This window comes from Sus scrofa, chromosome 1 (genome assembly GCF_000003025.6).
Source record: "Sus scrofa isolate TJ Tabasco breed Duroc chromosome 1, Sscrofa11.1, whole genome shotgun sequence".
Lineage (NCBI taxonomy): Eukaryota > Metazoa > Chordata > Mammalia > Artiodactyla > Suidae > Sus > Sus scrofa.
In genome coordinates, this window is record NC_010443.5 from 147,415,694 (window position 1) to 147,487,782 (window position 72,089).

General features: G+C 43.8%; 1 protein-coding gene across 2 annotated transcripts; it reads right to left on the bottom strand.

The window, feature by feature from the left end:
* Positions 27,284–51,038, bottom strand: GALR1 (galanin receptor 1). Of its 2 annotated transcripts, none has more exons than XM_005659812.3 (3): positions 46,101–51,038; positions 41,455–41,520; positions 27,284–34,501 (listed from the first exon to the last, which is right to left on the bottom strand). In XM_005659812.3, exons 1-3 carry the CDS (start codon positions 46,701–46,703, stop codon positions 34,184–34,186), a joined length of 987 nt encoding a protein of 328 aa, XP_005659869.1. In that variant the 5' UTR covers positions 46,704–51,038; the 3' UTR covers positions 27,284–34,183. The 2 variants fall into 2 exon arrangements, with proteins under 2 accessions (XP_005659869.1, XP_003480474.1); XM_003480426.4 differs by having other exon boundaries at positions 46,038–48,852.

Below are 72,089 nucleotides of genomic sequence, written 5' to 3' on the forward strand. Positions count from 1 at the left end.
TGTGACTTTTTTGCTCACAGAATTTATATAGTCTTATGGTTTTAAAAAAGTACAGAAATTTTAGAGTAATAGTCGAAATCTCCATTTACCTTCTTTTCATGTCGGTGACTCTACCCTGGAACTAATTTACCTTCTGTATGTATTTCCAACTCGAATGTGTTTCCATTATGCATTTTCAAATATGCCATTTTGTTCATATGTGTGTAAATTTTTATCCAGAAATTTTGATGTTCAAGCTCTTTCCAGGGCTTTGCTGTCATGAGGTTTCAGTAAAGGTCAGTGTGATCCCCTCTCTGCGCTGTGGCCACTTCTGCAGGAAAGCTTCCTAAAAGCACAGTCGATGGGTCACAGGATGGAGAGGTGCCAGGTCAACAGACTTAAATTCATCTTCCGCCATCAGTCTGCACGTGTGTGTTTTCACATCTGCTTCCCAATCTGATGGAAGAAAAATGGTATCCCACTGCTTTTAAAATACACTGAGTGGAGTTCCCGTCATGGCACAGTGGAAGTGAATCCGACTAGGAACCATGAGGTTTCAGATTCCATGCCTGGCCTCGCTCAGTGGATTAAGGATCTGGCATTGCTGTGAGCTGTGGCGTGGGTTGCAGAAGCAGCTCAGATCCTGTGATGCTGTGGCTGTGGCGTAGGCCAGTGGCTACAGCTCCGATTAGACTCCTAGCCTGGGAACTTCCATAAGCTGTTGGTGTGGCCCTAAAAAGGAAAAAAAAAAACAAAAAAACAAAAACTAATTACTGGAGAGGTGGCACAACTTTCATAAGTCTAATGTCCAGATTTCATTTGGTCCAAGAGAGAAGGAAGCAAGGGAAGGCTGGAGAACACAAGGCAGTAAGTGCTGGAGGCCGGGCCCCGTGACACCTGCTTTCCATACAGGCGGCCGGTGCCGAATTCGTTCTTTAAGATACCAGCTCTCAGTTTGAGCTGCATCAGCATCACCTGGAGGGCAGGTTCCAGCACAGGCCACTGGGCGCCCCCATCCACCCAGAGATGCTGGCCCAGGAGACAGCCGGGAGGTGGGGAGTGCTCTGGCAAAGCCCCAAGGAGGCCGCCTTTGCTATTTCTGGTGCCATCTGTTGAGAACCACTGATCTACACCCTCCAACATAAACAACAGCAACATCTTCTCAGATCCACCTCTTAGAGTAATGACAATAAAAACAAAAATAAGCAAATGGGACTTAATTAAACTTAAAAGTTTCTGCACAGCAAAGGAAACCCTATCAAAATGAAAAGACAACCCACAGAATGGGAGAAAATCTTTGCAAATGAATCAGTTGACAAGGGATTAATCTCCAAAATTTATAAACACCTTCTGCAGCTCCATACCAAAAAAAAACAAACAACCCCAACAAAAAATGAGCAGAAGATCTAAACAGACAATTCTACAAAGAAGACATATGGATGGCCAAAAAACACATGAAAAGATGTTCAACATCACTCGTTAGTAGAGAAATGCAAATCAAAACCACGATGAGGTACCACCTTATACCAGCCAGAATGGCCATCATCAAAAAGCCTACAAACAGTAAGTGCTGGAGAGGGTGTGGAGAAAAGGAACCCTAGTACACTGTTGGTGGGATTGTAAATTGGTGTAACCACTGTGGAAAGCAGTATGGAGATTCCTCAGAAAACTCAAAATAGAACTACCATTTGATGCAGCAATCCCTCCCCTGGGCATCTATCCAGAGAAAACCATGACTCAAAAAGACATATGTACTCCAATGTTCATTGCAACACTATTTGCAATAGCCAAGACATGGAAACAACCTAAATGTCCATCGACAGAGGAGTGGATCAACAAGATGTGGTACATATACACAAAGGAATATTACTCAGCCATTAAAAGGAACGAAATAGCAGCATTGGCAGCAACATAGATGGACCTAGAAATTATCATGCTAGGTGAAGTCAGCCCTACAATGAGATACCAACATCAAATGCTTCCACTGACATGTGGAATCTGAAAAAAGGACACAATGAACTTCTTTACAGAAGAGATATTGACTCACAGACTTTGAAAAACTTATGGTTTCCAAAGGAGACATGTTGAGGGGTGGGGGAAGTGCTGGGGGTTTGGGATGGAAATGCTATAAAATTGGGTTGTGGTGATTGTTGTACAACCATAAATGTAATAAATTCATTGAGTAATAAAAATAAAATAAAATAAAACAGATGGAAAGCTCAAAATAATTCCCACATCCAGCATGCATTTTTTCTTTATAAGAACTGGTTCCTTTTTGACCATAAAATCCAATAAGTACCTACATCCACAAGAAAATGCATCTGGAGGGCGAGAAGAAGCCTATGGGTGTAAAAGGAAAAAAGGCTTATTTATCACCTTTACTGGAGCTATTTTGCACACACCACAAGTACTCAAGAACCAGGAAGAAAAGTCCTTTCTATTTGTGTATAAATTATGGGAGAAATGCAACATCGAGTCAGCCCTGAAAGGAGGTTAAAGAACTTTCTAGGCCTTTCTAGATCCTTCGGGGAGAGGCCACATTTGCTTCTCAGTTTTCCAGTTTAGTCATAGATACACTTCACATCTATGGTGTTTTTCCTTCTTTACCCCGCTAAAGAAACAGAGGGTTTGATAACAGAGTTCTGCCTCCCTGCTGTATATGTGCGTCTTCTGTCTTTCTGTCTGAATTCACCACATGGTCATATAAAACGTGATTAGAAATGCTATTTGATAGTTCTTGAAAAATCCATTCCTACTTTCAAAATCATATGAATGTTTTCAGTTTCTCATTACAATCCTTAAGACTTAATAATAAAACTCCTTTATTGAGATTATAAAACATGATGACCTAAAAGTTTTTGAAGGGGGCAGTCTTTTCCCAAAATTGTGTAATTTATAAAATTGGGACTTTTTCATTATTTTACCAAGCAGTAGCCAATATGTCCTGAGATTTTACTGTAGAATGAACAATGGACTGAGTGCTTTGAAGAGACACAACAAAAATATGAATACTGGAGTTCTTGTTGTGCCTCAGTAGGTTAAGAACCCAACACAGTGTCTTTGGGGATGTGGATTGGATCCCTGGCCTCGCTCAGTGGATTAAGGATCCGGTGTTGCTGTAAGCTGCAGTACAGGTCCCAGATGCAGCTTGGATCCAAGGTTGCTGTGGCTGTGGTGTAGGCTGCAGCTATAGCTCTCATTCGACCCCTAGCCCAGGAACTTCAATGTGCCACAAGTGCAGCCATAAAAAAAATTAAATTATATTTTATATACTTGTACCAAATATTGGGACATTTGGATCACACCAGGGTCTTAGGATGAAGCTCTCTTGGGTCAGCTCCGAGTGATGGGAAAAACAGAGGAACATTAAGTGAATCCAAACAGTCTGGGAGCAGCAGACACCAGGCTTCCTGACACCTCGAAGGACATCTGGGGCCTCAGGCAGCATCGCCCACATCCCGACCCCAGTCTGTCCACATCACGCCTACAGTGGTGGGGCGAACACCTGCACACCTTTGCAGCCACTGGGCCTCAAGAAAGTAAATTATGATGATGTGAAGAGCTTTACATGATGAGATGAAAAATTTCGCATCTACAAAAGAAATCAGCTTTGGCATTCTATCTGTCAGATTAATCTGTTAAAACAAATACGGTGACATAACATTTTTAATAAGAGCTGACAGCAGGAAGTCAATATTTCAGTCGCTCACATTCAGATTCACTATCAGAAATCTCAAGAAAATAATGGAATTTTGTTCCCTCCTATGGGACATTAAATACATGATAGAGTTGAAAGAATTTATCCTTTAATTGGGGATCAAGGAAGGACCACAGTGGTCAACTCACTGCATCATGTAACTCTCTTTCACAATCGTAAACACAGTATCTTTTAAACTTTTCAAGACTGAATCCAAAATTAAGACTGGACATTAGAGTCTTTTATGAGGCATGTTTTGTTCATTCATTATGTCAAATGTAGCTTTTTGTCAAAGCAGTGCTTGAAAGTCAAATTGGTCAGAGGTCTTCACAACAGTGACACACCGACATGTTTGCTAAAGGCAATTTAATTTGGTTATTGGTGCCAAATCATCGTTTGTTCCCGGGTAGGATCAGCACCCTGCCGAATCCCACCTTCCTGCCCTGGCAGGTGTCACTCGTGTGGTCAGAGCTGGGTCACTCTGCCACTGCAGAGCCGAGTGGTGGAATCTGATCATTCACGAACGGCCTTGTGCATAAATCGTCCACCAAGCCCTCATCTACATTTCAGTCTGATTTAATAGATGTACAGAGAGCATTGGACCTGCCTTCCTAGAAACCATCTCTCAGGCCACACAGGAAATCTCAACAAACTCCAAAAAAGAGAAATGACATAGGCTGTGATTTCTAGCCATGTGCAACAAGAATAAAAATTTTTAACACGGAGTTCCCGTCATGGCGCAGTGGTTAACAAATCCGACTAGGAACCATGAGGTTGCGGGTTCCGTCCCTGCCCTTGCTCAGTGGGTTAATGATCTGGCGTTGCTGTGAGCTGTGGTGTAGGTTGCAGACGCGGCTCGGATCCCGCGTTGCTGTGGCTCTGGCGTAGGCCAGTGGTTACAGCTCCGATTCGACCCCTAGCCTGGGAACCTCCACATGCCGCGGGAGTGGCCCAAAGAAATAGCAAAAAGACAAAAAAAAAAAAAAAATTTAACAAAACACCAAGGGGAAAAAAAATGTCTCTATAATTGGAAGTTCTAAAAACATCAGTCCAAAACATAGTTAGACTGTTGTTCTGACATGACCATCGTTAATATCAACTGATAAAGATGTAAATGTTAGAATAAAGAGAACAAGAAAAATGATCGTTAAATTTTTAATATGCATAAATACAGTGGCCATTATTTCCATATTTATCCTAAAGTGAAAAAAAAAAGATCAAAGATTTCATTTTAGTGCACTTCATTAATTTTATTCACAAAAGAAATCTAGTTATGAAATAACTGATTGCATTAATTATGGCAAAACCATACAGAGGAAAAATGTAGGATGTATCCATTAATGACACACAAAAATAATCAAAAATTTCTATTAACTAGAAAAGCAGACTATAAAACACTGATAATGTAATTATGGGTAGTTTTTAGTTTTCTGGTTTAATCATTCCTGCCTATAATTGTCTTACTTCTATAATTACATGAAAGCCATCAGTAATTTTGTCAAGTCACCAGAAATAATGATAGGAGAAAATAATATAAAATTCTCAGCACATAGAATAGAATGAACTCTATTTGAATGGCATGTTTTCTTCTTAATCCAACTATTAAAGTCTTTGAAAGTGAAAGTTATTTACATTGAATGCTGTTTTGATGTGATGTGATTTACATTTCCAAATCCAGTCTCAATGCTAAAAATACTCCTAGCAATAAAGCAATATGGCATCTAATATGAATGTGATGTTTCTAGACATGGAAGAAGCATTTATTCTCAGGAATAAGCTGAGGTCAGTCCAAAGCACCCTTTACCAATGACCTTGCTAATGGCTACTTCCCCAAAATGATAAGACCTGTCTGTGCTGGGGTGGGGAGAGGGGAGTTCTGTGGTCAAATTGCTGGAGGACACTGATTCCAGCTCACTTTCTTTACTACAATGTCTGAGAAGCTTAACAGACTAATAACAGAGCCTATGGAGTTCCCGTCGTGGCTCAGTGGTTAACGAATCCAACTAAGAACGATGAGGTTGCAGGTTTGATCCCTGGGCTAGCTCAGTGGGTTAAGGATCCGGCATTGCCGTGAGCTGTGGTATAGGTTGCAGACGTGGCTCGGATCCCACGTTGCTGGGGTTCTGGCATAGGCTTGGCAGCTACAGCTCCAATTAGACCCTTAGCCTGGGAACCTCCATATGCCGCACGAGTTCAGCCTTAGAAAAGGAGAAAAAAAAAAAGATAAAAAAATAAAAATAAATAACAGAGCCTCTGTTTCCAGGAGGGGCCACTGATTTCAGGTGCATACAAAGCTTTTAGGTTTTCCTTGATTTTTTGTTTTGGCTTTTTTGTTTAGTTCTGGGCCCAAATTTTAGGAAGTAACTCTCACAGTTAGTCTCCTGGCAAACATGCCTTGGCAAACCCAGCCCTAAACAGATAATTAAGGCATCTAAAAATGCAAGAGGGTTTCTGGCAAGTTAACAGCAATAAATGGCTTTCTGGGTTTTATAAGCCCCATGTCGCCAGCCTCCAGTCATCACATGCATGGGCCTGATGAGAGATGTAAATGCACCCAAGACAAGTCACCACTGTGACAAGCTCCCTCGCAGGACCAGAGCCTGCGACCTTTGTGCAGAAACCCTGTCCTTGCAGAGTCAATGCACTGTTGGTGGGCAATGGGGGACATCCCCACTCACTCACGTCTGCCCCGAGACCCTTCCTCAGTGCGGACCCAGCACCCAAGCTCTGTGTGGAGAACCACGTGCACCAGAGGCATCAAATGTTTCCTGCAAAGAGCCGAAGAGTAAATATTTCAGGCTTGGCAGGCCCTGCACTCTGGATCACATTACTCAACTCCACCTTATGGCCCAAAGCACCAGCAAAGAGCTCGTGGCTGGTTTCCAGTAACATCCACTTTGGAAAGGACACAGAGTTTTGAATTTCATAACATTTTCCTGTGCCACAAAATAGTCTTATTTTGGCTGAGTGTTTGGGGCAGGAGATGAGGAAAAAAAAAAAAAAAAAGACTGTTCTCCTAAGGGCTGTGGATACAGCAAAATTCTTTCCAAGGTCATAGCAGTGGCCCATCCGTTGGCCTTAACTCTGAGTGGGATAGGAGACCAGGGCCTTCGTTATGTAATGAAGGGGATGCCAAAGACAGAGTCATTTTTCTGACTACCTCAGCCTTTTGTAAGTCATCTTTGCTAGTGAGGATGGGCACTCTTGCCTAATAAACCTCTCCTGTGTCTGCGTACCTGAGACATTTCAAGCTGCATCCAAGCAGACACACCTCCTCTAGGCTCTGTTTTGTGTTTCTCCTTACTTCACAAACACCTGTTCAGCAATAGGCCCAGCCCATGTGTTCACCTGTGTGTGCTATGGCCACCCCCACTGTCAGGACATGTCTCAATGAAATATATGCCATCTGGCAAAACTCTCATTCAAAAAGGTGCATGCACCCCCGTGTTCACTGCAGCACTATTCACAATAGTCAAGACACAGAAACCACCTAAATGTCCATCAACAGATGAATGGTTTAAGAAGATGGAGTGTGCATATATAATGGAATACTACTCAGCCATAAAAAGGAAAAAAATAATGCCATTTGCAGCAACATGGATGCGAATAGAGATTCTCATACCAAGTGAAGTAAGTCAGAAAAAGAAAAACAAATACCATATGATATCACTTATATCTGGAATCTAAAATATGGCACAGATGAACCTATCTACAGAACAGAAACAAACTCATGGACATAGAGAACAGACTTATGGTGGCCAAGGGGGAGGGGGAGGGAGTGGGATGGACAGGGAGTTTGGGGTTAGTAGATGCAAACTATTACATTTAGAATGGATAAGCAATGAGGTCCTGCTCTATAGCACAGGGAACTATACCCAAGCACTCATGCTAGAACATGATGATATACATATATGACTGGGTCACTTAACTGTACAGCAGAAGTTGAGAGAACATTGTAAATCAACTATAATAAAACATTTAAAAAAAAAAGAAAGAAAGAAGCCTTCTGGTGTGGGTTCCAAGACTTTGGTCTTAACTATGTTACCACAAATATATTTGTTCACTTTCAGAGATTTCCCATCATGTCACAGCAGAAACAAATCCAACTAGGAACCATGAGGTTGCAGGTTCGATTGCTGGCCTTGCTCAGTGGGTTGAGGATCTGGCATTGCCATGAGCTGTGGTGTAGGTCACAGATGCGGCTTGGATCCCACGTTGCTGTGGCTCTGGTGTAGGCTGGCAGCTACAGCTCTGGTTAGACCCCTAGCCTGGGAACCTCTATATGCCCTGGATGTGGCCCTAAAAAGGACAAAAGAAAAAAAAAAAAAAAAAAAAAAAATTTGTTTACCTTCAGAAGGTATTTTTCCTTGAGCTTATTCCCTGAAGTTGAATTTAAAATGAAAAAGCATTAGCAGTACTTTCAGATAGTTGGAAAGGGTGTTTCTTATAAATTGCCACATATTTTTAAAAAGTGGATTCTAGAGGTCCACGAATATGCATGAGAAGAAAACGTGCTCCTGCATCTACTGCTAAGAAGAGGTTCAGTAAGGACACAGATGGAAAAAAAAGAACAGAAAATTAAAATACTCTAAAATTTTGCCAGGGACAATTGGAGACTTTTGCTCATAAATACTTTTGTGATTGAGTTCCACCTGTGTTATTGTATTACCATCCACAAATAGAGCAGATATGTGACAATGTATAAAACCCTGAGGAGAATCGGACAGAGGCAAGTGACACTCACCCGGAGCAATTGTGAGAACTCCAAAGGCAAGACGGAATCACTAAAATATATTAGAATTTCACAATTATGCAAATTAACATGTCCAAAGGGGCTTGGTCACAGTTTCTTTGCATTTTTACTTAGTTTTTATTCATAAAGTAATTGGGTGGGTGTGTGCCTTGTGGATACACAGGGTAATTTCTTTAATGAACAAGGGCGTGATAAAAAAATACAGATACTCAACAGGGCTATCAAATTAACAAAAAAAATCTAATAATCTGGATGCCACCAGGAGGCAATTTAGAAGCCAGTTACAGTTCATTGTCTTGGTAGAAACCAGGTCCTTCGCTATGTCTTAGACCATCAAATAATGATGACGTTATTAAGGCAAAATTAAATGTTAACGTACATTTGTCCACAACTGAATAACACAACAAAGTTATATTCAGGGCACCCCTATTCTGCGAATTATATTGCTATTACCATAAAACCCCCCAACATTAAAACTAGAGAGAATCTTAGAGAAGCCCACAGTTGCCACATAACTGGCCTGTGTCACTGTGTCACTGGGGAGCTGGTGGCAGGAGGGATGGACTGCACTGCCCTCCAGCCTCCCAAAAGTGCTCTTCTTCCATCCAGATGTCCAGGGAGGACCCACGAGGGTACAGGGGAGATGGGTACAGGTCCTCCCCAACCAGAGCAGCATCTCTGGTCCCCCCGGAACAACAGGGCACTTTAGCTGCTGCCCATCTTGATCCTCAACACAGGCGGCCCTTACAGAACTGTCAGCCCATTGAGATTTTCTAAACAATACTGGGGTTCATTCTCTGGCAGAGTATGGGTTTTTGAACAGGAAAAGGATTTAAATTGCTCAAAATGGGTCTTGCTGCTGCTGCTGCTGGGGTGTGGCAGACAAGAAGGACGAAGGATATACTCACCCCTCTCCCTCTCAGCCCCCTCCCCACGTCTGCATCTGTTTGCAATCGTCCCCTTGCTCTGCCCAGGTTCTTCTGGGGTCTTGTAGCTCTTATTCCTATAAGTGTCTGCGTGATACTTGGGGTGAGACCATGGGTGGAGATCAAGGGCAGAGGGGCCGTCTGGGTGCACGGGGTCGGCCAAAGGCACAGACATCTCATTCAATTAGCTGCCATAAGTGATACAATATAATATGAGCAGACTTCTGGAGCATTTAAGACTATCTGGGGGAAATTCCTGGAACTTGCTGGCAAAGGAAATCTAGTTAAAATCTAGTTAAAAAAACAGAAAAGGAGGGAGGGAAGGAAGAAAGGAGGGAGGAGGGAGAGAGAATAGGCTGACCCAGGCATCCTATGGTCCAGCAGGAAGGAGCTCAATCTATTATTATTTGCAATCTATTATCTATTATGTAATAGATATCTATTATTATTACTATTTAAAAGGACATATGCTATCTTTATGTGGAAGAAGCATGGGGAAGGTGAGTTAAATGTCAATGTGTACTCCTTTTCCATTTTTAAAAATTTCTATGGAAGCAAAGTATTTGCAGATACACAAATGGAAATATAAACTAATGCCATACAGCAACATAAACTCAGCTCCCAAATTAGCTTTCCGTTTTTAAAAAGCAACAGATAAGATGCTTTTCTAATGAGAAAATTATGTTTTCTTAACTTGATTTGGAAAATGCATTAAAGCACAGAGAGGAACATGAAAATGATCCATAATTCCTTGTCAACTGGTGTTTTAAATTTATGATATGTCTTTATAGTGTATATTTTTAAATTTATGATATGTCTTTATAGTGCATATTCACATCCACACACACAAAAGAGGTGTGCACTTTTAACTTTCTATTTTTTACAAACTTTCTGTGCAACCCTTCAAGGTAGGTCCATGAGTGCCGTGCTGCCTGCCTTTTTCATGGGCCTGTCCACACCAGCTCGGGAAAACTGGAAATAAATACCACTGCTGGTGTCAGCAACCTTCTGTTACTAAAGGTTCTTTTGCAACAGAATTTTTGAAAGGTATATCATCTCAGAGTTATATCAGAGTTAGTGTTCTTGTTCTCTCGGATTGACCATTTAGATGGTTTCCAAGTTTTGCTCTAAATAGATACACAAGAGCAGGAAAGCTTGCCTGTACCCATGACTCTATCCTTAGGGTAAAGGAAGAGTCAAAAAGTGAGCCTCTGATGCATCACATTGTTTTCTAGAAGGTGACTTTCTGTTAACACAGATCTCCTTACAGCAATGCACGTTTCACTGAACAAATTAAGCATCATTATCTATAGTAGTTTTAATTTGATAGATGACAATCTTACTTTAATTTTATTCTAAATCCTTAGACTATAAGTGAGATTAAATGTTTTTGTATTTATGATAAAAAAAATTCTATTTTTTGCTCCGGAGTCTACCTGCCACTATTCCTTGGCTGATGGACATGAGCTCAGCACATGGCAGGATGCGGAAACACGGTAAGAGGTGTGTTGCATTTGATTTTCAAGGTCGCCTCTGACTTTTTATTTGCATTTTTGTGGTACCAGATATCTTTAATTTTCATGCGAACAAATCTATCATTCTTTTTTACTTATGTATTCTGCTGTCCATACTTTTTTTTTTTTTTTGTCTTTTTTTTTGCTATTTCTTGGGCCGCTCCTGCGGCATATGGAGGTTCCCAGGCTAGGGGTCAATCGGAGCTGTAGCCACCGCCTACCCAGAGCCACAGCAACGCGGGATCCGAGCCGCGTCTGCAACCTACACCACAGCACACGGCAACGCCGGATCCTTAACCCACTGAGCAAGGGCAGGGACCGAACCCGCAACCTCATGGTTCCTAGTCGGATTCGTTAACCACTGCGCCACGACGGGAACTCCCATACTTTTTTTTTTAAGAAAAGAGGCTTCTTAATCTTAAAATCAAATACGTATCTATATTCTAGTTCAATATTCCACTTCATTTAAATCCCTCATCCGGAGTTCCCGTCGTGGCGCAGTGGTTAACGAATCCGACTAGGAACCATGAGGTTGCGGGTTCGGTCCCTGCCCTTGCTCAGTGGGTTGACGATCCGGCGTTGCCGTGAGCTGTGGTGTAGGTTGCAGACGCGGCTCGGATCCCGCGTTGCTGTGGCTCTGGCATAGGCTGGTGGCTACAGCTCCGATTCAACCCCTAGCCTGAGAACCTCCATATGCCGCGGAAGCGGCCCAAGAGATAGCAACAACAACAACAAAAAGACAAAAAAACAAAAATAAATTAATAAATAAATAAATCCCTCATCCATCCAGAATTAATTTCATTTTATGATGTGAATTATGTCTCCTGGTGGCTCAAGTGTTAGGCTGCTTTTAGCAATAACAATGACTAAGAAAACAATCATTTTTTAACCACTCTGAAATTTCCTTTATCTAACACTAAATTTTTAGCAAAATCACCAGCTTTGTAGCATTTGCATTTCATTATTTTCTTAATCAGCTGTTATTTTTACAGAGTGCTGAGTTTGTTTACAATCAAGTTTTATATAGATTTTTGCAATTTTTTTTAATCATATGTCTTAGATTTAAAAATGAACAACACAATTTATTTATTTATTGTCTTTTTAGGGCCACACCCTCGGCATATGAAGTTTCCCAGGCTAGGGATTGAATCAGAGCTGTAGCTGCCAGCCTACACCACAACCACAGCAACACTAGGTCTAAGGTGTGTCTGCAACCTACACCACAGCTCACAGCAATGCCAGATCCTTAGCCCACTGAGCAAGGCCAGGGATTGAACCTGTGTCCTCATGGATGCTAATGGATTTGTTTCTACTGAGCCATGACAGGAACTCCAGCACAATTTAAAGATGGGCAAATGACTTAAGCAGACCTTCCTCTAAAGAAGATAATCTTCCTCCAAAGAAATGATGAGTAAGCACATGAAAGATGCCGAACATCATTAGTCATCAGAGAAATTCAAATCAAAACCGCAATGAGATACACTTCCAACCCATCAAATGGCTAAGAGAGACAGAGACAGAAAGAAATAGGTAGGAAATACCAAGGATTAGTAAGGATGTGGAGAATGTAAGATGGTTCAGCCACTAAGGAGAACAGTTTGGTGGGTCAACGCTAACCAAATGTTCAAAGGAGATCTATTCACAGTAACCAACAGATGGAAAAAACCCAAACATCCTTCACCTGATGGACAGACATACAGTGGAATACTGTTCAGTCACTGAAAAAGGGATGCAGTGCTAAAACGTGTTATAACATGGATCAACCTTTAAAAAATAAGCCAGTCACAAAAGTCACACATCATATTATTCCATTTATAACCAGAAAAGGTAAATCCACAGAGACAGAAAGCAGATGGTGTGTCTTGGGGGACAGGGAGAAATAGGAGTGACCACTTAAGGGTTAATGGACACAAGATTTCCTTTCCGAGAGATGGAAATAGCTTGGAACTAAATATAGGTGATAACTGTATAACACTGTTGATTGGCTACGTGCCGTGAATGGCTATCAGAGTGAGTCTCAACCCAGCAATTCTACTTTCTAAGCTGTTCAATTTACCTGATTTAGTGCAATCTATTACACTATGGGTAATTTAAAATATTTAAATAATTCATCTAAAAACCAAGAATACCCAGTCGAAGAAGAGTTTAATTAATGGCTTCAGATTCATGAGAAAAGTCAATGTCGTAACAATGAGCAATTAATCAGAGGTAAATACGGTATTAGTAAGGAGAGCGATTTTTTCCTTCCATTTGTAGACTGTGGTCAGCTGACTTTCACCTAAAATTCTATGGAAAGACAGAGCAAAATAGAGCAATTCTCACTCTGTGAATGGCTATAAGCCCATGTGGACCTAGACAATTTTCTCAACTCCTGAGTCCTATTTCCTTCATCTTAAAACATGAAAGCCTTTAACCAGATGATCCCTGAAGTCTGCATGGGTTAACCTTCCATGATTTTGCCCCACATTTTTCTCATTATTTGGTTTCTTCAAGTGAATCAAATACCTCTAATGAGCATTATCTGATGTGAAAATAGGAACAGTCTCACTTCTGTTCTGTAGTCATTCAAAGCTGCTCTAAAAAACATTCTTATTTCTCAGCTTTTGATTGAAAGGTTTTGATGGCAGCTTTCAGCTTCATCAAATCAATGCTGTTTGGATACCACTGGAGCAATTTCAAGGGAAATTGGTTCCTGTGATAGCCATTCCCCCATGAGTCCTCAGGTTGGGGCCCTTGAGGATTCAGGCTCAGGGTCCTAGAGCACTCGTGCCTTGGCTGTTCATATCACCAATCCATCACCTGGGAGATCTGATAGCGGCATGGTAGCAATTTTTGCTTAGTCTTTGGAAATATTACTAATACTCAGCCTTCTTCACATTGCATAAGTAGTGGGATTATATAATTATTGTACATGGCATTGAAAAGATCCAAGAACTTTTTTCCAGTTAACTCTGGGAGAGAGAAAATCACACATAAGAAATAGTAAAAAATGGTCAAAGTAATAAAAAAAAATCCTTCCAGATACTCCACTTGGAATTATAAAATTTAGTTCAGGAGTTCCTGTAGTGGTGCAACGGAAACAAATCCTACTAGAAGTGGTGGGTTCAATCACTGGCCTTGCTCAGTGGGTTAAGGATCCAGCATTGCCATGAGCTGTGGTGTAGGTTGCAGACGTGGCTCGAATTCCACGTTGCTGTGGCTCTGGTGTAGGCTGGCAGCTACAGCTCTGATTAGACCCCTAGCTTGGGAACTTCCATATGCTGTGGGTGGGGCCCTAAAAAGACAAAAAAAAAAATTAAAAATTAAAAAATAAAATTTAGTTCAAATTTCATTTAAAAAAACCCACCCCTGAGAACCAAAATAGAGCAGACAAGAAGTAAATGATCCAGTTTCAGTCGATTCTCAGGGCTGTGCAGGGGCCATGGCGGCGCTGTCATACACCTGTCAGGCCCCGCAATGCCAATTACCTGTTTCCTGATGGCACTGTGTCTGCTCGTTCACAGGTTGGTCTCTGTCACAAAGGCATAAACCTTGGGGTTTCATGTACCCTCTGTCTCCTGTGCCCATCACTGCTCTGGCACAGTAAGTGTCCAAAATCATTCAACAGATACATAGACACAAAGTGCTAGAAAACACTCTGTAGGAAATGACTTGGAAGTTGCGCCAAGACTATTTTTCTTGTTGCAAAGGAAGAGAATTGCAGCTGTGATATTTTCTTGAGGTCACAATTACACCAGAGGTGTCTGATGGGCATGACAACTAAAAAGACACTCACCACTTGAAAGGTGCAGCATGGACTAGAATGTTCCAAGCACGTCCAAGTTAGGGCACATTGTCAAAGTTCAAGGGATTGTCATCATGTTCCTATTCATTTCTTTCTGTTCTCAAGGATTCCTTCTACAAAACCTCTCAACCACAGGAAGGCTGATGAGAGGGGATAAATTAACAGATATACATCACTGCATATGAAATAGACAGCCAACAAGAACCTTCTGTAGAGCCCAGGGAATTCTACTCAATATCTTGTAATAACAAATGATAAGAATATATATATATATATACATATATATATATATATTTCTTTTTCATATTCTTTGCCTTTGTGTATATCTGACTCACTTTCTGACACCAGAAACTAATACAAACGTTATACATCAACTATACTTCAATTTTTTAAAAAAGATAAAAAGGGATCTCTTTTTAAGTGAGGACCTTAAGTTGTAAAGAAACAGGAAATTTTAAGAAGTGAATGTTTCATTGGATAGCACTAGCAGTAGATTGCTTAATAAATGATTTAGGACCATAATTTTAAAAATATTGTTATGTTACCTCACCTCATTGTTAAATAAAATGAATTTGAGCATGCTAAAATTGTGTCGATCGGGTAGGCATATAAAAGTATGGAGCAGAACGCAGGTGAATTTTGACTAGGTTTTGGGAGAGAACAGGCCTAGCAAAGCATCACACCAAAGATAGGAGAAGTGAACAGAAAACATTAAGAACTTTCTGTGGTTCTCCACTAAATATCGGTTACCTGCATCCTTGGAGTTGTGGGGCGACAATCCTATGTTCCAAAGGCCCCCTTTATCCAACTTGTCTAATGTGTCCACTTAGGCATCAAAACTTTGACTCAGGTGTCCCTGGCTGTACTTCTTTTATGTGCAGGCAGGGTGGAAAGAACCACGTAAAAGTCGTGCAAGCCTCACAAGAGGCTAATTTGACCATCTGGCTTTACACACGGGGAGGGAACAAGCAGAGGGCAGGTCACAAAGCCCCACAGCTACTCCCGGTGATGCCACATGAAGAGCCATGGGAGTGGACACAGAGCTGTGCTGTGGTCACTCCTCAATGCCACCAGGGCCACCAAATGTGGAGACACAGAAACTATGCTCCAGGGACTCTGTCTACACAGCATCCTGTCATTGGCACGCCCATCCCAGGAGACCGCATGTGCTCTGGGTCTCCTTTAGGTCACCTCTTCTTAACAGCAAACTGGCTTCAGCTCTGGGCATTGCCTGGCACCATGACGACAGGAACCGGGGATTGGTACGTCTTAATCACCTTACTGCTCATCTCATATGGTGGACACACACCACACACACACACACACACACACACACACACACACACACACAGGAGAAAGAAATCCAATACAGGTTTTCCCTTTATTTTCCTTGGTATCATTCTTAAGTGGATGGTTGAAAAGAAGAAGCACTTTATATAAATGTCACCACTTTTCTCCAAAAAATTAAGGCACACATCTATACTGTACAAGTCTGTCCCTGTGTCTTCACATGGTGCCTGGTCCCTCGTCCTCCTGAAGTCTCACGTGTACTTTTTCCTCATAATTCATGTGCACAGGGAATCTATATTTTAAAAGATTATATAATCTCAATAATTACAATGACTTACCCTGTGGAGAACAGTTAATAAAGAACCTGGAGGAATAAACCTCCCTGTAGAGCATTTTTAAAAGGCATATTTGCATTCTAATCTCTCAAGGTTCAAGTCATAATTTTAATGATGATTCATGATAATTGGAGTTTGGGGAGCAGCTCTGAGGTATGTCTTTACCCAGTGAAACTCAAGGAGTGTTTTTTAAGGCAGCGTAATGAAAAGTAACATCAAGTGCTCCTGCAGGAATGCAGGAAGGAATTCAGGAGAGAAAGAGAATTGGGAACACCAGCACAGTCCCTCCCTTTGGCTCCTGCATCACAGCCAGTGCCTGAAACACAGGAATCACTCACTCTGTCACAGAAAGGGAGGCACTTTCTATCTTGGAGCAAAAAGAAATACATCGTTTGGCATAGTTTTGTTTTGTTTTTTTGAAGGGATGTGAGCCTTCTAGTTAAGATCTGCACGAAAACTCACAGGGTTTTAAAGTGTCTTTATCATGCTAGGAATGTGAAAAATATTCTATTGTCCTTTTAACATTCCAACTGTTTCAAAACTTATTGTGAAATATCATTTGTTTCCTTTGAGAGCAATGAAAACCATCCCCCCAAATTCAAATTCCCATAGCTGAGTATAAAGTGAGAACCACAAGAAAGACAAATCTGTATTAAATGTCTATCTTGAATCCTTTGCTTACATTTTTTTCTCCTGCCTATTGTAAATTTCTTTCTTGGAAATACTTCTCATAAAAATAAATATGAGACACAGGGCAATGCATTCCTGACCTTCTTAGGGAACACTAGAATTGTGAAAACAGTCCTCTTAAACTTTTCATGGATTTCCTAGCAGATCAAAATGAAACTAGCAAGAGAGCTTATGAGTTCTCATAAAGCCATGTTACCAAACATCCAGCACTAGTAGAACAGATGAGCAGGGTCACAGTCATAAAAGGCAACTGGAGAGCAAAGAAGGTAGGAATTCCTGATGCACATTTTACCAGCTTCCAAAGGACTCTAGCTGCTCAGACTGCACTGCAATGTTTGAAGTTTTAGTGAATACTCTTGCCATCATGGTGAAAAATACTTCTGTGCTCCAAACCATTAGAAGTATCCCCATGATATGCACCACACCTCCAAGTCACAATTGCCTGCCCCTGCCCCCACCCCCTACCCTGGGATGTCGTATGGTCTGTCCCCTCCACAAGGTCCATCTCAGCCCTTCCTCTCCCCCAACCTCAGGAAGAAAAGCATCTTCCTTCCTGCTCACAAAACCTGGGCAACCGAATGATTTCTTCTCCTCTCCAGTCTTGTGAAAACCTCTTCTCAACAAAGCATTTCTTGGGAGTTCCCCTCGTGGCTCAGTGGAAATGAATCCGACTAGGAACCATGAGGTTGTGGGTTCGATCCCTGGCCTTGATCAGTGGGTTAAGGACCTGCCATTGCAATGAGCTGTGGTGTAGGTAGAAGACATGGCTCAAATCCTGCGTTGCTGTGGCTGAGACGCAGGCCGGCGGCTATAGCTCCGATTAGACCCCTAGCCTGGGACCCTCCATATGCCATGGGTGCATCCCAAGAAATGGCAAAAAAGAAAAGGCATTTCTTCCCCAAATAACCCAACTCCATCCTGCAGGCGCAGCAGCAAACAGCCCAGCACTGCAGTGATTCCACACTCCAGGCCTCACTTTGCTCTTGTTCATGTCCCTGCTTGAGGATAATGCAGTTTTCTCAGTCTACTTCCTGCCTGAAAAAAAACCATGGGCCCAATGTCATTTTACAGTGTGAATGCTCACACATTTTCCAGTCCTGGCTTGTGCTGTTTTAGGCTGTGCAGCCACATAAAACCTCTGAAGCCTTCTTACCCATTTTATTTTTTTTTTTTATTTTTTTTTTTAACTTTATTTATTTATTTATTTGTCTTTTTGCTATTTCTTTGGGCCACTCCCACGGCATATGGAGGTTCCCAGGCTAGGGGTCAAATCGGAGCTGTAGCCACTGGCCTACGCCAGAGCCACAGCAACGCAGGATCCGAGCTGCATCTGCAACATACACCACAGCTCATGGCAACGCTGGATCGTTAACCCACTGAGCAAGGGCAGGGACCGAACCCGCAACCTCATGGTTCGTAGTCGGATTCGTTAACCACTGCGCCACGACAGGAACTCCTTCTTACCCATTTTATACAAGTTAATTCTGCATGCAATGACCACACCCAGTGTTCTCAGGGTGGCTGGACACTTCCTTGCCATCCGTTTTTAAATTCATGCCTTCTTGGACCAGGAGTGCAACAGAGGAAGACAGAACTAACACCGTGTGGAAAATGCCTCCCTCATTTTCCAGCTCCTGTGCTCTATCAATTTGGCCCCACACATCAAGGGTTAAATAGTAGGAGTTCCTGTCGTGGCTCAGTGGTTAAGGAATCTGACTAGGAACCATGAGGTTGTGGGTTCGATCCCTGGCCTTGCTCAGTGGGTTAAGAATCTGGCGTTGCCGTGAGCTGCGGTGTAGGTTGCAGAAGCGGCTCAGACCCTACATTGCTGTGGCTGTGGCATAGGCCGGTGGCTACAGCTCCGCTTAGACCCCTAGACTGGGAACCTCCATATGCCATGGGAAGTGGCCTAGAAAAGGCAAAAAGACAAAAAGAAAAGGGGGGGGTTAAATAATAGAGAAACGTTGCTTATGCCCAATAGCTTAGTAAGTTTCCTGAAGAAAGTTCCATCCCACAGTCCCCAGTTAGTTGTGGCTATTACTTGCAGATAATTTTGATTTCAGCCTAGAAAACTTGCAGAGATTAGAATGGTGAAACAAAAGTAAAGGCTAACAACTTGAAGTTTGCAGGAGGCTTGTAATCCTTCCCACATGACCAAGCAGAAGAAAAAGAAATGTTCTGCTTCCCTTGAAGGCCAGGAGCCTCCTCGAAGTCTGCAATCGGCCTTTACCCTTTAACCTTGCGCTTTCCTTAGCATAAAAGAAGCGTGAATTCTACTCTGAGTTAAGGTGGTTCTTTTGGACACTAGTCCACACCTTCTCAAGTTTTGGCTTCCCCACCAAAGTCACTATTCTTTCCCAATACCTTGTGTCTCGACTTCTTGGCCTGTCACAGGGCCTGCAATATAAGCTTGGACAGTGGTTACAGAAGGAGACAGGTTGAAGCTGTCTGGCTTCTGCGGGAAGCCTTAATCTGGACTTTTGCCCTGAGTCACATCATTAATTCATAGGACCTACTAGGTACTGCATCCTTAGTCTCATCTTTGTCCTGAGACAAAGTTTAATCAGTTGAAAGATTCTCCTGGGGTGTCTCTTCCTCCCCTGATCCTTACCATTAGGGAACCAGAGCAGTTGGTGCTTCTAAACCTGAAAGGTGCAGAACTACTGAATTTTCTGTCTCCCTTTATTTCTGCCTGCAAACTTGAAGAGGCTTCCTCTTTCCTGTGACGTCCCCACAGACACAGTCAAGAACAAATGGCTTCCTGTCCTGGAGCTGTATGTTCATCCATGCTGCCCCCCAAGTCCACAGGCCACTCCGATGACAGGCACTGCCAGCCATGATAGTTAATCCCCACCCACGCTAGCCCCAGTATCAATGCCAAATCTGCTATATTTTTATGAAAATTGGTCCACGGTCTCTGGACCTAGACACTCAGGCCAGTAAAGCTTCACATTACAGCAGCTGCATGGCCTGGGGATGGGCCCCTTGGCAGGAGATGCCCACCTGAGGGCCAAGCAGTCTGTGCTGCCTGTCTGCTGCCACCATTCCTCCCAGCCCACTCCCCCTCAGTACCCTCATTCCTGGAGTCTTCCAGCCACCACACCCCTTCAGCTCCCATAGGTATGTGGGGGCGGGGGGAATATAGTGTGTATATGTGTGGTATATGGTATAGTATGTGTGTTGTGTGTGTGTGTGTGTGTGTGTGTGTGTTGTGTGGTATGTGGGAGGGTGTGGTGTGTGTGTGGTACAGTATATGTGTGGTGTGTGTGTGGCTTGTGTGGTTAATATGCATGGTGTATGTGTGTGGTGAATGGTGCATATAGTATAGCATGTGTGTGGTGTGTGGGGTATGTATGTGTGGTGAATGGCGTGTGTGGTGTGTGTGTGGTGTGAGTGGTATAGTATGTGTGTGCTGTGTGTGTGTGGCAGGTGAGCCGGTGGAAAGCCATAGAGGGAGGATTTGAACTGGCCCAAGAAGTGCTTCCTGAGCCCTGTGGCAACACACAGATCAGGAAGACGGGTCCCTATCCTAGAAGAATTCAAAAGCAAATTACGGGGAAGAAAGCCTGGTTTCTACCACCAGGGGCATAAACTTTGCTACGATGGTGATGACAGTGACCTTGGAAATAATTAACATTCAGGTACACTTGGCATCTGACAAAGGACTCTGTAACATCCACCAGCTCCTGTGACCCTCAGGACCACCCCCAGAGAGCAGCCTCCTGACTGTGCTTTGCCTTTTGCGGTGCTCTCTGGGCTTTGGCTGGACGAACAATGCCCATCCTGTATGGACTGCCCCCTCTAAGCCACCCCTGGCCTCATGCTCCCCACTGCCTCTGCAGATATTATCTGTGACCACATGTCAACATCAGAATAAAGTAAAAGATTGAGGCAGTCATTGAGTGTACGCTTGGCAAATTGAAATTTTATGTTAGGAACAAAATGTTTGAGGCTTCTGACTTGTTTTGAAAAGCATTGTTTTCAAAAATAGCTAAAAAGATCTAATGGCAATCAGGAAAAGAGCAAAACGAGAAAAAAAAAAAAGCACTAAACAAAACAGAGGCACAAATGCCTCAGGTCTTTCCTTATAGAATATGTCCTTCACAGGAAAACTATTTTACAATCTTCTTGGGCAGAAAAATCCTTCACACAATGCAGGGCTTTGTCTGGGCAGGAAGCTTGTGTGACTCTAGGGACAAGGTCCTCGTGTGATAAGTTTCGGCTGGGGTTGTATGTTCACCATCTAGCACAACAGAGAAGAGAAACTTTTAACCTGTTTCTAGATCAGCACTGAGGCACATCTCCCTGTGAATTCCCAGCTCAGGGCATCTGCTCTGTTTTCTCCTCCATTTTCCACCCATGCCTTCCTGCTGGGACCCTGTGTCCCCTGCCTCTTATTTGTTGAAAAAAAAAAAAAGTTTTAGCCTCCTAGGTCTTCCAAGTTTCAAAGAGCAAATTTAATCATATAAGTGAGAAAATGCAGAAACAAAGGAAAACTGTCCAGCAAGACAAAAATAATATCCATTTAGCCTGATAACAAAGTCAAGGACCCTGAGTTCCTGCTCAAGGGCTGAAGAGAGCATCCTGAGCCATGTCTTGGAGCCATTTAGCAGATACAGAAACCCCCAGCAGGTGGAAGAAGTTAACAGACCACCAGCAGACAGATCCCAGACTGGTTTGAAACAGAAGGTGGATGACTGAGATTCCAGAAGCAGCATCCAACCAACCAGAGAACTGTGCACCTGCCAATCGGACATCCTGCACCCACATCCCTCACTTTGCCTTTAAGGCCCATCGCTGAAAGCCTAGAGGTATTCAGGTCTTTTGAGCATGAGCTGCCTACTTTTCAGGCTGGGTGCCCTGCAATATATACCGTACTTTCCTTCATCACAACCCAGTGTCACTGGATTGGCTTTGCTGTGCATTGGGGGAGCCAAGTTTGATCAGTAACACACAGAACATCTTTTAGAAGGAGTGGTCAAAATTAGTGGCTTCACGTTGTCATTGTCTGTTCTTTCTCTGGAGCTGGATTTTTCACTCCCCACTGAAGCTATTCTGACGGACCCCACGGACATTGTCCTGCATGGAAAATGGAATGGGCACTTTGAAAACTGTTTTATAGAACTTTTTGACCACATGTAGGGTTTTACTATTCTATGTTTTAGAAAGTGCATTTTATCTGTAAAACCTTTGTCTTCTGATTATCTCATGGCTCTGGCCATTGCTTTACAAATGTCCCACAGGGCCACCTCCACCTCTACTCGCCCTGAGTGGGGTGGCCTCGCCGATATTTACCCTTGAGCCTCTGGGTCTCTCATCAACCTGCAAGATGATGACTCCTGAATCGGATCTTTAACCGTACTCTTCCTCCGGACTCTAGATCCATGGTTGTCAGAAGGCAAACTGCAGGGGTCAGGACTGCTTTCATCTTAATAGAAGATGGAATTTGCCTTTTGCAACATGTTCATGTTTGTGCTGATAGAGAACCAGCAATGGCAGGTGACACTGTGGGCACCCAGCACCAAGCAAGCCGGCAGCATCCAACTGCACTAGTGGTCCCCAGGGAAATGAAATGTGAAACAAGGCGACTCTCCTCATTACATGTGTGCACACATTTTCTTACAAACATGGTTATCTGCATTAAAATATACAATAGGCAAGTTAAGGTTATTTAAATAAACTAATACAGATATTTAAATTTTTCTGTTTTAAGTCCTAGCGTCATGACTATGCAAAAGGGAATCCACATAATCAAAAGCTCTTTGTGTCCTCACTTCTGCAGAGACCAGCTGGAGTGCCAATCTGCATGGTCCTGACATCTCTCAACCACACCTCACTCATCAGCTACAAAGCAAACTCTTGAACTTGACCTAAAGGGCTCAGTCCTGTGGTCCCACTACTTTCCATGCCCGTTTCTGTCCTCATCACATTCTAGACTGACCTCAAGAGCATCAAGTGCTTAATCACAACCCTGCTTTGGTCACTTGCTTGGTTTCTCCTTTCCCTGAAATACCCTCCCTCCCCTTTATCAGGGCGGAGGCCAGGAGGGCACACAGGTGTTACCAGTCACTCCCCATGCTTCCCCACACACGGTTCCCAAGGACTGAGATGGCAGGGATCTGGGCGCCCAGCAGGAGCACGTGCCCCTGGCAATGCTTGTTCTGTCTGAGGCCTTAGTGCTCTCATCCCCAGACTGAAAGGCAGGTGGATTTTCCTCATTTAGAGATCACGGGAATCTCACAGATCCCCAGCACACAGTAAACCCCCAAGAGTTGCTGGATGAAAAATGAACTATATCCTGGATCACTGTGTTTACAAACTGTACCCTGGATCACTGTATTTACAAGCTTTCCAAATGGAGTTGACACAAGTTTGAAAAACCATGTTCTTATCCAGTTCATTAATAGATCTTTGCTACATGTCTATGTGTCGAATAATTTAAGGAAACATAAAACAGACATGGTAACTGGAGGCTGGTACCCACTGAACTCACCCCCTTTCTCTGTGATTTTGCCAAAATTGGATAATTTTCTTTTTCTTTGAAATTGAAAGAAGATTCCCCCAACTTCTTTCTAAGAGCCAAATGCCACGATTTTTTTTTTTCTTTTTAGGACTGCACCCGTGGCATATGGAGGTTCCCAGGCTAGGGGTCTAATTGGAGCTACAGCTACCAGTCTACACCACAGCCACAACAACACCAGATCAGAGCCCCATCTGCAACCTACACCACAGCTCACGGCAATGCCAGATCTTTACCCCACTGAGCAAGGCCAGGGATTGAACCCACAACCTCATGGTTCCTAGTTGGATTTGTTTCTGCTGCACCACGACAGGAACTCCCAAATGCCATGATTGTGGCATCAGTTCCAGGCATCAGAGTCAGCAAAGGCCAGTGGGCTTCAAGGATTGAGGGCGTAAGGCAGACAAAAATTCTATGTCCTTCTAGGGCCAGAAACAAGAAGTGCCAAGCAAGGTCTTTCTGGCAACTCTGCAATTCTGTGGTTTTCCTCTCTTGATTCTTACATGACTTTTACTGAACACTCATTTGCCCCTTCATATCTCCATGAATTTGTTTTATAAACAATGTATCTTCTCCCTTAAAACCATGTGATTACCTTGCTCAGGGAAACAAAGATTATGTCTTATATTACATATTATAATATGTATCTTATATTATAAATATACATTATTATGTATTAAAGACAAATGCTATTCAAAAGAACACTTATGCATAAGCTAAATGATAAAGAATATTCAACATCTGTCTTTGGACCACAGATGTTGTTCATTAAGGTAATCTTCCTGAACTCGTATTAATGAAGTATTTTCTAGTAAAAGAGATAAACGAGAGTGCATTAGATATTTGGCATGAACCGCCATAGCATATTCTACTGTTCGGCAATTATTCGTCTATCTTAAGAATGATGGATGCCTACTCTGCCAATATTCTATTCCTAGAGTGTCCTCTCCCCCCAGAAACAAATTCCTAGGATTTTATTCATCCTCTCTCCACATCTCTGCATGATGAAATTTCTTGAGGGACACTCATCAAAAATCACGTCTGGATAAGAGACTGCAATACACATTCCATGATTAAATTAGATGTCATAGGTGGAGGGGCTCTTATTATGTATGAATATTTGATTTCAAGTGTGTACAAGCACCCTCTCTTCTCACAGTTAGCCCCAGAAAGTCAGATATGCTCCAATTGCATTTTACATAATAGCATCAAAGACAATGAGCAGCTTTAGATGCACCAATTTAAGTTTTTTAAATTAGAAATTTAACACGCAATGGTATACTCTTCAGGAGAGCTTTATGCCTGGAAGAAGGTAATCACCCTCACAAGGTTATCTTATGAATGAGCATCTCTAGCCTGGCCCTTGAAAAGGTAGAGGTGTGCATCTTCCAGTTGGAGGTTAATTTAGCAGACTTAATTCAGATCTCCATTGGGAAGAAAGGCACTTGGCTAAAGGGCTCACCAGCCTCGGACACAATCCATCCCCACTTCCTTGCCTCTGAATGCCCTATTGTCATAGTTACTAGTGGGTTGGGGAGACGAAAGGAACATAATCCCCCTGAATCCATCCCCAGCCATCCGAGGACATAAAAGGTTGCAGATGTCAAGGGTGAGCAGTACAGACAGACATTCCTTTCTATCTCCTCCCATCAACATATGATGAGTGACCTGGATGAGCAGAGAAGGTCCTGAATTCACTCAGGTGCCAAGCTGGACCTCAAGCCTGGGGACACAGGACAGATGAGCTGGCAACCTGCATCTGGGCAACAGCAAGGAGTGAGTATAAAACCAGGGCAGGAGAGACTCTGATTATCAAGTGGGTGCTATTCCCTCAAAGTTAATTTGTTGAAACCAAATCCCCAGTGTGATAGTGTTTGGAGGTGGGGTCTTTGGGAGGATTTAGGCTGTGAGGGCAGAGCTTTTATGAATGAGACTAGCATCCTTATAAAAGAAGTCCCAGAGAGCTCCCTCCCCTCTGCCATTGGGGTGGGGCGGGGAGGGGGGAGAGAAAAGACAGTCCCTTCCCAGACACCAAATCTGCTGGCCTCTTAATCTTGGACTTCCAGCTTCCAGAACCGTGAGGAACAAACTTTTGTTGTTTATAAGCTATTCAGCCTCTAAGACAGAGAATGACCAAAAAGAACCAGGTGCAGTCCTGTGAGACACAGATGATACAGCCGAGTGGGACAAAAGGGTGTGAGGTTAGAAAAACGGAACCAACTAAGAGATACACAAAGCAGCAATGTCATCGCATTGATGGATGCTCCCAAATATACTATTTTAATTCCTCATATCTGCATGTTTATGTATTTATGGGATGTCACTAGCACTGGAATTTTTTATATTTTTAAGTGATATTTTACCATATCATTAAGCAGTCCTACACCTGGGGAAAATTACATTATAATATATATTTTTAAATGGCATTTATCAAAGACATAATTTTCTCTTAACTAACCAGTCTATTAATTTTTAAAATATTTTTCACTTAAAGGAAGCGTAAGTGACCCACTACATCAAAATTACTGTAATTGTTGTCCTCATCTTAAAATCTTGGCAATGGATGACACCTCTATAGATCAATACCCTTTCTCTCACATGTATATAAAGAAAATCATACCAAATTTGCGTACATATGCCAAAGAAAAATAGGGAACTACCTTTTACTAATTTAAAGAATAAAGATGACAGGAAGTGGAAAGGAAAATTAAGGTACCATTCAACCCTAAGCTGCACCACAGACTGGACACAGGAATTTACTACAGAGCAGAAAAAAAGCTGGTTACCTAAAATGCAGAAAACCAGTTTACCTTCAGACTTCTTCCTAATAACATTCAAAATTCTGAGCAGAGTCTAGCATGCAATAAATAACTCCAGAATACAGTGAATTTGAGAACACTGAGGGAATAAAACATTACTTAGGGATCCAAATCCAAAGATAGAGCTCATAAAGGAGAGAATTTTTTTAATAAAAATTACTGGTAAGAAACGAAAAAATTTAAACATGCAATTGAGATTTTTGAACCATAATTTTCCGTTAGATGAAAATTAGATACTGTCTAAAGCTAAAGTGTGTTTTAGTTATAAATATAATGACTCCGAGTCCCTTCAACCTTTCATAATCATTGTTTTTAACTTATGGTAAATGACTAAAATTTAGCAATTCTTCCATTTCACTTCTTTTTTAGCTGATTAAATTCAAGTAAAATTAAGGTTAATAGTCTTATTATAAATAATATGCATCAGACGGTCCAATTTTCCTGAAATTCCATAATAAAATTTTGGATGAATGCTTACTTTCTTCTTTATAATTTCTTGTGGTAATTTTATGACATCTTTATAAAAGCAGCAGATATGTATTCTTTAGGAAAACAGAGAAACGAGGAGTTCCCATAGTGGCTCAGTGGTAACAAAGCCGACTAGTATCCATGAGGACTTGGGTTCAATCCCTGGCCTCACTCATTGGGTTAAGGATCCTGTGTTGCTCTGGCTGTGGTGTAGCTGCAGCTCCAATTTGACCCCTAGCCTGGGAACTTCCATATGCCCCACGTCTGGCCATAAAAAGACAAAAAAATAAAAATAAAAGAGAAAGGAGAAAGAGAAGGTGAAAGAGGAGGAGGGAAGAGCAGAATGGAAAACCTTTTCGAATATGTGTCAAATTTCCAGAAACATGATTGGCCCATTTTTCCCATGAGTAAAATGAACTTAACAAACCCGCTCTATGTTCCTATACTTAGGGAAATACCTTACAAGAGGGTGCAATTATGCTTTTTTTGAAAATAGCATACTCATAAATAAGGATACTTCCAGAACGAATTTTATTTTCACTTCAAGAAAACTGATCCGAATTACAGATTTCAGCTACATTTCATGCAGAACGCAGAGGTAGGGTGCTTTGGAAGGATTACATTTGCTACAAAGTAGATTAACATAACTCTTAATTTAGGGGGTTTGGCTTTGCAAGTTTACTATTATTCATGTTATGTTTATACATAACAGTCATGCTAACTTTAGAGATGATGAGATAAATTTTAGAGAAACAAACTTTAGAGAAGAGTTATTACAGCATCTGATGGCAGAAGATCCAAGCTCCGCATTATTTACACAGCAGTTTAAATTCATCACGTTGGTAAAATAAAAGCACAATACACTTGGATTTTTCATCCTTTTCCATACTACTGTGTTATTAGGTGATATATAATTGAAAAAACTTTAAACACAGAGTAAGTTACAGTTATCTCCTAGAGATAATAATGTAGTTAAAAACTAGCAGCCACCCAGAAAGACATGCACACATTTAATTTAAACACTGAGTTCAAAAACTCACACCTAACAATTTTGATTACTGTTTCCCCCTCTATATTTTAGAGAAACAAAGTGAATGTATAGGTTCTCTTTTCTTATTTTTAATAGCAAAGCTATTAAAATAAAATCAATTTTATTCTCTCCACGGAACAATTATGATAACCGCCGAAATCCATATATGTAAGTTGTCAAACGCCTTCATGCTCTTGAAACCATAAATTTCTGCAGCTTCGGTCATGTAATAGTTGAATAGGTATTTTATGAATGGATCAATGTAAAGAGTAAAAATCCAAATAGAAGCACTTTTTTCTTTCTTTTTTTTTTTTTTTTTTTCCTGCACAGAACCACAAAGGTTTAGACTTGTAAAGGGCCGTCTACTCAACAGGATGGTTCACGACAATGGCAGTGAACCTGGAGGCCTTAAAAAACAAGGCCTGGCCTCCACCTCAAACCAGTTACACTAGGGAGTAATTCTGAAAAGGTGGTCCCTAGACCAGCAGCATCAATGCTACCAAAGATCTTGTTAGAAACGCCAGTTGAGGGCCCCACACTGAATCTACTGCATCAGACACAGTGACGGTGAAGTCTGGCAAGCTGAGTTTTCACACACTCTTCAGATGAACCTGACACCTGGTAACACTGAGAACCACTGCTCCCAGGGAAGGGCAGAAAGAATATCAGGACCTCTGCACCCCCCAGCTCATTTGAGTGTGGAGTCAGTGTGGGGACACATTCCTCCTTCTCACATTCTTCTTTTATGGCATGATACCAAAGAATATTTCCCACAGCGATTTACCAGCGGAATTCCACCAGAGTCAAGGTTCCTAATGTCCATTACATTTTCGACCACACTCCACCTGGTAGATGTAACATGAGCAATTAAAAGCTTTGATCAACCAATCTTTGGATGCCTATCCCTCATGGTCAAATCTTTGTTATCATCGTATATGGCAATAAAACCTGACTCTTAGAAAATCAACATAGGGAAATTATATTTATGGGTCCATTACATATAAATGTTTCTATATTTGATTTGAAATATTAAGTTTAATTCTTTTTCCATGCTGGCCCTATTTTGAAAATATCACAAGCTCGGGAGCCTGTTCACTAACTCAGCGTCTTCTGGGTAAAGTTCCTCCATAGAACCCTCAAGGCTGTGAAGATAAATGGGCCTGGAATGCCTTGGGTACCCCAAACTCATCTCGTGTTTGCTGACCCTAAGCTGCAGCTGCAGCATCAAAATCAATTTCTTTAGCTACATCCACACATCAGCAACAGTCTCTTTAGAAGAAAAATGACATACCCTCTATCCTAAACAATATTTTCTCATAGTCAAAGTGAAGTGGTCCTGAAAAGTATACCAAAACAGCATGTTATGCTGATTTTCTTTCTTTCTAACAGGATGGGGAGATTTCCACTGAAAATCAACATGACCCTCCACTCACTTGTGCTTTCTCAGATCCTTGCTGTTTCTAAATGGATACCTTGTTTAACCAGTGGTACCTAAATGCCAGGCAAATGACAAGACACATGTGTATATTCTAATTCTGAGTTTCTCACTTATGGCTGTTACACGTTCCAAAATTCCATCCACACTCTATCTTCAGAAGGTTCTAGCCCAGGGCCAGTGGAATCTCCTTAGAGAAGTGGATGTGGTTACACAGTTGAGTGGGTCAGGGAAAATGACCAGCACGGCCAGGCAGAGAGAGCCCAGGGGAGCCGCTGCAGCCTCAGGCAGAGTCCAGCAGCACAAGTCCTCCTGCCATCCAGAGTCATAGCCTCACAGAAGTGACCGTGGCCATTCTCAGGAAACCGGTTCACATAGGTGCAGCCCCGCTGAGCCAGCACCCCAAAGAGGGCCCCAGGATGAAACATGCCAGTGAACTGTTCCACTGCCCGACTTCTCTGCAGAAATTGGTCATTTGCACTCTCTTAGAAAAGGGATTTGCTTTCTACACTTGCATTTCTTTTTTTTTTTTCATTGATAGTGATTTTTATTTTTTCCATTATAGCTGCTTTACAGTGTTCTGTCAATTTTCTACTGCACAGCAAGGTGACCCAGTTACACATACATATATACATTTTTTTCTCACATTATCATGCTCCATTATAAGTAACTAGACATAGTTCCCAGTGCTATACAGCAGGATCTCCTTGCTTATCCATTTCAAAGGCACTAGTTCACATCTATTACCCCCAAATTCCCAATCCATCCCACTCCCTCCCTCTCCCCTTGACAGCCACAAGTCTATTCTCCAAGTCCATGATTTTCTTTTCTTTTCTTCAACACGTGCATTTCTGATGCAATGATACTTCACTGTTAAATGGAGAAGTATTGATAACCAGGAAAAAGACATCAGCCCAGCCAAAGAAAAAAATGAATGTATAGTAGGTGCTGGGCCCAGGCCATGCATGAAACCCTCGAAGGTGACAAAATTTGGAAAATCTCAAGCATAGAAATATTGATCGACCTTGAGAAACAGCAGGAAGAATGAAAAAGAACACATTAGTCCTTTTATGAGTATAAACAGTGAATGAAGGACTCATCAGAAACAGTCAACCCAGACAATGGATGACATAGACCTTTAATCTTCAATGATACATTACATTGCAATCTGAAGGCAAACTAAAGCAAAACTCTGGCGGAACTGGAGAGGAGAAACGTGGAGCCCACTCCCCCTTCAGCCCCTTTCCCCAACTCCTCCTCCTCAGCCAATGGTCTTGCAGGACACCTATGGATGTCCCAGGCTCCAAGGAGCAGGCTCTGTGGCCAACACAGATGATGCTCTGTGATTTCTTGGAAATCCAGTGAACCTTTAGGGATCTGGCACAGCCCACGACATTCTGAAGGCCTTCCCATTATTCTATCCCATGCAGAAGAAAGGATTCTATGCATGTTTTCCTAGAGTCTGATACTTACTTCCAGTCATGACCAAGCCCCGGGCTTCATTTGCTACATCAGCTGTGGGTCACAGGGGCACCTCACCCCACAGACCCAAACTGTTCCCTCCACATTTGCCTCCATTGTCTTTGTGGGGCCCAGAGGTCTGCTCTCCACCAGCTCAGACACTGATGCAGCCTGAAATACACGCTCATATCAGGCTCAGCTAATTCTCCGCCAGCACCAGTTCCCAGAGTATCTGCATTTCTGCCCACCATGGGGCATGTATCAGTGGGTTAAGGATCCAATGTTGCCACAAGCTGTGGTGTAGGTTGCAAACTCGGCTCAGATCTGGCATTGCTGTGGCTGTGCTGTAGGCTGTCACCTGCAGCTCTGATTTGAAGACCCCTAGCCTGGGAACTTCTATATAGTGCAAGTGTAGCCCTGAAAAAAATGTTGCATATTAAGTTACTTGTCAAGCAGTTGTCAATGACTTGTTTATCTGATGACATATTTATTTCAAAATTCCGTATGCAGTTAGATTAGGTGGTCTAAAATGCTGATAGTCACTGTGCAACTCATGCAATTCAGACACCTCCTCTCCACTGGACCCCATATCCCTGCGGGGAAAGAGGAATTTCACTGCCGTATCTGTCAGAGTGAGGAAACTTTGGTAGAAGAAGGTGACAACAGAGGCACAGGGTTGGGGGCACTGGAGGAGGGAGAACGATGGTTTGAGTCACTGTGTGCAGTGAAGCAATTCATCCACAGCACAAATATTTCCCTAAGATACTCAGAAAATGGCCTCAGCCCCTTACCACTGAGCACAATTGTGACCAATACAGCAGAGAGACCCCTGGGAACACAGGACAAGAAAGTCTCCTGCACAGCGTGCAGGAAACCAAAGTGCTTACTTATGAAATTGAAACAACCAGCACACCCACTACTTAAATATTCCAGAGCTGCCTCCTTGTGTGAAAGCAAACGGCCCAGAAAAATAACAGCTGCCTTGGGGCACCGAGGCAGCCAAACCTAAGGAGAAATCATCAGTTTTCTTTGAAGTTCACTAAAAAACAAGGCTTTCCAGCAGCCTGGCTTCAAACGCGCACCGGATGTCTCTCCTCGAATCTGGTGACTGGTGTTGGGGTGGGAGGCCTCAGTTATTCAGTGAAGAAAGAGAAGGTGCTTCTTTCTGAACTGGTCCCGTTAATGACACAGGAGGAATGCAGAGCCCAGGAAGCAGATGGCCGGCAAGTTCATAGCCTCCTCAACCCCTGGCTGGTAATGAAATCCTTGTGGCATTGAAGTCCTGGAACTCCTCACCCAGGAAGCATCACCACCTACTAGGCTTCTACATCTTTGGAGACCAACCCCCAGCAAAGTCTGTGACAGGGGCTGGCAATCAAAGCTCTGAACACAAGGAACAGATTAAAATGACACTGAGCAGAAAGAATATCCTCTCTAACTATAAAACGAAGCGATCTGAATTTACACTCGGCACACCTGGATTCGGCAAGTCCATCACTGCAGGGCTGTGCCTCCAGCGTCTCGCCCCCACCAGAAACATCTGGGAGGAACCAAGATTTAATGGGCAAAGACTTCTGAGAAAATAGCAATATTCACCACTGTATTTGCTTTAATACTCCATGTGCATAGGAATCAGAAGGGGGAAACACGAGAACAGCTCTGGTGCAGGAAATCACTGCCTTCCCCCATGCAATCCCAGAGGCAACCAGGAGGCACAGCTTCCTGCAGTTGTGCAAGTTCACACACACAGAGGCTGTCTTGCATTGCCAGTGGCAGCTCAAGTTTCGAAAAGCACATGAGGTATCACCAATGGGATAAAGCGTTTCTGCTGCTATATCCAGCTGTATCTGAATAAAGTGCAAACAATTTTCCATGCAAAGGACATATGCTGTTCTTTAAAATACACACACATATACAGAACTTTTTCCCTGGGCATCAAACGGAAAAGCTGATGAGGTCCCATCCTCTCTGACCATTTGCTCTTCTCCTGTCCAGAGAAGTGTTTATACCGTGGCAGATGTAAACGCTGTTTGCTGGAGGAATACAATTAGTGAAAATAAATTCATGAACGAGAGAAGTAAACATGCAACGGCTTCCATCAAGTTGGGTTTTTTGATCTAAAATTAAATGTTTCACATGAACCACCGATTGGACACAGATGCATATTACACAAAAGTTTTTTTTTTAAAAAATGGTGTGCTTTTGTATCATCCTAAAATGTATCAGAGTCTTGCAGTCTGAAAACTATTTTTAATATGGAATTATTTCGTCTTTTCATACCCTTTTCTAGTTGTAAACTTGAATAAATATAAAATTGTCACAAAACTACCCTTGAAACTCAAGTCATGATGATTTGAACACCAAATTAACATTTCCAGATGGAACTATATTTGGGGTAAAAGCATTAGACATTTTTACCAATTTAATGAAAAAAATATGTTTGTCCGAGATAACATATCCCTCGGTATCTCCATTCACAAGACTTGTTTTCTTCAAACCATGTCTGAACCAAACATTTAGTACACTTTCTTCACGTGACTTACTGAATTCTGAATTCATGGGAATTATTTTCTACACATCATCTTCACTGACATTTTTAAAGTTCTCTCTTTTGGGCAGAATTATTTCAAAGCATAGCAAATTACCTTGGCCAAGTACATATATTTATATAATTTTAATGCCCAGTTTCATTCTCAGAAACTCATTCCCAGCTTCCACTTTAGAATAGTTGCAGATGTTGCTTTTCCCAGATATTTTTTCACTCAGCTGTACAAAAACCAAGTTCATAGGAGAGTTTTTATTTGACATCTCGATGGCTAACACCCCAGGATCACAGCTGCAACATCTGTGGACCTCCTGAGATAAACTTAATAGACCTCGTGATCACAGATGGACACGGCACATCTCAGAAGCCCTGTACACTATTTACAACTGGGAGCAAATGTGACCAGTGAAAATAAATTTATTTCCATTGATTAGATGTGTCTCTATGTAAGTGGCCACAAAAATAAAGTTTAGGGAAAACTTTCATGGGTCCATAATCATATCTGAAAACACATACTTTATAACATTACCCTTCATCTAAAAATAGAAGAACTGAAGCATAAACGTATTTTCTAAATAAATTTGCTTCAAAATGTAGGTCACATATATTCCTGACCGTCTTTATAGGTCCTTATTCCTATGATGAATTGAATATATCTCTGGAATTCTCCTGAACTTTCACTTCTTAAGGGGTATAAAAATACATCATTCTCTTTTGTGTGGGGAATAGAAATTAGAAATAAAATAAAATTTAGAAATAATCTCCACTAGACCTAGCGATTTCCATATAGATCAAAGTACTTTTTAAACACAAGTGGAATTTACTTAATATAATCTGAGTGGCTATTAAGTTGTTGCCTTGCCTAATACCTCAATGCATTTTTGTGTGTGTCTCATCCACGTATGGAAATACCACATTAAGAAAAGTCTGTCTTTTTTCACACATGAGTACAATTGGTTGATGGTGGGGTGTCTAGTCGACTTTTATTTTCTTTAGTGTCATGAAGAGGGGATTCCTTGCCAATGTGGCACTTGAATACTTGTTTATAAGCTTTCCTGAAATTTTCCGAGAGGAACGCGTAAATGATGGGATTCACAGAGGAGTTACTGTACGCCAGGCAGTGCGCCGTGATCCTGAAGAGGAAGGAGGCGGGGGTCAGTGGGAAGACCCCAAACTCAGCCCAAAGGTGGATTACGTGGTGTGGCAGCCAGGAAACCCCAAAAACCACGACCACCACCAGAACCGTCTGTGCCGTCTAGAAGAACAGGAAAAAGGAAGGAGAGACCTGGATTATAACAGAAGAGGAACCCAGCACTTTACAGCACCCTATGAGATAAGTTTACGTCAATTTTCACAGAGTAGAGTGAGGATTAAACCTGCTTTCAGTGTCAACCTTCAATTCATATAGTGGGTTTTATACAAAACTTCCTCAGGACTGATCTTATTCCTACTCCATAGGAATAATTCTGTCCTGTATGTGAGATGCATGTGGGTAACAGGAAGCCTGCTTTAGGGTCCTGGGAACAGGAAGGCAGAGACTGAACACTGTAACTTTAAAACCCAGCAAGCTCCGACACGAGGTGCACAGTGGAGCTGTTTCCCAGGGCATCTCAGCTGAGAGCACGAGCCCTGCTCCCAACAGTTGCCTCAACAGACCAGGATAGATGTTAACTTCTCCAGATTGAACACCGACAAAGTTAGACACTGCAACACAGGGGTGCGTGAGTGCAGCCAGAGAGCCGTTTCCAACAGTCGCTGGGCCCATCCCACCAACTCTTCACTTGCAACTTAAGCCCTTCTCTGCTGCTCCTAATTCTGAAACACCTGGAAATCAGAGGCGGGGTTCTTGCCTGTCCGTTGAGATTTCTGCTGAGCAGAGGATGGAAAAAGCTCTCCCCTGAGCAAGGACCTCAGCAGGAGAGGAGACTTTCCCCCTCGCACGTGGGAGCCCACTTCCCTCCTCCCTGCACCTGGGTGCCCTGGACCCCGTTTCCCTCTGCACCTGCTCTGAGCAAACGCCCATACAGCTTCTATGGGCTATAGACCTAAAGGACTGGGATTAAGTCTTAGGACACCTTTTCCTGTTTCTTTGCCACTAGTTAAGCACATGTTGAAAAGCTAACCATGTGATGAACTGAAAACACCATCTCTATGGATTCGAACAAAAGACTGTGGACAATGAACATTTTTTTAACCTAAAAAAAAAAAAATAGAAAGTGTGTCAGCTGCTTTCTTCCTTAGAAGGCTGCAGGCTAGGTTTGACTCCCTGGTGGCAGATCCAGGGCCCAGTAGGTGGTACCGGGCACCCTGGCTGACTGCTGGCTGGGTGCCGCCACCACCCCAGGCAGACCCTATCTTGATCCGGGATGTAGATAAGGAACCAAGGCTTAGCGTGCTTAAGTCAGTGCCTCGTGTCCCATGGCAGGTACAAAGTTAGAGCCAGAGCCTATGGAATCTTCCACCCATCTCTGAACAGCTCTGTCCCAGGGAAAGAACTTCTCACAAGATCTGCCCAGCAGCCTCCAGCCGCACCCACCCCCTCTGCCTGGAGAGCAGAGCCTTTGGGCAGCTCCGTGGGCTCAGGCCTGGAGCGGAATCATTCAGGGCTGCCTGGCTCCCTGTCCTGTGCCAGCGCCCCATTCTCTTCCAGGGCATTTACTCCTTGAAGGGGAAGGGAACACTGAGGACAAGAGAGATGCCTTGGAGCCACCTGCCTGAGATTGGTGCTGCAGCTTGAGCCCAGGTCGTGATCTTGGACATGCAGAGTGGACACGTGACTATCTAAAGCCTTGGTCGTCACACACATCCCAGAGCCAGAGAGTATGGGATCATTGCCCCTGCTCCCAGTCACCACCCTACGGTGACTGTAAGTGCTCCCTGGGGGCTCCCTCCAGAGAGGTGATCCTGACTGGGACATGTGGAGGCAGGAAAGAGGTTGAGAGGATGAGAAAGAGAAGGAGGGAGACTTATTCCTCCTACAACCTCACAGGGATGGAGAATAAGACAGAGCCAAGTGACTGCACAACTAGGTACCCCCACCTGGGAAAGCACAGTCCCCATGTTCTGCAGGACTGCCCCATGTGATAAGGCGCTTTCCCATTATTTCCCAAAAATTAGAATCCTGTGCCCTGCACAGAAGGAGTTAAGACCCCAGCTCTTCCTGCAGGCCAAGAGGCAGCTGACTGACTTGGGGACCAGCTGTCAAAGGGACAGGCTGGAAGCAGGAACCCAGGCAGAGGCAGGAGAGATGCTCAGACTTAGGTCAAGGTCAAGGTCAGGGCAGACATGGAGGGCAGAACCAGAGATGGGAGTTCAGCTCACCATCAGAAGGCGCCATGGATCATGCAAAAGCCTAGGACTGACATGAGCCATAAACCGGTGGTAGGACCTTTGAAGAATGAGGTCGCCTCCCTGGGCCCAGCTTCCTGGCCTGTAAAGAGGATGACCCAACACAAGGACTCCACTGGTCCACTTAAACCTTCACAAGCTCAGGGACAAACCTGAGACTAGGTTTACAGAGGGAAGCCGCCTAGCACGCAACACTCAAACAAGCAATCTTCTCCTGTACATTAAGGGATTGTCCGCCATCCACCCATTATCCATTACTGCAGAGGAGGCATCCCCAGATGATTTAATAAAAACAATCTAGACCTAATTATACCTCCAAATAGAACAGGAAACATCAGCTGTTCTAAGACCAGAAGAACGTCTCTCTACTTCACAAAATGAATACCCTTTGGATATTCCACTTCATTGCTCCTTTTAGGAAGTAAAAACTTTTACAAGTAAAAATTTTTACAAGTGCAAGGCTTAGGGCAGAAATATACCCCAGCAGCCTGGTTTTTTGTTTATTTGTTTGTTTTGTTTTGTTTTGTTTTGGTCTTTTTAGGGCTGCACCCAAAGCATATGAACGTTCTCAGCCTAGGGATCGAATCGGAGCTGTAGCCACTGGCCTACACCACAGCCCAGCGATGCCAGATCTGAGCTGCATCTGTGACCCACACCACAGCTCATGGCAACACCAGATCCTTAACTTGCTGAGCAAGGCCAGGGATCAAACCTGCATCCTCATGGATACTAGTCAGATTCGTTTCCACCGAGCCATGATGGGAACTCCCCTAGTAGCCTATTGATAAGAGCCATTTCTTTGTATCATTGTAGGTCAGTATGGTATATTTTCTACAGAGTGTTTGTGACTGTGCATTTACCCAGGTTCATTCAAAATTTACTTTTTATTTTATCATGTTCACTGGTCTTTTGAATGAGGTTCTTTTTCTTGGTCTACCTGTAGCTCTGAAATGTGACTGGATTACCATTTACAATATAAAAATGAGGAAAGAATACTCAATAGGAACTTATATAAACTGTATCACTTATCAAAGGCCGATCCCCAAGTTTAACACAGTGTCTGTGTAATAGAATATTTGGACTCCCAGCTAAGAATATGTGAGGATTTACTATTTTTTTCTGCCTGTTTCATGTGCACCTCAGCCTATCACAGCTGATGTTCTCTTAGCTGGTACAGGAGCTGGGGCCCTGCAGCCCTCACTGACCCCCACTCCAGCCACAGCAACACGTTAGGTGAGCACACCCCTGGGCACAGCTTCTTTCTCCATCCCCCTTGCAACAGATGCTTGTTACAGGTGCCTCCAGGGCCAGGGGGGTGAGAAGATGTGGGAGGGGATGCAGGAAAGAAGTCCACACCACAAAACACCACTCTTCATTCACTACTGCTTCCAACACCCAACTCAGAAAATACGTGCCTGGAATTTGTTAGCTCAAGGTCAAGAACTGGTCAAAATGCCACACTTGCACTAACAACCCCAAACACAGGTTTCCAGCAGATCAGCACACCCATCATCATGCAGAGCAGAGTTTTATGAAAATTCAGATATCCAGGCCTCATTCCCTGGGGTTCCGCTTCCACAGGTGATGCCAGGGTATCTGCCTTTCTAAATCAGGGGAGTTCCCACTGTGGCTCAGCAGAAACAAAGCTGACTAGTATGCATGAGGACGCAGGCTCGATCCCTGGCTTTGCTCCATGGGTTAAGGATCCAGCATTGCTGTAAGCTGTGATATAGGTCGCAGATGTGGCTCAGATCTGGTGTTGCTGTGACTGTGGCGTAGGCCAGTGGCTACAGCTCCATTTCGACCCCTAGCCTGGGAACCTCCATGTGCTTTGGGTGCAGCCCTAAAAAGACAAAAACAAAAAACAAAACAAAACCAAAAAACCTAAATATCTCAATCAGTGTTTGAAGAACCAGTAAAGAATTACCAAGAAAGTCACAACCAAAGCAAATTATCTCAGCCACTCAATGCAAAGCCAAGGTGTCTTGTCAATACTGACAGCACCTAGGCTGACCCTTGCCTTGTCCTCAGAAAGGCTGGCAAAAGCTGCTTCTTCTCTCCCCCCTTGAAACGTCAAAAGGCAGGAAGAGAAGCCCCTCTGTGGCAAAGGAGGCTATTTTCATCTCTTATAGGCTCATCAGGCTCTATCACAGATAGAGTTATACCCAGGGCATTTATGACCTTCCTCCCTTGTCCGTGGAAAGTACATTATCACAGTCTCACCTTCTGATAGAGCAGAATTATCATTTAAGGTTATGTGCTAGGTCTCTATGCTAATTCTTATACTTGAGGTTGGGTCCTTAATTATTCTGCCTTCTTTCTGTTCCTTATGCTGAAAGTATCCAGAAGATATTAATCTCTCCTCTTCCCGTGAGATGTTCTTTTTCAAGCCATCCGAGACATCTGTTTTCTTGGGTTTTTTCCTTCAAAGCATTTTACTCATAATACATCTAATGGAACTTGGCAGGGAAGAAAAAAGTGAGTAAAAGATGAGAGTGATGGAAAACATTTTGTAAATTGTATAAATGACAGCCCAAAAGCTGGCTGACTCACTTCAAGCCAGAGGGGAGGAAAGAGCAGCTGTTAGAAGAGGCTGGTGGTGGAGAGGGTACCAAGGGCCTCACATCTACTTTCCCATTAGGAGCAGTCACCTAACAGGGTGGCTGTCCCCCTGCAGAGTCTTCTGAATCTGGTTTTAGTATCTGATCTGCCTTGTGCCAAAGCTATTTCTCTGTATCTGGCAGAGCCTGGTATTAATCAAGCAGAGGGCTCTGGGCTGTGATTACTCTTTCATAGTCTTCTATATTTGCCTCCAAACTTGCAGCATGTTTGTGATCAAAGGCCTAACTCTCTGCCCCATGAGCGTGACAGCCTTAGCACTACGGGCATCCCTGTGTGGATGGATCCAGCCCCCAAAGGAGCCCTAAGGCTCAGCTGCTGGGGCCAGGGGCGGGATGGGGGGAACAGGTGCAGCTGAAATGAGCAGACTTTCAAAACTGTATCATACCACCCATTGTCTACCAGCAACTGAATGCACACATGCACCAGGAGCACCTGTCTGAGCCAGGACCTGGGGAAGCACTGCCATGAGCCGGTCCAACCTCCGCCCTCTGTCCTGGATCCTCCACCCTCCTCCTCCATCCCCCCTCTCCTGGACCTTCCTTCTCTCGCTCCTTATCCCCTCTTCCTACCCCACCCCTGAACCTCTGCTAGCCCTTCCCTAGATGCAGGTGCACGCACACACACACACGCACACGCGCACACATACATGCCACCACCAGCACCACACTTTATTTGTTCTATGCAAACAAGGAGGCAATTAAATTTATCCAAAGAGATCCAACATCTGTTCCATGGTTCTTAAAGGTCAGAGGCTGTGGGAATGGAAGAGAAAACCTTCCCTTCTCCCTATGCCAAGACCTCCTCCCATGGCAAGAATTACACTTGCACACACGTGTACAGCATATGCCCACACATGGATACGTACTTACACACACATACCCACACACATATAAAGCCAGTGTCACTGTTAGTCACTCATTTTTACATCTTTGTACTGTAAAACAGAAGCTTTTCTAATCATATCTTACAAGATTTATTTTTATTCTTTTAATCACTTTTTCGTCTCTGGGAATTTCTCCAACACTTTTCAAATACAGAGACTAAAACTAGCCATAACATGTGAATAAGAGCCAGCCAATGCTAAAGAGATCTTTTGTGTCCTTCCTTTCTGGAAGCAGAAAATCTGTGACATCAATCGAGCATGAATCACGTTCCAGGGGTGTCACCTTTGTGGAAGTCCAGCAAACCCCTTCCCTCCCCAAGGACCAGAACCTCCTCAAATACAAGCTCACTTCTGTGCTTTTTAACCAACTGTCTGCCATTTCTTTTCACGGACTCTGGGAACAGCTGTGTTCTAAGCCACATTATTGTTTATAAACAAGGGAAGTCGGGAAGAACGGTGCTTCACATACGTAGAATTTTTTTGAAATAAATATGACTAAACTGTAATTTCTGCAAATTAGGTGTCATTGATCATAATAAACATGGAGAGGGGAAAAACAAGGTATTTTAAGATGTTTGAGTAATATGAGTGGGTAGATCTGTCTGGTTATAAGCTCCTCCTCCCTAACTGCATTGTCTAATAATCTCATTCTACTTTATAAAATCAGAATTGATACAGATATGATCATATGATAAGTTAGCCCTGATGTGTAAAATAGTTTTTCCTGAAAATGTAAACTGTAACAAATCACAGGACGTGAAGTACTATAAGATGAATCAGGAGAAGCTTGCTGAAATCAGGATGCATGGGCCGAGAAAGGCAATTAAAAATGGGCCGAGTTCACCTGAGGTCCGTCCCATCTTTAATTCTCTCCTCTTGGACCAGCATCAGCACAGATCTGAGAGGAAGAGAAGAGAACAGTACATCTGCTTCTGAGGCTTCAAGGAGAGATTAGAAAAACACTCTGGAAAGACCATTAAGGCAGGGCCTTCTGCCATCACATCAGAGCTGGCAAATACACAATAAAATGACTATAGTTTCATGCAAAGTAGGGATCCAGCTACTCTATACTATGTTCCAGTCGACCTAGAACCACCTTCTATAGAGGCTAAGGGTCCCCAAAATACACGTTTTCTCCTTCCAGAGACCTCCACCCACTGTGTCCTGCAGCAAGTCACCCAAAACACCCTCTAAGATGACTTTCCACTTCAACCCTCTGCCTAATGATAGGCTCGCTTCAACTCTGTGCTGAGGAACTGAAATTTCACAGGATGGAGTGGATGTGAGGACAGCTAAGAACAGACATAAACTACACTCTAGCAGTGGCACGTATCACACCAGCCCAGGAATTTTACCTTTTTCTTCGATGCCTCTGATTTCTTTGACATGTTCTTCAACTTTTTATGCAGATGGTTAAGGACCTGAAAAACACAGACTAGTGAAATCGGTTTGCCTCAGACCCACAAATGCATCGTCCATTTTGCACTGATGACTCTTGGCATTCGGAAACGGGACACCATTGTTTATAAAATCATTCAAACTGGAACTCACAGAAGGTGGCAGAATAATGATTACTATGAATTCCAAGGACATCTGTTTCTCTCATACTGAGAGGCGCCCAGGTGTGGTGCCCAGGTGCCATGTGTGGCTGCAGCATCTGTTTGCAGAGAATTCTGGTGCCAGCAGCCTGAGTTTTTGCCCAGAAAGAGCCACACCACTATCCACACATGCATCCTTGTTGGCCTACTTTCCACCTGGGACTCCCCCAGATTCTGCATTTTAACAATCCCCAGGTCTCTGCTGTATGTCAAATTCTGGAAATGGGGAGATGATACATGAGACCTCCCTCTCATGTATCATCTGATGGGGAAAGGGAGCAAGTGATCGTAGAAAGACAAAATAGTTCTTCCATGGGGCTAGCACTCCCTCTGTTTTCCCTCTGCATACTGCACCATTGCAAGACTCCTTAGAGCGAATCTGAGTCTCTTAGGCCCCCTTTCATCCTTTCTTCTAATCCTACCACTGTGCTATGCTTTTAGATGATTCACACGTGGGGAATCCAGCATCCATGATGCTCAATGGACCATTCAGTGAAGTTCTATAATTAACACACCCATCAAGGGGGCTACCTGGGAGACACTGTCTTCCTTCCTTAGAGAAACCAGTTGTGTCTTCTCTGGCCAATGTAAAGCTCAGAAGAAATGATGTGAGACATTTTGGTTGTACATAAGAACATACAACATAAGCTATACAACAGGGCCAAGACAGTTGTACATATACCATTTCTGATCTGAGTTCATTATGTTCTATCTAAGTGGAAAATCTAAGGAAAATTAGCTCTGGATGACTAAGAGCTTAAGACTGTCTATGGATGGCTCAGTGCTTCTCTCCAAAAAAACTGGAAGCAGTGTTCCAGCCACTTTCCCGCCCCTCTAACACTGCAGCCTGGACATAATTAAATGAGTTGGGCTCATGGTGAAAGCCTGCTCCACCCAACTGGATGCAGCCCCTCTGGGGTCACCAATCACCCCCTGAGAAGCCACGGGATTTACTCACCACGCCCTGAGCCCCCTGCAAGCCAAGCAGCCCTCACTGGGCTGTGAATTTCTAGCTCTAAATTCCCAGCCTGACTGAACCACTTCTCATTGCTCAGAGCGGCTCAGCATCCTGTGCAAGGCAAGCCTCTCAGCTGCTACAGGAACACTTACGATCACGCTCAATGCATTGACCAGCGGTGGGTTTACTGCTCTGCCAACAGGAACTGGGCCATTAAAAGAGAAAGACAGGCAAAGACGGAAGAGAGGCTTTTGCAGGATCAAATGAGGAAGTCTTTCAAGGGGAAGCAGAGGGATGGCAGAGCCCTGCCTGGAGAGGAGGGGCCTGGCAAGGTTCCTGGGGATGGGGAGGGCAGCCTTCCCAGAAGACCACAGGAGAACACTGGTCACTGAAAGCCAGGGACAAGAGGAGAGGTTGCAAAACAAAATCTGAGAGGGAGGCCTGGAGAGGCCTCTGTACAGAAAAGTGGAATGTTGTCTGCTTCTCCACGCTGCCTAGGGGCTACTCATTCCTTCAGCAAGCTCAGGGGATCATACCCCGGGAACTGCAAAATGCCTAAGGAAAGTTGCTGAGTGGTCAATGGAGAGAACACTCAAGTATGTTCCTCTTTGCTCCGTTTCCCCTAAAGAGCCTGCACTGTGATCCACACTGATGACCAAGGTGCATAATGAAGACCTGCTCATCAAAAGAGAAAAAAGCAGGGATCACAATGAGTTATGAGTAGGTTTCCCTGGAAGAGGAAGATGCTGGCACAGTGGCAATGCTCTGATTCTGTGCATTTAGGAGTGTGTTAGGAAGGCCTATACTCAAACCCATGCCAAGGTCATCCTGGGCTTCAGATGTCTCTGGGGACATAGAGGAACTTGGTCGGCGGGCAGGTCAAGAGGACATCCTCATGTGAGACCAGGGAGCGTCCAGGACCAGCATTCCCCCGGAGGAAAAGCGTGGACAAGAACAGCTCCACGGCAGCAGAAGGAGCACCAGAGTCATTCTCCAGCCCACGCCCCATGTTCCCCAGGGGTGTTACGTGCAAAGAACCATCCCAATCAACACTAGGAAGTGCAGAAGTCAACTCTGGAATGGAATTCCTTTGTTAAGTCAAAGAAAGAAAGAAAGAAAAACATTGAAATGTTAGATGCTTTTGATCTTTGCAGTTTTTCATGGTGGCCATCAGATCTGGACGTTGGGGAAACAATGGGTCCTAAATGTAATATTTAAGCAGCAAAATCCTTAATGGATAGTGTTCACTTGACCGCAGAACCAAAGAAAAGCAACCGCCAAGTCATTAAGCCCCACCTATTCAAGCTCTGGCGTGAATTTGCAAATATTACCTTGAATCCAAAAGAAATTTCCAAGTTGTGCCTAAAAGCAAACTATTTCCATGTAAAGAATATCCCAATGATCATGTATTTATTGAATTTTTTTAAAATTTTGCCTGTATATGACTTTTATAACTTCTCAAATGACAGAAATGTAGCCTAGTTAATTCCTAGGAGTTTACCTTGTGGTTTTCCTTAAGACCTAAATTATGTGCCTGAAAGACTTTCAGAAAATGAGGGAAGAATATGCTTCAAGTCTAATACATGTAATTATGAATGAAGAACCAAATATTTTAAGAACCTCTCTAGTCCCAACAACATTCTTGGCCTCCTGGCTCTCAGCAACTTTCCATCCCTCAGCAGACTGAGAATCCCTGCACTAAAATCCTTCCTGCACCATTGACCAGCTTCATAATCTGGGTCACACCTCCAAACCCCTCTTTCCTTATCAATAAAACAAGCACCCCAGCTCCAACCCACTGGGTTGCCTGCAGATTAAATGAGACAGTGCACACATTCAGATCACTGTGCTGTGCAGACCAACCTTTGATGTGCATTTGCAGAAGACCAAATGCATAAACAGGTCATTTGCCAAAGAGCTGAGCTGCAGTTCTTCCCCAATCACCTAGTCTCTACTGCATCTCTTTATACAGAGCCCTTTGAAGCAGGACATTCTTTCAGCTCATATCCAGCAATATGACCTTTTGAAACAGACACAACTCTGCATATGGGGGGGGGGGAATAAAACCAGGAGGCTTATCTTCAGCATTTCTGGGGGGAGGGCAGGGGGCATTCTATGAATGAATATAAGAAATTGAGAACTATGTCTAGATACTCATGTTGCAACAGAAGAAAGGGTGGGGGAAAAACTGTAATTGTAATGTATACATGTAAGGATAACCTGACCCCCTTGCTGTACAGTGGGAAAATTAAAAGAAAAAAGAAAAAAAAAATGAATGACCTGATTCTTCAGAGCCCTATAGTCACAGCAGTATCCAAAATAGAATGAGAGGCAGAGAGATGAAGATAAAATGGTGGAAATTTCTGAATTTGGCTGCAGAAGCAGGTTCTAAAGGTGATGGTACCGGGCGAGGGTACATCAAGGACAGTGGGCTTCACCGCATGAATCACACACATGATTATTCAGCATAGAATTTCACTCTAACATAAACAAATTGTGTAAAAGCTTAAGACTTTCTGATGAGTATAAAAGCGTCAAAGCCTAGGGTTATTAATGAAAGACAATGTGACTGTGCTGAGCTGGGGGAAGCATTGTGAACCAGGAGGGTAATAGCAAGCTTCCCAATTAGCGGGTGCCAGGGGTAGCTGGACTAGAGGTGTGTGAAAAGTGTTTCTCTAGGATTTTAGAGCTGCTACCTGAATCTCTTAACCCTGTTTGCCCCTTTCTAAAGGGATGGAAACACTGCAGCTAGCTGCAAACCCACCCATCCAAAGCTCTCTGCAGACTCTGCTCAAGACTCCTTGAAGAAATACTGTTTAACCAGTTGGATTTATAACGCCTGATCTGTGTGTAACATAAAATTCAAAGCTCTGTCGCCAGGAGTGTCGGTTTCACAGAGCCTATTCGCCGGCCTCACCCTGTGTCCCCGGGGGAAGGGTGTCCCCCCTCAGGCCCCGGGGGAGGGCTGAAGAAGGGCGCGGACCCTCTCCCACCTCCCCGCTGACTTGCCCTCTGGGTGACGGAGCCTGGTGACCCTGAGACCAGGAGAGGTGATCATCTCGCAGGCTGAGCCGCTAAAACTGCGAGTTTCACCTGCTGAGAAGGTGACTAGCTTAGAGCTAACTGCTGCGGGGGCAGGAAGGATGCCTGGGAAGTGACCTGCAAACTTTCCCTGGCGTCACCTGAACTCCAGGTAACTTTCTGGCGCAGCATCTCAAACCCTAGAGCTCCAGCTGATGCCAGAGCAAATGAGAGTTCTCCGAGCAATCCCTGCGGAAAATTCGACGGAATGGGGACAGAGGGGAGGGGCCCAGGAAGGGGCGCAGAGACCCAGGAGCGACCTCGGGCCTGCCGCCCGCCCGCCCCGCGCCCCTCACCCCACCTTGGCGTAGCAGAAGCAAATGAGCAGGAGCGGCAGCAGGTAGCCGAAGACGAAGGTGCACACCACGTAGGCCTTCTTGTGGTGCTGGTTGGGCCACTGCTCCCAGCAGAAGGTCTGGTTGCCGACGCCACGGTGGAAGAGGCGCTGGTGGTAGGCCACCGGGGAGGCCATGGCGATGGACAATGCCCAGATAAAGCCCACGCCCAGCAGCGCGTTGCGGGACACCCGCAGGGAGGAGGAGCGCCGAGAGTGCACGATGGCCACATAGCGGTCCACCGACATCGCCACCAAGGTGAAGATACTGACCAGCATGGACACTGTGAAGAAGTAGTGGATGAACTTGCAGATGAAGGCTCCCAGAACCCAGGTAGGCAGAGCGTACACCGTAGCCTGGAAGGGGATGCAGAAGAGCAGGTAGGCCAGGTCGGCGATGCTCAGGTTGAGGATGAACAGGTTGGTGGTACTGCGCGGCTTCCCCGGCTTGCTGCGCGCCAGCACGGTGATCACCAGGCTGTTGCCCAGCACGCCGAGTGCGAAGATCAGGCCGAAAACCACCAGCGTGATGAAGTTCTCGACGCCGATGCCAAAAAGCGGCCTGGGCTCCAAGGTCGGGGGTTCGGGCCAGCTCTCGTTCCCCTCGCTGAGGTTCCCGGCCGCCAGCTCCATGGCCCACGGGGTCGCCCGGGGCGCGCAGGGAGAGGTGCGGGCCGGGGAAGGAGGGAGCCGGGGGGTCGCGAGATCCCAGCTCTGGCACGCAGAGCGCGAGTTTCCGAGCCTGAGTCTCCCTGACGGGCACGCGCCCGGGAGCCTGTGCCTAGGGGCACCGTCTCTTTGTACGGAGCCGCCGGAGAGGGGACGCGGGCAGAATCTGGACCTTCTCGACCCGGGCAGCTGTCCCAAGAGGCGGGAATCCCCCTACCCAAGCACCACCGCCCGTTGAGTGGCAACAGAGCCGAGGAGGAGGGACCTGCCCGTGCAGCCCTCGGGGTAGAGAACCCTCTCTGCGCCTTACCAGCTCCGAACCCCTGCAGGTCGTTTCTCTCGTCCCGGGAGTGGCTTCGGGCTGCACCTGTTGCTCTGAGCCGCTGCCTTTCCTCGGCGCTTAGGGGCACAGCCCCGCGCGCAGCGACGCACCCACCGTGCGGTCGCTGGAGAGGGCTCCCAGCGCCTCCCAACCTGCCGGCGCCTCTCTACCCTCGCAGTTTTTGGCCAACCGGGCCAGCGCAGTCTGCGCACTCGCGGTGATTGGCAGGTCGTGCTGGGGGGTGGGGGGCGGGGGCTCTCCAGTTGCAATTGGGACTTAGTGAGGGCTCCGCCGGGCTGAAATACGCGCCGCTTGCGGGGGCCTTCCCGTCCCACCGGAAAATGAGGCGCGCTCAGAGACTGGACGGATCCTAAAGGGATGGGTCGCCGCCCACCTCCTCGCTGAGATCAGCTGCGCGCGCTCGCCTCCGCTCGGTGCCGACCTGCCAGCGTCCTGAGAAGGCAGCAGGCTCTTGGTGCGGCACCGCACCGCACCGGCACCGGCCCCTGCCCCGGGCCAGGGAAGCCCGGCGCGCTCAGTGTGCGCTGGGCGGGGAGGCCAGTGGCACGCAGGCCTCCCACCCGTCAACACGTCCATCTCTCTCCCTCCTGGGGCGGCGGTCGGGGAGAGTGCTCCCCCCGCCCCCAGGAATAAAGCCCAGGAAATTGGTGATTGGCCCTGGTGCTCTCTGGAGTTTTGTAAAATCCCTAATCCCCACTCCCACCCTGCCCACTGCTAGGGAGGAAATAAACAGGAAAGAAAAACAAGCGGACTGTTTTGAGTCTTCTGGATGAACGTGGATGAGACGTAAGGGGAAGGAGTTGTGTTTACATCGCTCAACTTGAGATCATCAGTTTTGACTTGTGTTATCCATCTGAGTGACATAAACAGAAGACTTGTAACATTTGTAAGGTGAAAAGGATGCTTTTAATACCGCTGTTGAGAAATGTGGACCGGCCAACAACAACAAAAAGAGCTGTTTTAAGTCTAGATTATAAATATTATCCTTGTATATAATCTCTCTAGTTCCCAACTAGAGAGCTGAACTTGATTCATTCATTTTCTGTGTTTATATGATTTGTTCATTTTCACTTTCAAGAACCTCAGTATGCTTCCAACCTTCTCCAGATGCTGTCTATTAGGCACCAGACACAATGCACAAAATGCAGAGATGAACAGGGTACAGCGTTCCCTCCAGCAGGTGTTGTAAGGGAAGTGAGGCAAGGCAGACTTTGCGCCGCGAAGTTTGGAAAGTAAGAGCTATATAAGCCCTCTATCTTGCTAGTTTTATTATTCCACTTCATTTCCAGAAAGATTTTGATGCAATTTATTGAACACCTACTATGTACCAAGTACTTTACCTGCATCATTGTTTCATTTAATACTCACAATTCCCTTGCTATATCCACACATAATTCCCAGAGGATGAAACTGAGTTTAAGTAACTTTCTTATCCAAGTACCCTACTAAAGCAAGAATGCCCTTGCCTTTCCTAAGAGGATGCCTGGAAACCTCATTCAGCTGTCTTGCCCCTCAGTGTCACTTTCCTTCGCAAGAGGCTCTCTGACCTACTCATTCAGAGGATAGCCTGTTGGATAGTCTGTTGAATCAAAAGTTGTTTGTCATTAGATTTGGAGAAGAGTTTTCTTATTATGATCTATTTTCAACATAGTTAAAAACAGATATGATGAAACTATATCAAATACTTATATACCCAGCACACAGCATAGAATAATAAAAGAGTAAAAGAATTGAAACCATGTTTATAAACTTCCCCAATCACAACCTCCACCTCCACCTCCTCCCCCACCCCAGGTCCAGGTAACCTATATGAGTCATCTGTCAGTCATTTACTTATACAATTACAGCACATGCATATGTTCTTAAATAATATACTATGGGGTTTTGCCTTATTTTAATATTGTGTGGTTGGTATTATAGTTCCCTTAAGATGTAATCTGCCTGTTATAACTGTGGATATACCAACCTTCTTTTTTTCTTACTGGCCTGCTCTACCTTCTGCAATCTTCCTGTGTTCTGTGATTTCCAGGTATTTCTTGAAACAGAACATAACTGAATTACTTTAAAATACAACTTGATAATCTCTAATTTTTTAACTGGTGAATTTAATCTGTTTACATTTATTGTTGTAATAAGTATTATTAGTTAATGTGGACTTATTTTTAATGCTTTATTTTATACTATTTGTTTCTTTTCCCTCTCTTTTTTTGACTTCTTCAGGATTGAGTCTAAAGATGCAATCACTACTCCCTCTTTTTGGAAGGGGAAGGAATGTGGTCTATTTTTATTCTTTTACTAGTTACCCTTTAGCTTCTGTTATGTGCCCAGAATTGTTTTAGGTTCTAAAGATAGAGCAACCAACAAAGCCAAGTCCCTTCCCTCATGGATCTATTTGATCTTTTATTATAGAGAGAAGATATTAACTTAAATAAAGCTATAATACACCATATGGCAAATCCTATGAAGAAGCAGCCAGGAGAAAGAGTGGGATGACCATAGGGTACAATTATGTAGTATTCAGGAAATAGGTCTGACATTTCAGCAGGAACCTGAAGGAGGTAAAGAAGAATGCCATTTGTCTTAGTCTGTTCAGAATGCTACAAAAAATTCTATAGACCAGGTGGCTTATAAGCAATGGAAATTTATTTTTCACAGTTCTGGAAGCTGGAAGTTCAGGGTCCAGGCACCTGCAAATCTGGTGCCTGATTTCTGGTTCTTAGATGGCTGCCTTCTTGCTGTGTTCCTAGACGGAGAAGGTTTGAGGAAGCTCTAAAGGTCTCTTTCATAAAGGCACTAATCTCATTCCTGGGGCTCCACCCTAAAACCTAATCACCTGCCAAATTCCTCACCTCCTAAGACCTTCACATGGGGGACAGGATTTCAACATATGAGTGAGGGGGCACACAGACATTCAGGTCGCCTTCTGTACATTGAGGGTAGACCATCCTAGTGAGTGAAAAAGCATCAGGCAGGGACAATCTTGAGGGACAAGTACACGTGGCATGTTTGAAGGACAACCACGCCTGCATTCCTAGTGTGTAAATAGAAATATCTGGGCATTTTATAAGTCATGATGTCAGAAAAGATCACATGGAGAAAGTGATAGGGATGCTCCCGGACCTTGGAGATCAAGGAAAGAGCCTTGGGGTTTATTCTGACTCAGACGGAAAACCACCAGGGCACTTCTACCTGCATGTTAGGATCATTGCTCTGCTTTCCAGAACAGACTGCAGAAGAACAGAGAAAGAGAAGGAAGATCAGCAAGGAATTTTGCATAAATCTAGACAATAGGAGGCACCAAGAGTATCAGGAAATTTCAGATTCAGGATATTTGAAAGGTTGAGCCAGCAAGATGTGTGGGTGGGTGGTTTTAAGATGGGAGAGAAGGAGCCAAGAAAGGATGGTCCTAGAGTCTTAGCCGGACATCCAGACAGCCTGGATGGGGGAAATGACATCTGCTGAATCAAGACAAAGAGTAAAAGGAATGGATTTAGAGATGGGGGAAATCTATTAAACTTTAAATGTTTATTAGACATGGCATGGGTTGGTCTTGAGTCAATGGGAGAGATCAGGGCTGGAACATGGGCTTAGAAGTTACTAAAACCTTCATAATTGATAGAAGGTAAAATCATTTGCTATCATGACCAAACATTATAAACAGGAGGAAGTACAGATCAGTCACCCTTTCTCTTCCCACCTTTCCATTCTCAGTCCTGCTTTGTTGTGTAGTGTTTCAGTCCTTGAATTTCCCCCTTATTAGCCATTATCATGGTTGGGTCACACATCAGTGTCCACCTTATGCAACCAAGTGCTTGCTGATTGACATGTCCACACTTCTTTGTTCTTTCTTAGGCCTTTGGGGGAGATTGTGTTCCTTCTTCTTGAAGAATATATTTCAACTCTACTAAACTGTTGGTGAGAATGTAAATTGGTACAACCACTATGGAAAACAGTATGGAGGTTCCTCAGAAAACTAAAGATAGAGCTATAATATGATCCAGCAATTTGACTCCTGGGCAGCTCACCAGACAAAACTATAATTCAAAAAGACACATGCATCCCTATGTTCAATGCAGCACTATTTACAATAGGACATGGAAACAACCTAAATGTCCATTGATAGAGAAATGGGTAAAGAAGATGTGGTACATAGATACAATGGAATATTAGCCATAAAAAAGAATGAAATAATGCCTTTTGCAGAAACATAGATGGACCTAGAGATTATCATACTAAGTGAAGTAAGTCAAACAGTGAAGTACAAACATCATGATATTGCTTAAATGTGGAATCTAAGAAAAGGACACAAATGAACTTATTTGCAAACAGAAAGAGGCTCACAGACTTTTAAAAAATTATTATTACCAAAGGGGAAAGGTCGGGGAAGGGATGGCCTGGGGGTTTGGATAGGCACATGCGCACTGAGGTATGCGGAATGATTGGCCAAGGGCAACCTGTTGTACAGCACAGGGAACTCTACCTGATATACTGTGATACTCAGTATGAGGAAAGAATCTGAAAATGAATGGATGTGTGTGCATGTATAGCTGAATCACTTTGCTGTACAGCAGAAATTATCACAACATTGTAAATCAACTACACTTCAATAAAACTTTAAAAAATGAAAAAAGAACAGATTTCAAATTTTCCTTTAGTAGGGCCAGTGATAAAAATTGCTCGTTTATTCCTAAAGCTGTGGTTAGCTGGTGCTTGTCATGGACTGTTGGTCGGCCAGAGGGACAGCTCTTGGCTCTCAGCACAGCAAAGAAGTTATTTGACCTTCCTCTGGCTTGTATTTCTGCACTTGAGAAGTCAGCTGCCATGTTATTGCCATTGCTTTGTAGCTCACTTGACTGTTTTCTCCATTTTTAGTATCCTCTCTTTATCATCAGTGTTTTTGATGCTTTTCATTTTCTCTCCTTCTTGGGGTTTATTGAGATTTTGAGGCTGTGGATTAATTTTTTCACTAATTTTGGGAAATCCTCAGCCAGTATCTCTTTAAGTATTGACTTTCTCAAGGTTGGCATCCTCGTCCTGGGTTTCAGAGAGACAGGGCCAATGCCTCTTCACTCTCTGCCTTCGTGTCTCTTCATCGCTTTCTTGTCAGTTCAGTTCCTTTCTTGGCCAATTTGTCAGTTTTCCTTAGGCTCCACAATCCTCTCTTCATCTTCTCCCTTGAGTTCTCATAGATATATTTTTTTAATTCACCAGAACTAGTTTTATAAATTGTTTATTTCTCATCACTCATGTTTCTAATGACTTCTCTATCCTTAGAAATAATAATTACTCAGATATCTGAAACGTGCTAGTTTTATATTCTGCTGAGAGGTGGCCACAGTCCCCTGCAGCCCTGCTGAAGCCCGGGCTCTGTCCCACTCTGTGTACCCTGAATTCCCTTTCTGCTCACACTGGGGCCTCCTCAGGACAGCTGTCTGCTCACTCCCGTCATCTTCACAGGGAGGGTGCAAGCTGACCTAGGGCCCCTGCTCCCCTCCCCACCCCAGGACCAGAGAGGAGCACAGCCCCACCTGCTCTTCCACTACAGTGGCCTCTCTGGGCTGCAGGGTCAGATGACATGAGATGACAGTGGCTGTGACACCAGTCCTCTGCCCCCGAGTGAGCCCCAGGTCTGCCACCCAAGGCTCTCAGCAGGACCAATTCCATTCCATGTGTGGAATTCTTAATCTGACACTGTTGGTACATATTTGGGGTGTGGCTGTCCTGGCAACTGTAAGGTGGTTGCTGTCTTCTAGAGAAAATGCCCTGTGAGGGCATTGTGTAGAAAACCCCTGTTGTGACATGTTTGATCTGCCCAGCATCCCTCACAGGGGTAAGCAGCATCACCTTCACATTCTGTAGCAATCCTGACTGATCCCTCCCACATCCTCATCTAGCACCAGAAAGAGCACCTGTCCATGCTTGGTGGGTCATAAGATGCCAGAGGCTGTGCCCCTCTGGCAAGCCAGGCAGAGAGATCTACACAGGTGAGAACTGCCTTTCTTGCCTTGGGAAGTGCACCCCTTGAGACCACAGATAACAGCCTAGAGAGGAGCCCTGACCGCAGTTCAACAGCTGCTGGATCCAGCCATGTCTGAAGACCAACCAATCACATAACATAATAAACTCCTGTTTTGTTTTGTTCTGTTTTTTTAAGTGAATTTTAGTTCAGTTTCTGAAAATGGCCTGAGATAGACTGCTTCATGGGAGACGTACATAACAGGGCTCAGCTATTTAGATATTTAGCTTAATTTGAGAAGTAAGATCTGTGTTAAAGAGCAGAGGATGTAAAAGCCGATGTACTTTAAATGGGCAGATACTTAAAACCAGTTATTTTTGGTCCATTCTCCAGATTAAAAATTTCCAATTTTTACATTGTTTAACTTTTTGTTCATTTCTCTTTATTCACATTTAAGGTAATCATTATATTTACTCTTAGCATTTCTAAGGAAATCAAGCTCAAAAAATAGTGAGGAGCTACTCAACATTTAATTTAGAAGTCACATCTTTGGAGTTCCCATTGTGGTACAGCAGAAACAAATCTCACTAGTATCCATTAGGACACGAATTTGACCCCAGGCCTCGCTCAGTGGATTAAGGATCCAGTGCTGCCATGAGCCGTGGTGTAGGTTGCAGACGCGGCTCAGATCCCGTGTTACTGTGGCTGTGGCGTAGGCTGGCAGTTGTAGCTCTGATTAGACCCCTGGGAACTTCTATATGCTGCAGGTGCAGCACCCCCCCCAAAAAAAAAAAACCCTCCTTGTAAAGAAATTTTTTTCCACTAATGCATTCCTTCATTCATTCATTCACTCCCTGAAGGAAACCACTTGAATCAGTGCACAGTCCCTGCACTGGGAATGAATACAGGCCATTTACATGAAGAAGGGATTACTCTCCATGGATCTTTTACTAAGAAATATTTCTTACTGAATTGTAATAAATACACACCAAAAAAGTGTGCAAACTATAAACTGACAAATTTTCACAAGTTCTTTAATGAAAGCTGTATTCCTAAGCCTCCTGTGAAATGCAAGTCCACCGTGCTAGATGCTGCTGGAAAATCAAAGATGAGAAAAACATGGGCCTTGAAATTAAAGTCATTTGCACGTCTAGAAAATGGCCTGGGTCCTGTGACAGGCAAAACTTAGGTGAGGCGGAAAGCAAAGCATCCTTGAACAATGTCACTGCTACCCTGACACACCCCTTTAACCTCATCAAAAGTGAGCAAAATATTCTTGGAGTTCCCATTATGGCTCAGTGGTTAACAAATCCAACTAGGAACCATGAGGTTGCGGGTTCGATCCCCAGCCTTGCTCAGTGGGTTAAGGATCCGGCATTGCCATGATCTGTGGTGTGGGTCGCAGACACGGCTCAGATCCCGCGTTGCTATGGCTCTGGCATAGGCTAGTGGCTACAGCTCCGATTAGACCCCTAGTCTGGGAACCTCCATATGCCGCAGGAGCGACCCTAGAAAAGGCAAAAAGACAAAAAAAATAAAAATAAAAATAATAAGTGAGCAAAATATACTTGCAATAACTTGGGAGACCATGATGTCATTAGTGAGCTGTCCCTACTCCTGTCTGCTAATGCTCCCGGGGGCAGGGAGTGGGCCAGAGGTCTTTCCAGCATCATTTGATGTGCCCACGATGCCTGTCGCCTGCTGCGGCTCACAGACACTTTCTGGCTAATTATGCTGAGGAAATGCCTCCGAGTCCACTTACATAACTGGAACTCGATGATATCTCACCTTGTTCTTTCTGAAATACACATCTGGCTTCATTATTTTCTTTCTTTAACATCAATTTGCATCCCACTACTTAGAAGGCGTCGTTGGTTTCATTTCTCCAATTCTATCGTAAATGTACTCCTTTAGCCCCTCGGTTCCAGGCTACGCTTCTGTTAAAGCAATTGTGGGGAGCACAGTCCTTCATTTCACCCCAGCACTGAGGAGAAACCTCCTCCCCTGGCCTGGATTTCCCTCCATTTCTCTAACACCTAACCCAGGGTCAGGGGTCGGGAGGTGGCCCTTCTGAGAACACTAAGGACATTTGATCTAATGAAGGCAGATCTGCCTGCCATGGAGACAGTGCAGGGTAACCATTTCTGGAACCATCTAAGCTTTAGAGCATTGCCAAATGTGTAGGTGTAGCTGTGGCCGCCGGCAAAGTGCAGAAGCAGAGGCTGCAAAACTTAGGGTTCTGTTAATCATGTAAAGAGGTCGTATCTCAGAGATGCAAGCCCTTGCGTATTTTGTGGTCTCCTGATCCATTTGTTAAATGAATGAAGACAAGCTTTCAAATAGCCCTACTTGGATCTGTGGGCCATGGGTTTATTTTCCTAAGGGACACAGTGGGTAGAAAGAATACGAGATTCAGGGCCACCATGACATGGTTTTCTGGAAAGACATTTTCGTTGAGAACTTCACTGACAGCCAGCCATCTGCTTAAGTTAAGGAAAATCGTTTCCATCTGCTGTTTTCCTGTATAAATGTTTACCTTCAACATTTTAGGACTTACTGCTCATAAAACCAACTTGAGCTGCACAAAAGGTTTTGTGCACCTGCTTTCACTCAGGTATTGTGAACTTTTCTTATCCCCTCTGCCCAGTTCTGTCATCAATGTGCATTATGCACTCATGGCCCTGTTGTTCTCATGACTTTCAAAATCCTCATCTAGTGGAGATGGTTCCCGAAAAGGACCTGTGTCACTGCTCTCTCTGGTGACAGAGCATGGCCTCGGGTGGGGCTGGGGCATCCCAGAAGGACCACCACACAGGGGTCCCATCTCCGAGCTGCTTTTATTTATTTATTTATTTATTTTTGTCTTTTTGATTTTTCTAGGGCCACTCCCTCCTCATATGGAGGTTCCTAGGCTAAGGGGTCAAATCTGAGCTGCAGCTGCCAGACTACACCACAGCCACAGCAACGCCGGATCCAAGCCATGTCTATGACCGACACCACAGCTCATGGCAATGCCGGATCCTTAACCTACTGAGCAAGGCCAGGGATTGAACCTGCAACCTCATGGTTCCTAGTTGGATCTGTTAACCACTGAGCCACAACGGGAACTCCTCTGAGCTGCTTTTAAAGATGAGAAAAGTGAAGACTACCATGGTCAGGGCAATGTTCACCCCTGTGGCTGTGTCTCCATGGCCCACCCCTCAGCCCACAACACCTTTAAGACATGGGATCAAATTCTCTCATCTTTTCCAATTAAATTTTGCATTTCTGTTCCTTATTCTACTGTTAGAGTCAGTTTTAGGTTAGTGGTTTATTTAAGTCCCAATCTCAGTTTTTTAAAAATCAGGAAGTTCCCACTGTGGCACAGTGGGTTAAGTATCTGGCTTTGCCACAGCTGTGGCTTGGATTCCATTCCTGGCCTGGGACCTTCCATATGTCATGGGTGCCACTGAAAAAAAGAAAAAAAAATCAAATGACAGTTAGTGAAACCTAACAATCCCCATCTAAATATGAGCGTTACTTGGATGAAATTTATTAAATAATAAATTCCTATTTGGTAAAGCACCCACTAAGGACCTATTACAGTGTTGACTATATCACTGAAAAGATACTTTCTCAGATCTGTTTAAGCATAGTCAAGAATGTATGAAAATTCCAAATTACATATTTAGAAGAGTTCATAAAACACTTAAGAGAAGAAAATGAATTATGGAATCAGAAAAGTCTGGTTTAGAATTTATTTGGACATATCATAGTCCTGCAATATAATTCATAGACATATTCAAAGATATGTCTATGAATGACAGTACTATAAATGATAGTTTTCATCCTTACCTACCTTACCTAGACGATCCTATTTATCTTCAAAACAATTCTAGAAGCTCACTGTGTCTACCCTTTGGATAGATGAACTTTCCCTAAGCCTTTCTCCATATGTGATGTGGAGACACTTACACTAGAAACTACAGACTATAACCAAGAGACTCACCATGGGGCCGGTCAGAGGACATGGTTAATAAAACACATAAACATTTAACAAGAAATTGTTCTGGTGAACTCTTTTCATCCTGTGTGATGCCAAAATGTGGTCCACATCTGCAGGTTGAAGAGTCGATATTTTTGTTTCCTTCACAAGCACCGGAAAGAGAGGCAAAACCCCAAATTTAGCAAGAGCTATGACTCATTACAGACAAATATTAAGGATGTCAAGTGTAGGCCTATAGTCTTTCACTTTATTGAGACTTTTCCCCCAAACTTCATCTTTCCATCAATCCCACCCCATAACTCACAGAGTTTAGAATGGTATCTTTGAGGGGCACAAAGGGCCATAACACTCAGACCTGAAATGGCCAAAGCTTCCTGACCAACAGAGGTTTGTGCTAATGTCCCTAGGACAGGACCCCTTCGATAGCTGCGTGAGATCGGAGTCAGCTGTGATGTACTGGCGAGGAGGCCGAGGAGGGGCTGCCGCTCTGTGAAGGAAGACCCTGTTCATCTTGAGAAAGTACTGATCATGCCAAGGTCTGTGACTGCGAGAACAGAACCACGACTTCTGGCAAAGAGGAGCTATCCCAGCAGGTGACTGCCTGTGGGGACTGCTGGTGAGAGCCTATGAGCCGTCCCCTTTCCCCTCGTCCTATATCACTGATCCGTCCTGACATATTGGCATCTCTAGGGACCTAGTGATGAGGGTGAACATCAAGGTTGCATCTACGGACCACAGACCCAGGGCCTGTCCCACGATGTCAGGGCTCATGAGCATCTTTGCTGATGGAAAGCGAAGACTCTGATGGTAGCCTATCTGGTTCAGGAGTCTCAGCAGTGGAAAAGCCACTCCTTCCCAGGCTCCCGTGAAAGGTCACAAGCCCCTTCCACAAACCCTGAATTCCCACTGTTTGGTTATGACTGAAATCCACTTTGGCCTTGGACCAGCTTCCAAGGGCTTCCATCTGTCCCCCAGGCCTGGAAGCTGGGACTTAAAGCAAGAGGAGAGGATGAGTGGAGGCAAGAGCTCTGCATCTCACCAAGCCTCGCTCACCCTGCCCTCCTGGGTCCTGAGTGTCCCCACTGCTCTCAGGACTCCATGCCACCTTGCTGCAAGGCTGTCAACTGCCTCATGCGCTGCATCTCCTTGGCACCGCTGACCCTGGCCCCAGCCAGCCTTGCATAGCGGCTACTACTCAACATGAGCCATCGGCATCCAACCCTGGCCCCCATGCACCTGGTTCCCAGCATGCACTGGGGACAATCAGAGCTGTATGTCCCCACTGGGGGAGCACATCTAACTCAGCACATGTAATGTCCATCTGCCCTGCTCACAGAGAGTTGGCCCAAGCAGTCACCTGGGCCAGTTAGAGGAGAGGGCTGGGCCAGGACGTCTCTCCTGCACAGGGGGTGGCGAGAGCATGACACCCCTGCTTAATAATGCAGCCCCAGGTGCTGTCACTGTGGAAGGTGCAGACTGAGAAAAACCAAACAGAGGCATCTGGGTGAACCATCCTGCCATCTCACACATGTTATCCATGGACGCGAGCAAGCAGCCCTGTGACACAGAACTTTCTCCAAATCCTGAGCTTGGCCTCCTGACATCCAATACCAGCTCGCTCCTTCTCTGTGTCTGAGTCATGCAGGGCAGTCTGCTCAGGGCAGGGAGGCAATGGGAAGCTCAAAGCTACACACATCACAGGACCTGATCGTGGACATGTAACCCTTGCACGGTTGCTTTGTAACAGTGGTTCCAGGCACAGCTTGCTTTGCTGTGCTTCACTGATGCTGAGTTCTTTACCAACTGGACCTGTGTGGCCGCCCTTCCCTGAGCAAGTCCATCAGCTCCATGTTCCCAGCAGCATTTGTGTCTTTGCGTCACATTTGGTAATTCTCGAAATAGTTCAAACTTTTTCATTATGATGATGTTTGTTATGGTGATCTGTGATCAGTGCCCTTTGATGTTACTTTTGTAATTGTTTGGGGGGCCATGAACTGTACCCATCCAAGACAGCGAACTTAAAGGGTTAATGCAGTGGGTGTTCTGACTGCTCCACAGACGGCCTTTGCCCCATCTCTCTCCTTCTCCCCAGGCCTCCCTGTTCCTTGAGACACAATGATATTGATATTAGGACAATTAATAAACCTACAATGGCATCTAAGTGCTCAAGTGGAAGAAAGAGTTGCAGTCCTCTCACTTTAAATCAAAAGCCAGAGATGATTAAGCTCAGTGAGGAAGTTAAATCAAAAGGCAAGATAAAAGCAGAAAGCTTGCACCATGGTCAGCCAAGTTGTCAATGCAAAGGGAAAAGTTCCTGAAGGAAATTAAAAGTGCCCCTCCAGTCAACACACAGATGGTAAGGAAACAAAACGGCCTTCTTGCCAATGTGGAGAAAGTCTTAGTTGTTTGACTAGAAGAACAAACCAGACACAACATTCCCTAAGACAAAGCCCAATTCAAAGCAAGGTCCTAACTCTCTTCAACGCTATGAAGGTGGAGTGAGGTAGGAAGCTGAAGAATGAACGTTTGAAGCCAGTAGAGGTTGTCTTATGAGATTTAAAGAAAGAAGCTGTCACCATAACATAAAGTGCAAAGTGAAGCAGCAAGTGCTGAGGTAGGAGCTGCAGCAAGTTACCCAGAAGATCCAGCTATGATAACCACGCACATCGCTAAACAACAGATTTTTCCATCTAGATGAAAGATCCTTATATTCGAAGAAGGTGTTACCTAGCATTTTCATAGCTGAGAGGAGGAGTCAGTCCATACCTGCCTTCAAAGCTTCAAAGGACAGGCTGACCTTCTTGTTAGGGGCTAATGCAGCTGGTGACTTCAAGTTGAATCCAGTGCTCACTACCCTTCTGAAAATGCTAAAGCCCTTAATGATTACATTCAACTTACTCTGCCCGTGCTCTCTAAGGGGAACAACAAAGCGTGCATGACACACATCTATTTACAATATGGTTTACTGAAGCCCACTGTTGAGACCTACTGCTCAGAAAAAAGATTCCTTTCAAAGTATTACCACTCTTTGACAAGGCACCCGGTCACCCAAGGGCTCTGATGGAGTTGGGCAATGAGATGAATATTGTTGCCATATCTGCTGACACGACATCCACTCTTCAGCCCATGGATCAAGGAGTCATTTCAACTTCAAGTCTAATTGTGTAAGAAATACATTTCCTAAGGCTATACTGCCATAGACTGATTCCTCTGATGGATCTGGGTAAAGTAAGTTGAAAACGTCCTGAAAAGGATTCACCATTCTGGATGCCATTAAGAACATACATGATGTCTGGGAAGAGGTCCAAATACCAACATTGACAGGAGTTTGGAAGAAGTTGATTCCAACCCTCGTGGATGACCGTGAGGGTCTTCTAGACTTCAGTGGAGGTCTTGGCGGAAGACTTGGTAGACATGGTGGAAGAAGAAGAGAACTGGAATGATAAGTGGAGTCTGAAGATGGGACTGGGCTTCAATCTCATGATAAAACTTTAACGGATAAGAAGTTGCAGATGAGCAAAGAAAGTGGATCCCTGAGACAGAATCTACTGATGAAGATGCTGTAAAGCTTGTTGAAATGACAAGAAGGATTTAGAACATTACATACATTTTGTTGGTAAATTAATGGCAGGTTTTGAGAGAACTGAGTCCAATTTGGAAAGGAGTTCTATTACGGGGAAAATGCTATCAAACAGCATTGCAGGCTCTGGAGAAATTGTTCATGACAGGAAGAGAAAACCGACACAGCAAACTTCATTGTCGTCTTATTTTAAGACATTGTCACACCAACCCCAGCCTTCAGCAACCACCACCCTGCTTAGGTAGGAACCAGTAACATCCAGGTAAGACCCTCCACCAGAAAAAATATTATTCATCAAGGGCTCAAGTAATGGGTGACATTTGTAACAACAAAGTATTTTTAAATTATGTATGTTGTTGTTTAGACATCGTGTTATTGCGCACTTAATAGCCTATAGTGCATACAGTACAGGGAACTTTTATATGCACTGGGAAACCAAAACATTCCTGTAACTCACTTTTTTATGATATTTGCTTTATTGCTATGGTCTGGAACTGAACCCACAATATCTCTGAGGTGTGTCTTATTCTCATTGTATGTACACAGTACAATAACTTGCGAAAGAAACTGTGGAAATGTTCATTGTGATGAAGCCATAGAAGCACAGCAGAAAAGAACATGAACTTTGCACTTGGCGGATGTAGATTCAGGTCCCAGCGTACTCGTTGAGTGCACTGGGACAGCCGACTCAGTTTTTCTAAGCTGACCTGTGTTAATCGACCTGTGTGATAGGTTTGTTTTAATCATTGCAGGAGATAATGCACACGAAACACCTTGTGAGTGGCATCCAGGGACATCCAGGAGGTCATCAGCAGAGGCAGCCTCTTCCTCAGGATGCGACTGTCACCTTGGACAGTGCTCACAGCTCAATTCAGAGCTGATGCCAGCATCGTGAGTGCAGCAGGAGAACACAGGGGGCCAAGGAAGTCAGTAAGACACAGAGCTCACCTCCTAGGGTCTCCTGCAGAGGATGCACATTGGAACCCAAGTTCAATACCACGACCTGTGAATACGAGGTCCTTGTTTCCAAAGAGAGACTAAAACCAGAGCCTGAGTGTGAATCAATAAGCCGTAGCTGTAAGATTCCACAGTCATAGAATTAAAGACACACCCCGCTCACTAAGATCAACAGATCCTGGCCTGCAAGATGTAACAGAAAGAAATTAATTCCTGGAGTTTCTGTCATAGCTCGGTGATTAACAAACCTGACTAGTATCCAAAGGGACATGGGTTCGATCCCTGGGCTTGCTCAGTGGGTTAAGGATCTGGCATTACCATGAGCTGTGGTGTAGGTCACAGACATGGCTCAGATGCCACATTGCTATGGCTGTGGTATAAGCTGGCAGCTATAGATCTGATTTGACCTCTGGCCTGGGAACCTCCATATGCCACTGATACAGCCCTAAAAAAACAAAAGAAAGAAAGAAAGAAAGAAATCAACTACCTAGGAAATAAGTATGTATGGAGATCTGAGGAAGTTCCTTGAACTTTATACTCAGCATCTGTAGAAACTTCACCAAGGTAATCCTTAAGTAAGATATTCACCAAGGCAATCCTTCAACCTTACATTTATATTTTTGTTTTTGTTTTGTCTTTTTGTCTTTTCAGGGCCATACCCTTGGCATATGGCAGTTCCCAGGCTAGGGGTCAAATTGGAGCTACAGCTGTGACCTACACCTACACAGCCACAGCAATGCCAGATCTGAGCCATGTCTGCCATGGCTCACAGCAACACCGGATCCTTAACCCATTGAGCAAGGTCAGGGATCGAACCCCCAACCTCATGGTTCCTAGTCGGATTCCTTTCTGCTGCACCACAATGGGAACTCTGAATTTGCTTTTTTCTTGTTGTGTTTTGTTTGTTTGTTGTATTTTTGTCCTTCAACCTTACATTTAAATCCTTAAATCAGAGGTTTCTTGATTTATTGTTTCCAGCTGGTTGCTGAAAATAAGCTCTGCTAAGCATTAACCAGAAAAAGTATCTGTCTACTATCACTAGAACTTCTGGCAATAAACCTGGTGAAAGGTACACTTCAGCCCAACAAAGCATGTCTCATGCATGAAGAAATAGTGATTGCCAGAGCAGAACAAAATTTCTGTCAAATAAGACAGGATTTCTTGGAGTTTTCGTCATGGCGCAGCAGAAACAAATCCAACTAGGAACCATGAGGTTGCGGATTCGATCCCTGGTCTTGCGCAGTGGGTTAAGGATCCAGTGTTGCCATGAGCTGTGGTGTAGGTCAAAGATGGGACTCGGATCCTGCATTGCTGTGGCTGTGGCGTAGGCCAGCAGTTGTAGCTCCAATTAGACCCATAGCCTGGGGACCTCCGTATGCCGCAGGTGCGGCCCTGAAAAGACCAAAAAGAAAAAATGAAGACAGGATTTATTGCCTCTGAAACTTGCCATCACTCAGTATTGCTTGAAATTTTAACTAGTCACTTCATTCATTTGGCTCGAGGCCTTGATTCATTTTTAAATGGATCTGGGAGAGAAAGAACCTGAAGAGGGAGAGAAAGAAAGGATGGGGGGGGGGCAGAAATGACCCTGAATTGTGACCCAAAGTATAAAACAAATATCCTTAAGATTAACTACCTAGAAGTGTGGTGAGTTTATATGCGGTGCTTAGAGCCAGTGACAATTATGCCATCAAAAATTATCTATTATTTTCTGCTAATTTATTATATCAAATCCTTTCATTTAGTAAGATAGTTTAACAATTTCATTGAAAGCCATGGAATGAATCGCTCACGTTTCATGACCTAATGTTCTAATCAGCTTGTTATAATGAAGTTTAACTTAATTAATTGCTGCATATTAATGCGATAATAACCCCTTTCCTTTATGTGTGCAGTGACTTGCCCAATAATGTAACAGGATCACTGGGAATTACACAAAAATGAGTGTCTTCTTGTATTTTGAAAGCAATGGTACATTGGTTCACTCTCTGACCCAGGTATATTCAATTATCTTACCAGGGTGATTTTATAACAGAAAAGCATAAGTAAGAATTGAAAATGGCCCATAACTTTTTGCCCTGATAATCATGCTGACATTCTGTAACAAATGAAAGTAACACGTGCACATGGTTAGAAAATTCAAGTCATGAGGAAAGACGTAAAATTGAATGTACCTAAAACAGGTCACTTCCTGGAGACAGGAAGTAGATTAGAGGTTACCAGGGGCTGGAGAGAGACGGCTGGATAGTTAGTGTCTAACTGGCACAGACTTTCAGTTTGGGATGCCAAAAAAGTTCTGGAAATGGAGAGTGGTGACAGCACAGCATGGCCCATGTGATGAATGTCACTAAATTATACACTTAAAAAACAATTAGAAAGGTAAAATTTATGTTATGTATATTCAAGCAAAACAAAATAAACGTTAAAAGTTGGCAACACATAAAAAGTACCAAAAAATGGATAGAAAAGCCTCCTCCCCTTTAGTCTTTGCTTTTGCCCCCAAGAAAGCACTGAAATGGTTTAAAAATTACCCTTTGAGAAAAAAACATATATGCATATATAAATATACAGCATAAACATATTTTTATTTAAATGAATGAGGAGATAGCATATACAAAAAAAAAATCTGGATTTTGGTTCTTTCCCTTAATATTCCTTAAAAATCTTTCACATCAGTGAATGAATATCTACCTATTCTTTTTCTTGCCTGTGTCTTTGCCCATCATATGGATTATCATAATTTATTTCATTAGTCTACTCTAGTCTACTGCCAATGGATATTTAGATTTAGATGCCTCGTTCATACGACGATAGATGTAAGACAAATGATAGATATTTTCAGGTTGCAGTTGTGAGGGTTTTTAAATGATACTGATGCCAAGATGGGAACCACTTCCATCTTGACAATGTCAACACTCACTGATTGCTGTTTTGACAGTGAAGATGTTATCACTGTTAAGTGGCTATTTAGCTCCCCAGACAGACTCATATTAAGAAGCAATTGGATCACATTCAAGGCTCCCTCTGGTTCTGCCTCAATTGAACAAGAACTATTTACAGAATGCCTGGCATGTGTCTATCTGTGTCTTCACTTTTGCAACTACAGGATTTAAAATCATAAAGCCCCCATCCAGAAGGGGTATGTGTTCTAAGGCGGGCTGACCCCAGAGGAGCACATTTGAAGGAGAAGTGCAAATGGTCATAGTACCTTATTGCACTTTGGCCGGGGAAGACTGGGCTTGCTCTAATATCAGCAATGAGTTCAGTCTGCCAATGAACACAGCTTGGACTAGGGGTCATAGAGATGCTGTGACTATTTGACTTATCTCGGAGAAGACACCTCTAAAATAAGCAATGTGTGAAATAAGTCATTTGATCAGAATTGCATGACATAGAATGTTGATTGTTTGGGAAAGGACCATGACGGTAAAATGCTGTCATATCTGAAACCTACTTCTGACCAATTAAAATACATGCACTTTTGAAAAAGCAGTTAAGTCACTGGAAATAATCAATTGCTCCCAAATATTCTAGAGCTGGGGAAAAGAAACAGAAAAGGGCAACACACAGAATCACCTTCTGAGAGTGACGTTTTTACTGGCTGCATCCTGTAACCAACTTTATTTTTCCAGCTGCTGGATTGAGAAGATATTTCAAAGACATTCATACTATTCAAAGAGTTTAGCAACCTCATTCTGTGATGTTAGTCTTAGTCCTGAGGGTATAAGACAATATGTCACTGGAAAAAATAAAATTTTCAACAGGTTGAGTGTAAATCACTTCATCATCAGACCATCACTAAAATGTTTACTACCAAACATGGAGAGTCCTGTATCCCAGATTTGGGATAATGCTTTTAAGTTAAATAAAAGTGGTTTATTAATGAATCAAAACCAGGAGTTCCAGTTGTGGCTCAGTGGGTTAAAGACCCAACATACTCTCCATGAGGATCCAGATTCCATCCCCGGCCTCACTCAGTGGGTTAAGGATCTGGTGTTGCCACAAACTGCCGTGTAGGTCAGAGATGTGCTTGGGAACTGGTGTTGCTGTGGCTGTGGTGTAGGCCAGCAGCTGCAGCTCCGATTCAACCCCTCGCCTGGGAACTTCCATATGCTAGGGTGCAGCCGTAAAAACAAGCAAAAGAAAACAAAACAAAAAGCCTAACCTATGCAAAGCCAAATCCCAATAATGACAAGAGATCTTGAGCCCTGAAGGTAATGACTATACTGTGTTAGTTTCTTGCCCCTCGATTCATTTGTATCTGCTCCCTAATCTTGCCTCCTTCGTTTCTCCTTCATAGATTTTAACAAGCGAGCGTTGACAGAAGCAACTGTGGTATCTTTATTTCAGAACAAATTCTGCTGAAATAACTCAGATAAATAAATAACCTAATTAATCTTGACATTCAAGATTTTGTGCTTTCAGTAAAGAGCTAATATTTTCTCAAGTTCTAAGGGACATTCACTTCACTTTCAGCCTCTTAATAAAGTCTCTGCCAAATTGCGACAGAATGCAAAACGTTTCACAACACCAAAATAGAAGACCGACAATCAAATTCATATCAGGAGTTCTCGTCATGGCGCAGTGGTTAACGAATCCGACTAGGAACCATGAGGTTGCGGGTTGGTCCCTGCCCTTGCTCAGTGGGTTAAGGATCCGGCGTTGCCGTGAGCTGTGGTGTAGGTTGCAGACACGGCTCAGATCCCACGTTGCTGTGGCCCTGGCATAGGCCAGTGGCTACAGCTCCGATTCGACCCCTAGCCTGGGAACCTCCATATGCCGCGGGAGCGGCCCAAGAAATAGCAAAAAGACAAAAAAAAAAAAAAATCATATCAAAACCTGGCAAGAAATGAAAATAAGCAAAAATAAGCCTAAACATTTCATGATATATCCCTCCTAAATGAAATCACCTAAAAAAATTAAGTGGAGTTGGCAGAGTCTTTATAAATCTCAATACACACTGCTCCTGGCATAAAGAAGCAGAGGTCAAAGACACTCGGAATCTGGAGTTGTCCCCTGTCCCTTCCCTTAAGCGCTGAGCAGCGCTCTACCCAAAATATCCCCTGGGGCCACTGCTTCCACCAATTAACCCAGTCTTTCTACACCTGGGTACAGCAGATCCCAGACTTAAAAAAATCTGGAGAAGAAATGAGGTGAAGGGTGAGACAGAACGTGTTAGAAAACAGACAGGAGTCGCATTCAAAGGGCAGTTAAGATGTTGGCATCTGGGTCTGGAGTAACGTGTGGACAAGAAGCCTAAGATTTTTAATTGTCACACACGGAGAGTATAAAATACAGAGAGACATCAGGGTTTGAAAATGCTGTATCTCAGCAAATCTCAGTGGGAACAGCTAAGATAAATTCAGGGGCGAACTGGCAGCTGTGGGGATGAACCCAGAAGCGGGGTGTCCATACTCAGGGAGGGAGACCAGGCACCTGACACAGCCGCTGCCTGCGCGTGCACGTCTCCACTTGTTGGAGGAGGAAATGTGTAGTGAGATTGAGACACCGGCTGTCCCCTGCGGTATGATTCACACAGTCTTGAAAATCAATCCAGCGTGAATGGTCACCAAAGACGTGTGAATAAAAAGCGGTGACCTGGGAAAGAAGGATCAGTCGACACTGACACAGGGAAAACGGAGATAACTCAGGGAATGGGAAAAAAATAATTACAAAGAGATTCAAGAAGATGTTACATTCACAAAATGAGTTGGATGGAACAATCAGAGAAGAAAAGGGCTTTTAGACATTAAAATACACTGATAACTCTGTAAAATACAGTGGGGCTGCAAAATAGAGCCAGGAGGGATTTCAGAGTGAAAGAGGAAATGAAAAACTAAGGAGGAGAGGGAAAGGGAAAAGAGAAAGTAGGCTCCCTGGGCTCCAGTGTCAGGCTCTAGGCGACCTCAAAAGAGGGAATGGGGGCAAAGAAATTGCCAAGAAATCATGGAAAGGGCCTGTCCAGAATATCTGAAAGAGAAAAATTCTTCATCTTGAAAAGGTCCCCTTTTCAAGTAAGATGAAATTTTATTGTATTTATTTATTTATTTATTTATTTTATTACTCAATGAATTTACTACATTTATAGTTGTACGATGATCATCACAATCCAATTTTATAGGATTTCTATCCCACAACCCCAACACATCCCCCCACCCACTTATCTTTAGACACATCCTGAGAATTTTGTGATAGAAGGAGAAAATGGCAATTTCCACAGAGAAAAAAAGGCTGACCACAGGCAACCAAGAAAGGGCCTGGTGGAGTTCCCATCATGGCGCAGCAGAAACGAATCCAACTAGGAACTATGAGGTTGTGGGTTTGATCCCTGGCCTTGCTCAGTGGGTTAAGGATCCAGTGTTGCCACGAGCTATGGTGTAGGCTACAGATGTGGCTCGGATCCTGTGTGGCTGTGGCTGTGGTGTATGCTGGCAGCTGTAGCTCTGATTGGACCCCTAGCCTGGGAACCTCCATATTCCATATATATGCTGCAGGTGTGGCCCTAAAAACAAAAAAAAAACAAACAAACAAACAACAAAAAAAAAGGGGCCTGCATTGATGGTATAAACCATTAATAAGCACAAGGATACCTTTGTATGGCACAGGGAAATAGAGGTGTTATTTTGTAAGAACTTTAAATGGAATATAATCTATAAAAATGTTGAACCACTATGTTGTAAACCTGAAACAAATACAATATTGTAAATCAACTCTACTTCAATAAAAAAAATAAAGTAGTTCAACATAAGATTAACAAGAAAGCATAGCTTTCTTATGAACTCATTTCTTTGTATATGCCAAGTATCTAGACGCAGGTGTAAAAAGACAACAGACAACAATGGTGACAGCCCTCTTTAGTAATCCCCCCCCCGCCAAATTAATCTGTAATTTCAGTGCACGTTCAATCGAAACGTCTTTGGAGTTGTAGGTGAGTGATGGGGGAGCTTGACAAAAACGGTTCTAAACTTCAGCTGGAAGAGTAAATTGTAAGAAAGGCCATGCCTTTTTCTGAAATAAGCCTCATGAGTGATCTCAGTGAGGGCAATGATTCAAAGTGGGCTGTCCCTCTTTCAGGAGTCATTCCTACAGAAATAACTAAAGGTCAACGACTTCATAGGAAAGGATGCTCACTGCTGTACTTTGTAACAGTAAGAAAATTGGAGATTATCTAAATGCCTAACCAAATTATGCTGGAAAAAGTAATTATGATACATGCCTTCTATGGCCTTCCATCTGCCCACTGGAAAGGCGTACTGAAAAATACTAAGATGACATATCCAAGTCTGTGCTAACAGAGAATGCAGCAAGAAATATACTTAGTAAAAAAAAAATCTATTTACAAGACAGTATGTATAGCCTGGTCACGTTTTTAAAAAAATCTCATATATGAACATAAATATTTCTACATGTTTACAGCCACGTCTGTACGTGAATATGGAAGGACCCAGGCCATCCTCTGGGGAAAGCACAATGGGATCCTCCACATTTTACTAAATAACCGTATACTGTGTGATTTTATTAACTGAGTGGATATTTTGTAATGTTTTAATGATAAAAAAAGAAATGTTCAATTATTCTGTAAGTTTCAAATATTATTCTAGGTACCAATATAATCAATTGCTATTCATTGCCTGCTCTGACAAACAACTCACCAATCCCAGCTGATAAAACGCCCTGAATCTGTAGTTGCCACGACAAAGCCAGCAGAGGATAATTCTGATTTTTCTGAAATATGCCTCTATGACACACAAAAACAGACAGACCATCCGCCGGCTCTTTTTCGATAGTGGTTCTATAGCGCCCCCTTGAGTTCGTTCCAAAGAAATTTCTAGAGAAGTGCAAACAACGTACTGAACCGGGTGGTTACTGATGGCGGGGATGTTTCTAAAAACCAAAAGCCAGCGTCAATCCCCGAAAAACCTTTATCTGTCAAAAGTATTTATCTGAATAGTTAAAATAATATAAAAAATACTTAACTGAGAAGTTTACTTTGGAAAGAAGTAGTACTTATTTGACTATGTTGCTCTCAGCACAATCTTGGCACCAAGTAGCTGATGACTCCCTGCGGCTTAATAAGACTCCAAGCCGTGCTCCTCACCGAGATCATCGCTCTCCCTTGGCCTCCAGTGAACACGCACACCCCTGGCTCTGCCGCGTCCAGATCCCCTCCTCTCCAGTACAGCCAGAGAACCAGGTTCTGCATCTACAGCCGTCTGCACCACTGCCATTTATGGTGACGCCCCTGCCGTCCACGCCCAGCATCCCGTACACAGCTGGGACGTGGGGTGTCCCCTGAGTCCCCCCTCAGAGGGCCGAGGCCTCCATCAGTGCCTTTGTCGGTGAGGTTGGTGCCATCAGAGTGGGAAGGCTAAGTGGAAGCCTCTGAACATTTCTCCCAGTTTGGAAGAACAAATCAAAGATGACACAGGAAGTCATTGCTTTATATGGTCTGCTATGCGCAAGTGTCAGGCACCACACTTTACACATCAGCGCCCCCCGTGTATTAACCAGGGCCCTTTAGAGAAACAGAGTCAGGAGGATGTGGGCACATGTGTATGCTTATATTTGTGCGTGCATGTGTGTGTGTGTGTGTGTGTGTGTGTGTGTGTGTGTGTGTAGATGTAGAGGTAGAAGAATGGAGAGAGAGGAAAAGAGACATGTGTTTTATTTTAGGCACTGGCTCATATAATCTAGGAGCTGACAATTCTAAACTCTGCAGGGCAGGCTGGCAAGCTGGAGAATCAGGGAAAAGCAGACATTGCAGGCAAGTCTGAAGATAGCCGGAGGCAGAATCCCTTCTCCTGGAGCCTCGGCTTTTCCTCTTGAACTTTCAGCTCATTGGACGAGGCCCACCCTCACTGTGGAATGCAATCTGCTTTACTCAAAACTCCAATGATGTAACTGTTAATCTCAACTTAAAAAATACCATCACAATAACATATAGATTGGCCTCTGACCAATACCTGGGTACCATGACCTAGCCAACCTGACACATAAAATTAACCATCGAAACTAAAACCCAATTCAAATTTCAGTTACTGCGAACAATGAAATGTGAGTAACTGTATGAAGGGCAAATATCACTAATGCTCTTCAGTCCACAAATCACTGCATAAATAAGATGTGCCTTGTGGTCAGCGACCAATCACATTGCTTCTTTCAGTCCCTGTTGGTGATTGGTCACTGTGCATCTGTTGTGGAGGTCACGCACAAACAGCAAAGTGGGCAGAAAAAGCATTTGTCAAAATTAAACCCTCTTTAATGACTGAAAATACACTCAACAAACTAGGAATAAAAGAATTTCCTGGAGTTCCCGTCGTGGCGCAGTGGTTAATGAATCTGACTAGGATCCATGAGGTTGCGGGTTCGGTCCCTGCCCTTGCTCAGTGGGTTAAAGATCGAGCGTTGCCGTGAGCTGTGGTGTAGGTTGCAGACGCGGCTCGGATCCCGCGTTGCTGTGGCTCTGGCGTAGGCTGGTGGCTACAGCTCCGATTCAACCCCTAGCCTGGGAATCTCCATATGCCACGGGAGCGGCCCAAGAAATGGCAAAAAGACAAAATAAAATAAAATAAAATATTCTTTTAAAAAAAAAATTTCCTCAAACTGATAATGAACACTCAGGAAAAACCCACTGCTAACATCATGGGTAATACCGACAGACTGACAGCCTTCTCTGTAAGAATTGAAAAAGGTAAGAATGCAACTCTCACCACTGCTATTCAACATTGTACTAGAGGGCAACTTGGCAAGAAAAAGAAATTAAAATCCTTCATATTGGAAATGATGTGGGCAGGTGTTTCTCCGAAGAAGATGTACAAACGGCCAATAAACACATGAAAAGAGGCTCTATATCACTTGTCAACCGAGACAGCAAATCAAAACCACAGGGTACAAAGTAACACCCACTAGGATGGTTAAAATCAAAAAGACACATGGGGGAGTTCCCGCCGTGGCGCAGTGGAACGAATCAGACTAGGAACCATGATGTTGTGGGTCCAATTCCTGGCCTCGCTCCGTGGGTTAAGGATCCGGTGTTTTGGCGAGCTGTGGTGTAGGTCACAGACAGTTCAGATCTGGCATTGCTGTGGCTATGATGTAGGCCGGCAGCTACAGCTCCAATTCCACCCCTAGCCTGGGAACCTCCATGTGCCACAGGTGCAGCCCTAAAAAGACAAAAACAAACAAACAAACCAAAAATCAAGAGGACATATAGCAACATATCAGCGAGGATGTGGACGAATCTGAATCCTCTTACATCACTGGTGACAAAGTAAGATGTTGCAGCTGCTTTGGGCAGCTCCCCTCAAATGGTTAAACATCAAGTTTCCATGTGATGCAATAATTCCACTCCTAGGTATATACCCAATTAAAAGAAAAGCATACATTCACAGGAAAACTTGTAATTGAATGTTTCTAACAGTAGTATTCATAATAGACAAAAAATGTGGTCTGCCTATACAGTGGGATAGTAGATAGTATTTAAAACAAAACTGAAGATCCTTGAAAACATCATCCTAAGTAAAAGGAGC

What these genes read in the sequence shown, in the direction of transcription:
- GALR1 (XM_003480426.4), bottom strand. Translation starts at nt 46,703, where the DNA reads ATGGAGCTGGCGGCCGGGAACCTCAGCGAGGGGAACGAGAGCTGGCCC. An exon ending in TTTGCTTCTGCTACGCCAAG is followed by an intron (nt 41,521 to 46,037) that starts GTGGGGTGAGGG and finishes TGTGTTTTTCAG; the next exon opens with GTCCTTAACCATCTGCATAA. An exon ending in CAGAGGCATCGAAGAAAAAG is followed by an intron (nt 34,502 to 41,454) that starts GTAAAATTCCTG and finishes CTGTTCTTCTAG; the next exon opens with ACGGCACAGACGGTTCTGGT.